Source organism: Ictalurus punctatus, chromosome 7 (assembly GCF_001660625.3).
Source record: "Ictalurus punctatus breed USDA103 chromosome 7, Coco_2.0, whole genome shotgun sequence".
Classification (NCBI taxonomy): domain Eukaryota; kingdom Metazoa; phylum Chordata; class Actinopteri; order Siluriformes; family Ictaluridae; genus Ictalurus; species Ictalurus punctatus.
The window spans coordinates 19,693,595-19,765,683 of NC_030422.2; positions in this window are offsets into that span (position 1 = coordinate 19,693,595).

Here is a 72,089-nt window from a genome sequence, read left to right on the forward strand (position 1 = left end):
CACACCCCATGTCCTTTCCCCTTCAGCGAATTGCCTTTTCTGCCAGATGAACTTTGTGTTCTGTCTATCTGCTAATTTTTCTGAAAATGCAGAAACACATAGTTGTCAGATCCCTGACATGTGAGATTCTATTGATTATTGGTATTATGTTTATTGTCTGTTTATGCACCATCATATGTCTTTCAGTGGAGGAGTAGCCACCTGCTTCGCAGGTGTTAAACTAAAGATCGGTAAACTCCTCTGAGATTAAAATTCAGTTATTTTAAAGCATATTATTTAGTAATGTTGAAATTTTATGTCACTCAAAAATGATATGTTAGGTTGTTTTGTGTGATTTATAGAAGAATTACATTATTCTTACTCCTCATGTCATTTTATTTATTTGTTTATTTATTTTAGAGCATGAGATTCTGTATTTGTGATGGTGATGATGAATTGGAAGTACCACTGACATAGTTCCTGTTTTCAAATCTGTTGGTAATTGCCTGGAAAGTCCAGACTGCTTGGGCTTTTCAACTAAATGTTCCACATCATTTCCCTCTTTAAAATTTCTACACTATTCATTACAGTCTGTATCAGTTGCTGTATTTTTTCTTTCCTTGTTCTCCACTTCCGCATATATTTTTTGAAGAATACCTTTGTTTGAACACGTTTAAACCCTCCCCAGGAAGCAACAACAAGTGTAAGTTGACATCTGTTGGTTTAGAAATGTGGGTGATTGTGACTACATTCCGATTTTTCAGCATAATTTACTTGGTGATAAGTCATGTTGTGCAAAAGAAAAAAATATGGTCCATTCTAGAGCAATCTGTTAACACTGATTATTACAATATTTGTCAGTGGAATTACTAATGTACCAAATTACCAGTAAGCTACTTGTATCTTCTGATTTTTTTGTATAAAATATTAATCCTGTTACAGCACTGAAAAATCTCTCTTTAATAAAAGGAATTTTCTGTGGTGACTCCTCATATGAACTTACATTTATTCCTTTGGCAGATGCATTTATCCAAATCAACTTACATTTATTTAATTTATACATCTGAGCAGTTGAGGGTTAAGGGTCTTGCTCAAGAGTCCAACAGCGACAGCTTTGCAGTGCTGGGTTTGAACTCACAACCTCCAGCCAGTAGTCCACTATGTTTCAACAGATCAACCAATGAAAATAGTGGCAAATAATGCTACAGCCTGTTTAAAACATGAATGGAAGAATGTGTTTGGATTTTTTTCTAAAATTACAATACCATTAAATTCTTACATTTTATTAAATCTGGATAGAAATTAGGGCTGCACAATTAATCAAATATCGATTTCGATAAGGATTTTGACTGCCCACGATTACCTGAACATGATCTACTGCGATATTGACGTTTAATGAGTGTCCTCCACTCATAGAATACTCCACTGCATATCAAATCAAGTGGTTCCTAAACTTACAGCCAGTCACCATAGAGTGGCGCAGGGATGACATCATTTTGTAATGCCAAATCCCGGAAACAAGTTTTAGTGCTCAAACTGCCAGCTTCGGTTCGTGCTTCCACACTTGTGCGAGGGGAAATCGTGACACTAAGATGTTGCTAAATGGGAATACACACGTTGTTCGGGACATTAAACGTCACCACGCCAAACAGGAAGAGTCTTTGCAGATAAACTAGTTCCGGTATGCTGTGCGCAATTCCCATCCCCCCCCCTCCCCCCCCTCCCCCCCCCAAAAAAAAAAAATGGATGGAGATTCATCCAAAGAGTAAATCTGTATTAGGGAAAATGTTTTAAATATAGTTTGGAAAAGTTCTCAGAAGCTTGGTGATGGTGACATTGAAGTTGAGTGACTGTGGTGTAGTTCTTTTGTAGCATACGATTTTATTTTTTACTTATCCTGTATTTTGGGTACAATTGTATTTATATTTTGCTTCTACGAGACAATGCACTTTAAGGACCAGTCTAATTTGATGCAAAGATTTGTACATTAGCAGGACTGTAGCTCAACATGGAGGTAAAAGCAGCAGTCTGTTTATATAAAAGTGCAATGAAAATGTGTTGTCCCTAAAATCAATGAATAATCGCGATAACTAATTGTGATCTCAATATTGATCAAAATAATCGTAATTATCATTTTGGCCATAATCGTGCCGCCCTAATAGAAATACACTGGTTGAACCTGAGCCTGTAATGATCAGTCTATGAATACATTGTTTTGTGAATTGCCATTGTGAATTTTAACCCTTTACTGCGTGGTGTTACATATGGTTATCCCCATTTGTTAAAATGTCAAAGTTACCCCCATATGGCATATGGTGCTGCCATACATGGATAACTTTGACATTTAAAAAAATGCCATGTCCAAAATGCCATGTTTACAACTGTAATTCTTTTCTAGAAGATATAACTTTTATATGCTTTCTAGGTAGCAAAAAAATAGACAAAAAAACAACCTCAATTCAATTTAGTATGGAAAATGCAGTAATTGGAATTGTACTCTCATAAATGTTGTCTTATTTTTGACTACATGATACAATTTACACCCACGTAAGTAATGTAATCCAAGTAAGTAATAAGGCAATTATTTATTTTATTACTATGTAATAACAATCCATAAAAACACTTTATGTAAATGTAATAAGGAGGTTAAAAACAACCATATTCAATTTTGGTTGCTTTGTGAAGAAGTGTATTGTACAATTACTACCAATTTCCATCTGCTCTTCTTCTACACCAGCCAGGTGAGAACAGTACTATGACAATCCAGTGTCATGAATGATGTCATGAATGTTGATATACCATACCAAAAAAGAAAACCATTTTCTTTCACGTTGTGGACACAGCTATCATGAGTTTTATTATCAGTCTGTTATTCAGAATTGGCAAAACATGTAGATCCACTCATGAAGGAAAAAGGTAAAACATGTACTTAAAAAATGTTTGACGTGTACCTCAGATCAGACTTTTTCCTTTATCAGTAAATGCCCTTGCCTGCTTGCAGTAAAATAACTGTGCTATTGAAGAGCATTACATGCTTACTACCATGTAAAAAAAAAAAAAAAAAAAATTGTATTATGTATAAACATATTAATGCAATAGATGAGCTAACTTATCACCACAAAGAATTTGACTCAACTTGTAAGACCAGAGCTCTAATTTGAAGGTAGTTTTCAGAAGGAGACATGCTGACAGTCTTTTTTTTTTTTTTTTTAAATGCCTTGGTATGTCACATCTGAGCTGAGAGCAAAAGAGGATACTTTTGGGAAAGGGGAAAGTCACAGATCAAAAAGAAGAAAGCAATGAGAGAAAGACAGAGAGATGAAGTGCAGATAGGGATGTTTTTCAAGAAAGTTTCCTGCATGTCTCATCTTTTGATACTGCTGACATCAGCATGTACTAGTGTTTGTTCTCTGTGCACAATTTTCTCTCTCTCTCCCTTTCCCCTCAGCTATGGCACTCACTTCCTAACTTCAAGAGAAGAGCATCTGCTCAGGATATCAAGGTCGTATGATATGTGAGTAATGGTATTGCACTGAAACTGTACCTCATTGCTAAAGCCCACAGTCAGCAGGAGCAAATGAGGGCACAGGAAGACATTTGGCCTATATTGTGAGTGTGAGTGTGTGTGTGTGTGTGTGTGTGTGTGTGTGTGTGTGTGTGTGTGTGTATCCTTGCATTCACTTTTGAATGCCACATGCGTGGCTTGTAGCTTGTCTCTTGTTGGTGTGGAGTGAGCACTAATGTCACTTCCCAGCATGTCACTATTTTATTTCAAATGAGAAATGGGTAATGATGATGGGGTAGTAACCATGTATAGCTTACATCACACACTTTACTATAATATAATACACTATTAAAAATATATATTTTAACTGTATTCTAATAGTCTAGTGAAAACAAAAGTGTAACAATTGTTGTCATGTACATTACGTGCCAGGCTTTGTATTAGCTTTGTTAGCAGATTAGCAGTGCAAACTAACTACACTAGTTACATTCACTCACCAGAGGCACCATCATATGCCAATATACTGTATATCTTCTAATCAGTTCAAAACAAATTAAACAAAACACTAATAAATGTCAAAATTGGCTGTATAGTTTACATTTTATGGGCCAGGCTTTGTGTTAGCCATTAGCAGCACAAGGTAACTGTACTAGCTTAAAACACAGTTCAGGGACACTAATTTCTACTACTCATTGAAAGACATTTCAATTTGGTTAAATGTAGAAACGAAAGCTGCCTTAAAAACGTGAGTTAACTTGAAGATTTTTTCAATTCAAAAGTAGCCACAAGTAATCAAGTTAATGTATGCTTTAAGTTTAATTTTTGAAAATGTATAAAACTTGAGTTCAATATCCAAAACTTGTCATGACAATTGGAGTTAAAGAGAAGAAATAAGTTTACATAACTTAATGGGGCTGTCATGTTTTACAGTGCTTCCAAGGGTTCCTTCCTTTATTTTTCTTTGTAAAGTCTCTATAAACATTTAGTGAGAGGTCGCATATAACAGGATAAGATGTGTATGTAGGTGGGTAAATTATTACTATTAAATTAAATATTAGAATTATTATTATTATTATGTAAAATAATGATTATTATATTAAACAGGGCATCAGGCCAATGGACAAGATAATCTCAAAATTTGATACAGTTTGATGATGGTTACATCACCAAGATAAGAAACAGTAATAATTTGCCTGTTATATGAAGGATTTGATTTACACCGTTATTTAAATCTGTTGATCGTTTTAGAATTCATTTGTAACACGAGAGAAACACACACAAATAAACCAAAGTTTAATAATTAGAAAAAATGTATGAATCAGTATAAAACAAAACACACAACAACTGTATACATATATACAAATGTAGTGGAAGTAATTGTTAGACAGTTGGATAATGAGTGGAATTAAGCTTAATAACAGATATGCACTATGAGTGTAGGCTGCTGTTTAGATGTTATTATGTAAAATGAGCAAAAGAGTGGATCTACTTAACATACTAATTTTAGCTAAACTACCATGCCGACATTTAAGAAAGTAAATAGAGAAGCTTTGTAGTTATGCTCTGGTGGTGCCTTTTTGGTGGTTCGGATCTGTGAAGTGACTTCAGCATTGTCAGCCTTTGCATCATTGGAGGATTGCGGAGAAAGTGTCCTCAGCGTGAAACAGTTCAGCAGAGAGCATTCTAAACATCTAGCCATAGAGTCAAATCTGCTTCTCCAGAGATCTTGGAGGAAGACTTATGATGCTGTGTCAACAGTTTTCAGCAGGACCAATTGTAATTTTGTGAAAATTCTCAAACCATTTTTTCAAGTTTATTAAGCATATAAACAGGTAATTCAGAATTTCCAGTCAGAATGTCAGAACTCATTCAGATTGATTATATATATATATATATATATATATATATATATATATATATATATATATATATATATATATATATACATATATATATATATACATAAGCATGTAAACATGACATCTAACTTGATCTCTCAAAGCTCCAAAATCCAACCATCCTGTAGAGTAATTGAATTCTCATAAAATGACCTGGCCAATGGTCAAGTTAGAAGGTGAATAAATCTGGAAATAACTCAGCTCTGAAACCTTATAACGAATAACGAAACCTTATCTCATTAAAAAAAAAAAAAAAAAAAAAAAAAAAAAAGAGTTTGAATGAGAAAATTGGATTTTGTTTGATTTAATACATAATTTATTAAGCAATTTAATTCATAAGGTATGAATGCTAAAAGATTCTGGCCAATTTTTTACAAATTTGCTAGGGTGAGATTATGTGGTTTACACTGTGTCAGCCCCTAGGAAGGTGGTTTGAAAACATATTACAGAAGCTTCAGAAATTAGTTGTTTTTCGATCTGGCTACATTTTAATATGACCTTACTGCATTACACCTTCCAGACACAAGTGAGAAAGTATAAATCAATGATGATTTTATGTATAACTTAAAATATGGGAGCCAGCAAAGAGTTGTAAAAACTCTTTTCTTGTCGAAACCTGGAACTGATTCACTTTCTGTAGGAGAAAATCTTTGAGCCTTGCAACCACCTGCAGAGCTGCATGATGCTGTTACACTTAAATAGAACAAGTAACTGGGTAATGTTTTTCTTGTTAGATCCTCTGCATGCTAACACAGTAGCACTACTGTTAGTGTGCTGGCTTGAGAAACTAAATCCTTGAAACTTTAGATTTTCTTTTCTAAAAGAAAGGGAGGTTTGAATATATATTTTTTTGTCTCTATGTGTAATATTCTGCATGTGATCTTACCTTAAGCATAGACAAGTGGTTACAAAATATTTATTTTCCTTAGTACTCTTTTTCAATTTCAATATTGTGAATGCATGAATTCATGTATACTTATGCAAGACAGCGCCCCTGTTGAATAAAGAGAGGTCTTTATACTTACTGAGTGATTGTTGTTGCAATGTAATATTATGAGTGCTCATCTGGTTGTATTCCCCTTCATTGTGAGTGACTGCTCTCTGCCTTTGAATACAAATTCCTTCATGTTGTACTCACCAAGCTACAGCTAATGTATCCTGTCCTAGATATGTTTGACAGCCTGGGAAAACCCTTTACATGATCAAATGTTGACATATTTTACTATAGTCCTAAAAGCTATATGTTTTCCTATACTTGAATCTGTTTCTTTTTTGCATGGATCTCAACCACAAATACTCTTCTAGAATTTTAACATCTGGTTACCCACAAAGATTTCATTGCAGCTCCACTAAAAGCTGCACCACATCTACATTTTTCAGGAATTATAAGTTTTCCATTTCCACATTAATCACAAGCCTCATCTTTTCACTCAACTGACTCTTCTCTGATAACTCTAATCCATCTCTCCAACCATTTTCCATACCACTTTGTCCTACAAAGGGTTGCAGGGGAGCCTGGAGCCTATCCCAGGCAACTCAGGGCACAAGAACGGGGTGCCAATCCATCACAGGGCACAGTCGCACACACATTCACACACTACAGACAATTTTGGAAATGGCAATCAACCCACAGTGCATGTCTTTGGACTGGCAGAGTAAACTGAGTCCCTGGAGGAAACACCCAAAGCATGGGGAAAACGTGCACACAGGGCAGAGGTGGGATTTGAACCCCCATCTCCTGCAGGTGTGAGGAAAATGTGCTAGCCATTAAGCCACCATGCCTCCTGATCACTCTAATATTGTGGAACATATAACGGCTGACTAATTCTGTCAGTTTTGTTGACTAAATTTGTTTTATGATTGTTTTATTTGTTTTAATCATTTAAACACTTTAAAACATTGCACACAGTTGGTATTGGTATTGATTTGATACAATATGTTTTCTTAAAGTGGAGATCTCAAAGTATATTACTGGAAGATAAACTGTTTTGATCAAAACTGTTTTGATTTTTGATTTACAGAATTCAGCCACAACAACATTTCAGAGGCTTTCCCAGACCACTACACATTTACTATACACTCATACTGCTCACTGCTAATGACATTTCACATCAGTTCCCAACAATGGATTTCTAACCTACTGATAATTTCTCCTGGCAGATCAGAGTCTGCTAGGTTCCTGAAACAAGTTCTGTAAAAATACTTACTGTAATCTCCAGTATAATATTAAGAGAAGAAAGTCTAAAAGATAAAAGTTAATAAAACAAGAAAATAAAGGAGAAAGAGAAAAGAGGAAATCCTTTTTTGTGTGGGAGATCCAGACAGCAGTGGTGATACTGTGATAACTTTAGTACAGTTCCCAATGTGCTGCTCACTTCCCCAGTAATAGTTCTCTGGGGGTTTGCCGAGGCAGAAAGCTTGAGGTTGAGCAGTGTGTAGTAGCCCTCTACCACCGCCCTCAGTAGCCCTATCATCCCATAATAATGCTCTCATACTCCATAAATATATCACTGTTGCAATGCTTGATTGCTTCACAGTTAAATGTTGTCTCATGGTTTTCATCCAGATTCCACTCTGTCTTCGACTCAGCATATCAAGATAATAAATATAAAATTAAACAATAAGAGCTGTTTTCACACTCCATGTTGGCTAAAAAAAATGCCTTCCCTGCACCATGCACTTCTTTAAAGAGCACCTTTATGGTTTTTAAACATGCCTAATTCTGTTTTAAAGGTCTCATACAATAGGTTTACAGGCATCCAAGGTCAAAACACAGTTTAATTTTCTCATAATATACATTGCAGCGTTACCATTTTTTCCAAGTGTCACAAATGATTAATTCAAAGATCCATTCACTCTAAACTCTTCCTTTCAGTGAGCCTACTTTGCTCTGATTGGTCACAGTCTGTTCTGATTGGTCTACCACTTACAGTGCGTGTCAGAAAGGAAACACTTACTACCATAATCTGAGTTTACCATATCCATAATAATGTCGGTTTTACCTTACCAATTTGAGCCTAAGTATGATAATAAACCACCACCACAAGCACAGGACATTTCGCAGTGGTACCTTTATATGTAGTTTGGCAATAACATGACTTACCCGGATAGCAAGGATAACAGCAAACAGGCTAACAGCTGTGCACTGGCTGTATGTGTATACAACACAAAACTATGCATTTGGAACATTCAATAGAAAATATTTGTTTCGCAAATAACGCGTTGACTTCAACTAGATTTGAGAAGCAGTCGGCAGTGAAATGATGGGAACACAAACGAAAGTCAGAGGTGAACTGCTATGGTATAATTTTAAAATTAATTCTAACTACTGACACTTTACATCCTCATCGTTTGGTAGTCCGTGCAAAGTAGTTTTACTTTTGCACCATAGAAAACAATGTCTTCTAGACATGAAACTAACTCTTTCAGGGCAACTGGAACTGTAGTGTTTGAGAGCAGGGCAAAGTACAAGTTGTTCATGAGCAGCCAATGAAGACCAGAGACGGGTTTTTTGTTACCAACCTGAGGGGCGATCGTGGGGGGTGACAGGCAACTACATGTATTTGTATGTGCATTTGTTCATGTCTTGTGTCCCTGTTCTCAGTATTCAGCAGAAGTCTACTTCTTTGAGGAAAAAGGTTAAGACGGTGAAGGCTTGCTGCTTGGCTTCATGCCACCACTACCCTGAGGGCTTGTTCTTCTCGAGCTGCTGACAAGGCCAGTTTGCCAGTAGGTCACTGTAAATTTGACTTACTTAATTTGTTATTTAAGAATAAAAAACTGTACAGAATAGCCAGACAGAACTTAGTAATAATTCATTTAACTTTAGATTATTCTAAGATAAACCTCCCATGTCAGATATTTGTTGTGTAATACAGTAGCCTACATGGACCAACTGTAACTAAAGCGGTACAACACTCATCATTTGAATCAACAGACGTCTTACAACCTACGCTATCTTTGGGATGGGAGGTTTTTTTTCTGTCGTGCCATATTTTTGTGTGCAGATCCGAACTCCCTCCCAGAGTTTCCAGCCTGTCCTAGCCTGCCTTGTTCCCACCTCCCCGGATGACATCACTAATTGACCACTCTATTTATAGAGGTAGAGGAGTGAGAATAGCGTGGGATGCGTGAGTTAGTGATGCGTGAGTTAGTGATGCGTGAGTTAGTGATGCGTGAGTTAGTGATGCGTGAGTTAGTGATGCGTGAGTTAGTGATGCGTGAGTTAGTGATGCGTGAGTTAGTGATGCGTGAGTTAGTGATGCGTGAGTTAGTGATAGGAGATTGTGTTTGGTTTGTGTTGCTTGCCCTTGTGGCTATAAAAATTCTGTGTTCTGACTGCTGTGCTGGTTTTGACTCTTGCCTGGTTATGACTGTGAGTTTGGTTGTCCCTGTACCTGTTTATGTGTATTCTCTTCACCACTGTATATATGTTTCACTTGGTTCACTGACAGTAGGGGTGTGGCTGACATTTCTTATGGGAGAGGGGTTGTTTTGTCTCTGTTTTTGTCTTAGGGAGTTAGGGAAAGATACTTGTTTGTGTTGTTATTCCTATCTTCCCTTATTTAAAGGTTAAATTCTATTGAATCACGAGCTGTATACTCTGTGTGGCCCAACCTAGACTGGGCCGTAACAGAGGAAAGACTTGGATATAGGAGGTCAGATGCCTATGCTTGATGGATTTTACTAGCAATAAAGGCACTACCAATAAAAAACAGTTTTTTTACAAGATGACTGGGAACAAAGATTATGGCATATTACAGGAACAAGGCTCAACAGGTTGGCATGAAGAAAAAAGCAGAGCAAGGTCGAATAGCCCAGGTATGATCATGACAGAAGTATGTATAGTAAATTTGACCATGATGCAGCAAAAATGTTATTCACACCCGATTCTATCTAACTTACATCCGCTATTGCATTTAAGGGAAATGGAACTACATCTTTGTTTTAGTTCTGCTGTGATTGTCTGTTACTACAGATTATTGATCATAAATTATGGAACATATATAAACTCAAATAAGTCAGCACAGTGTGTTTGGATGTCTTTCAGTTTCATACAAATGAAGTTCTAACAAAAGGTATGATTGCTAGCCCTGCCCCCAACTGCAACCTTCAGCACAAAGCCATGCAAATTGTTAAAGATTTTGTGCCTGTGTTTGGACGATGATGAATAAATTCATCAGTAGATTTTTATATCACAAAGAATTTTATTTCAGTGATTCTTGATTAAAGTGACTACAATGGGCAAGTGAACATGGAGCAGTGAAAGAAGGTAGCCTGATCTGATAAATCACATTTTCTTTTACATTATGTGGACAGTCATGTTAGTATGTGTCGCTTACCTGAAGTAGAGATGGCACCAGGATGCACTATGGGAAGAAGGTAAGCTGGCAGAGACAGCGTGATGCTCTGGGCAATGTTCTGCTGGGAATCCTTGGGTCCTGGCATTCATGTGGATGTTACTTTGACACAGACCAGCTACCTAAACATTGTTGCAGAACAAGTACAACCATTCATGGCAATTATTCCCTAATGGCAGTGGCCTCTTTTAGCAGGATAATGCGTTCAGCCACACTGCAAAAACTGTTCACAAATGGTTTGATGAACATGACAAAGAGTTCAAGATATGACTTGTCCTCCAAATTCCACAGGTCTCAATATAGTCGAGCATCTGTGGGATGTGCTGGGCAAACAAGTCCGATCCATGGAGGACACACCTCATACTTACAGGATCTGCTGCTAATGTCTTGGTGCCAGATACTATAGCACACCTTGTGGAGTCCATGCATCGATGGGTCAAAGCTGTTTTGGCAGCACAAATGGGACCTACAAAATATAAGGCAAGTGGTTTTAATGTTATGGCTTATAGTGTATATGAAAGCCTTTTATAACCCAAATTATTTCAAACACCTCATATCTGAATCTTGATCATAACAATAAACTATGTAATGTATGATGATGTAGAAACAAAAGTTTATTTGATCCAGTTTACACTAATTCATACATTAGCAGCAATTTAAGTTTAAATTAAATCAATCCATGTATATAAGCCCTACACTGCCTTCAGATTAATCAATCATTTTACTGTGAACATCAGCAGAAATTCCACGATCTGATATTTAATACTGCAGTCCACATTACGTTTGAAGACTGAAACTTCTTCCTACTTGAGAAACTGTCTGGTTTCTGTCTGCACAGTGATTCAACAGGACATTTCACACTAATTACTTTGTCTCCCAGACAAATTAATCACTTGATAAAAGAGCTGGCTTTCTGAATCTTTGGTCTAGTTAAAGAAACTACCCATGTCTGCTTTGAGAAACTTTGTTCAATATTTATGCGAAGCAGTTAGAGGTCTATAAAAACATGTCACTAAATATCTGCACCTGAACATTCAGCCACTTTCATAGTTCCATTTCCTCTCACATTTACAGTGCAAGGTTACAGCAGGGCTACGTACCCTGACCTTTCTGAGGTTTTTCCACATATAATTGGCATCACCTAATTGTGCTCTGAATGCTGGCTGCTGAATCCTGGTTTGGCACCCACTGATAGTGAATGGACAGGTGTCCAGAAGAGAAAATCTCCAGTATATGACTCATTTTATCTCGCAGCCCCCCGAGAGCAATTTGCAGAGCTATGCGGACCATAGTGATGCAACAGGAGGCCTGGAAGTCAAAATCCCCCCCTAGTGATGCCCCCAGGAGAGGGGCTGCAAGAGTACTGAGCACAGCAGGTTAGGGCCAGGCTGTCTCAGCACCATGTATAAACTCCTGTCTATAACCTTTCCCACAGCTTGAAGGCTATTACAGTATCTTTGCAGATTTGTAATTTCAATTGAGGATTTTTTGTTTGTTTGTTTTTGCATTAACGAGATGGGAGTGCAGGCAGGTGCCATGGGATTGTTATGAAGTGCATTTAATAAAGCAAAGAGAACTGTCATTTGCTTTCCAGTACTGAAGAAATCAAATCAGAAGAAACAAATAAAATATGGAAATGTCAATACTTCAAATAGTTTATTAATGCATTCAAGTAAATTATAAATAGTGTAAATAATAAATGTGGTCCCGTATAATGCAATATATTTGTACAATCCATCCTTATAAATGAAAGGCATGGTTTCTGCTCTCATCTATATTCCAAGGATCGGTCTGTAGAGCTGATGTTGACAGATGTGAATTTTGTATATGTGATTTATGTACATATCACATGCATTAAATAAAATAATAATAATAATAATAATAATAATAATAATAATAATAATAATAATAATAATAATAATAATAATACCAATACCAGGTTCTGGACTAAGAAAAACAAACATGTTAAGTTTTTATAGATAATAATAATAATAATAATAATAATAATAATAATAATAATAATAATAATAATAATAATAATAATAATGAGAAATGAGGTGAGATTACTGATCTAGCACTGCACAATGTTACTTTTGCATGGAGGAAGGAAAATACAAAAAATCTAGTTTTGGTTAGAAAGGTTTCTTTGGTCGATGCAATTCTTGTGCCTGAGGTCTTTTCATTCCATGGTCAGCCTTTACTGCTTATGATTAAATTTTTTTTTTTTTTTTATAATTCTAATGTCTCAGCAACTCAGATTTGTCTACAGTAGATACATTGAGGGTGTACGATGTACACTGGTTAAAATCAGAAAGGTGCTTTATTAAAAAGCTGTCAAGGCAAACAATCCAAAAATGCAAAGCAAAAAAACTTCAAAGACAAGAGACTTGCACAAAAACACAGCATTGGTACAAATGGGAAATCTGAAGGGCAAAAATGGACAAATCAAAAAAAGTCATGAAATGGAGATTTATAAAAAATGCTAAATGTCTTACAAATGTAGGCTGAAGAGAGTAAACAAGACTTAACAAGAAACACAGTAAACTGAGAGGTACTGTATTTAAGGTATTTGAGTGTGATTAGTAAGCTGGTGAACTTGAGCAGGTAGATCGAGAGGAGTGTGTGGTAGTCTGCTAGAGATACTGGGAGATAGGTTTACTGGAAGATGTGACAGACTTTATATGTGTAGCTGTCTGGGGCAAACCGCTTGATGTTGCTGTGTCTGAATTATGGAAAATAAACAAAAATGTTAAAAAGATTAATATTTCTACACACTTTGTGGATTTATTTATTTTTATTTTTTTTTAATTTAGGCTATTTTCTATCCTTGTCTTAGCTGTATTTGGCAAGGATCCAGTTTAATAGATGTTGTAAATGCAGTGTCTGCCTAGTTATTGGATAGCTACATGGTGTAGCAAAACAGATATACATCTAATCACTTCAGTTTGTAATCAGATACTGGGTCTCAAGATATTCACCATGTTCCAGCACAATCACATTAATATTCAAAGTGAGAAGTCATTTCCCATTGTAAATGTATAATTCTATAAAAAATCAGCAGGAATAATGTTGTTTTTGATTAGTTGATTAGGTTACAGATGTAGAGGTGGACAGGTGTTTGCTTTTTATAGCCTGTTAGTTAGTAAATTAAATCATGATATTTCCAACTGAGATAATAAAGAGTTGACTGACTTTTTTTAAATGAATTATGGTTTAATTATAATGATTTCTAATCGTCTATGAATGTTTGTGCTGTTGTTTAATATTATATTAAATGAAATGCAAATGAAATAAGTAAGTAACAGTTCCTTTTAGAGAATCATTGTGATCTGAGTTTCTGTGAAATTGGATTGGAATCTTTAAATGCAATTTTCTGATTTTTCACTGCTCGAGGTAATCAGACTTCAGGAAAACCTGTAATTTTTATAAATATGTATATAGTAAAAAAAGTCACAGTTTTGATCATATGCATGATTTTTCCAGACTGCCACACATAAATGACAAGTGAAGCTGAATGACTTTTGAATGACAAGTGAAGCTGAGCCCCGGTGTTATGATAGAAATGTAAATCATAGTATAACATACTGGTGATAATAATAATGATTATGTGATGCAAATGTTCAAACTGACAAACAAACTGAAAACTTTACAGAATTGTAGTCAGTTAAATGAAACCCTTAGGACAGAAATATTAACTTTTTTTTATTATATTTCTATGAGATCAATATTGAAAAGTGCATATAATAACAGATTAAATGAACGTTGCTGTTTCTCCATTGTTGGCACGTATTAATAATGTAGGGATCCCCCAACTTCTAAATACCAAACTTAACTACTGGATATACTGCACTGTTAAATCATTTATTTGTCTTTAATTTAGCCCAAAATTAGCAGACCTCTTTATTCTTTTGATTAGTGTCCACTAATTTCCAAGATTTACAATGCTTCGTGGACAATTACTGTCCACTATGTCTGTTAGGCTCGATTAACAGCACAATTTGCAAAACAGCTTAAAGTCTAAAGCTCTGGCAGCAAGAAAGCCTGTCATAAGCCTTTTCCAAATGACAGAAGATCCTATGGAAAAGTGATTAGCACCACAACACACACACACACACACACACACACACACACACACACACACACTAAGCCCAGCTGTGTAAACAGGCCCTGTTTTCCACTCAATTATAGCCCTTATGAGACAGAAATGAGACTCTTAATGGCCTACATGACAGAAGCAAAGGACACTCAGAAGACAAGTAAGCCAAAACAAGCACCTAATCTTCCTGTTGGAGGTGTGCTTATGTTAAGATCGTGAGTTGATTGTTTATTTAGACCATGTCAATGTTCGTGTTTATGAGTTCCTTGGGTCCTGAGGACCGATCAAGCCCCATCTGGCTTAAGGAGTCATCCTTGTTACTTGGTCAAACTCATATCAGTAGCTCAGAAGCAGTGAAGAATTAATAATAATAATAATAATAATAATAATAATAATAATAATAATAATGACAACAGCATAGAGAAATAAAAGGCTAATTGTGTCATTGTCTCAATACCTGCTGAACTCCTACTGATGAAGACAAGAAGGTAAAAATTATAAAGGGAACTGAAGAATGAGAGATAAAGAGAAAAGGGGAGTGTCAGCACCTTGCAGATGCATGTCACCAGTGGAGCCCTGAACACATTTCGGGCCAGACAGTGCATTTCCACTCAGCATTTTAGCAGCCGGATGTTACAGGAGCCGGGTGCAATATGGCAATATGGCATCCATTCAGCTCTCACCCAGACCTCCCACGTCCGCTCTGCTCTGTGTCCTTCAGACACATAATACATGCATATTTCTATTGTTGGCGCCTGAGGAATGGATTTACCTGACTCTACTGCCATGTAGAGCAGTAAGGCTGGGAGCAGAAATGAGATAAGGAGGGCAATGCAATAGGTGAAAAGCAGTGTAAGGTAAATAATACATACACTCTAAATGTAGTGGGGGAATGTGTTTATAGAGCAAAATTAATGCTAAAGATGTATTTCTCAGGTGTTTATATTTTTTGATGTTAAAAGTAAATATGTATCTTCAGCGTGCACTTTATTAGGAACACCTGTAACCTACACATTCAGGCAATTATCAAATCAAAACTTGTCCTGGTTGGATAATTGCATGAATGAGCAGGGGAACAGGTGTTCCTATTAAAGGAATAGATGACCTAAAAAGTTCCCCATTCAGATACATTTTTTGTATTAAGTCAAAATCCTTTTTTTTTTTTTTTTTCTGCATCAATAATGCTTCCTTTGCTTTTCACCTCCAGTGAACACAGTGCATGCCTACTGAGTTGTCCTGTAGAGCTAATAGTGTTGATTGGCACATCTCTGGATGAGCCATATTGAATTGTGCCTGCCAAGAACACAGCAGGTTCTAGCATTCAAACAGTGGTAACTCTTGTTTAGTGTTCGAATGGACTACAGGAGAGAGCAGGGGTGGGTTTCTAAAATATAGATGATATAAATGTACTTCCTTCTGAATGTGAGAACAACATGTGCATGATAGATTGATCTTCCCATGCAATAATCAACCTTGTTCAAAGGAAGTGCCAATAATTAATGTAATTCTCTGTTCCTCTGACTCACAAGCACCACCTTCTTATATATATATATATATATATATATATATATATATATATATATATATATAATGTATATGTATGTGTGTGTGTGTGTGTGTGTATATATATATACACACACACACACACACACACACACACATATTATATATATATATATATATATATATATATATATATATATATATATATATATATATATATATATATATATATATATATATATATATGTATGTATGTATATATATATATATATATATATGTATATATATATATATATATATATATATATATATATATATGTATATATATATATATATATATATATATATATATATATATATATATATATATATATATATGTATATGTGTGTGTGTGTGTGTGTGTGTGTGTATGTATGTGTATGTATATGTATGTATATGTGTGTGTGTCACCTTATTTGGTAACTCTGTTTCAATAGACCATAGACATTCGGCAAATGATCTATGGTCTGTTATTCTATATATCCTTTCAACAGTAGGTTATAACTTGAGTTAAGATTGTAATAGCATTATGAACAAGTGAGTAGTCTACTAAACATCAACAGACATAAACTGGATCATCCAAATAAAGTAAAAGCAAAATGGACAAGTATATACATGGAGTATCTACATAGTATATACATGGAGTATCTGTAGCAGGGGACCACATTCCAGTTGTGAAAAAAGTATTTAAGCATACCAAGATTATTAAAGATCTTTCATTTTATTGACCTTTTCTGATGCAATTAGTGATCTAGCAACATGGATTGTTTTAAAAAAAAATCAACAAGGAAAACAGTAACATTTACTCTTTCTGCATCAAATTCAAAATAGATGCATCTCATCTCATCTGAGTCTATGTTGAGTCAAAAATAGCAACATGATGAAACCTCAACAAAAGAAAACACACAGTTTAAATAATTTTTTTCTTACTTTGGTCATTTGCCAATTTCCAGCCACTCTCCGATACATGATAGCTTGTAGCCAGTGAGAGCTTGCACATGCTTCCTCCGAGACACCTGAAGCCAGCCACCACATCTTTTTGAACTACTGCTCATGCGGCATCACATGGCAGCATCTGCCCTTTTCCACATACGTAAGTTCTCAAATGACCATGAATATCTAATGTTGCTAAGATTTTTGTCGCAACCAGTTTTGCTATCTAGACTCCTGGCCAAAGATGGATGTGGCATTGGATTAATTCAAATACACAATCTCCTGGTGATAGGGTGAATGCTTTTCTGTGCATGACTTGGGAGCAAAGATAAGTCTTATTGAAAGCTAGGCACTAATCACAGTGGATAAACTTTTAATATTTTGAATCTTGATTCTTAACTGTTGTCTCCATTCAGTCATGTTAGTTGCTTATCCAGACCTTTGTATAAAGGGATTTTATGTAACTGGACCAAATTTTAGTTGAACTCCTATATTATCTACTAAACATCAACAAACTGTTGATGTTTTTGAGGATTATTTCACAGGTTTGTTCATGACAGTCACATGACAGGTTGTTGAAAGTCTCTAGATGGTTAGTTGACTGTTTGTAGATGAAATGTACTAATCAAATAATGCGTTACCCTGTATTCTAACCATTAGGAGCTCATGCAAATTCATGCAAACTGACAATCGTCTGATTAGCATTTATAAAGGAGATGCATCTTGTTGGTGGGGTTTCGTATTCTTTTCAGATTTTAATTAGATTCAACACTACCAGATGTAATGGCTCAGATCAAAGACATGATTATACAGTGCAGCCAAAATGCTTTCCAGAAATATCCACACAGCAGGAAGAAAAAAAACCTTTTATATTTAAAATTGAAGTGAAAATAAGGGTCTGGGTGACCTGACATTATTGATGATGCATATTCAGCCAATTACCCTGGTAACCAACCTCCACTAAAAGCAGAATGTGTTGCATGGTAAATGCCTACTGACTCTGACACTTTCGTTTTTCACTCTCCCTCTCTCACTCCTTCCTCCATCACCTAGCATATGCACCGCATGTTGAGATCTGAAAGGGCACCCGATATTTCTTGTAAGTGCAAAAGGAGACAGCTGCTAAACCAGGGATGTAATTTAACTTGTAGTCCAACCTTCAAAGCCACCCCTGTTCTGAGCTGGTAAAAAGGTCCAGACAGACTTCTTTAGCAAAGATTGTAATTTCATTAGCTGACTGCACACTAGACTACAGTATACATAAATATTAAGATTCAAAGGCCAATCACTTTTCTCCTGTTTGCCAGGAAGAGAGGACGTGTCCTGCTGGATATGGCAGCCATGACCAGGCCAATTGTAATTTTGTATTTACACACAGAGGTGCATGCCTTAATGGGCTGCTGTCTGAAGGCAAAGAGTGTGAGATAATGTGAATGTTTTTTTGTTTTTCTTCAGTTTAGCTTTGCTTTTGTTGGAGAGATGTAAACATGCATATGTGGGATGATGTTTTATCCTTGGATTTATTTATTTATTTATTTTGTTGAGAAAGTGAACTACTTGCAGTCTGATATTGCAGGTTGATATCATTTACCCAGTACACTTAACAGACTAAGTACATGTTGTGTGTGAACATTTACATTTTGCCTCTTGTGCTGTGTTCTTGAGGTGTGTATGTAGGATGAAAAATATGCACAGCATGCTCAATAAAGCCCCACAAATGCAACAAGTGCATCATTGGTATTTATTTCACAGCATTTTCTGCTGTCCAGACATAAGGATCTACAACCATAAATATTAATGAGTCTATAATGCTATGTTACCACAGACTGAGCAAATGTTATCAGTATTGCTGAGATTCATCTCCAGAAAAGGTTTGTCCTAAAAATGCCTGCTGAAAACTAACTGATCAGTACAGCATAATATACATTTTGAGACAGATTATTTATTATAACTTAATTGATAAAGGGATAAATAATGTACATATATGTGGAGGGGAAAAAATAAAGTTTACCATAGGTTACTTGCACTTATTCAGATGCATTTTTCTACACCATATACTGTATATACATTGCAATAAGGGTCAGCCATAAACTTTATGAAACATGTTACTATACAGTAGACTAGTGTTTTGAAAATAGCTACATTTTCACATTTTCATTTATTTACTTATTTTAATTGTGGGGAAAATAGTTAGGACTGTTCCAGTGTAGCAAAAGGAACCAGCATGGCTGCTGAAGTGACATTAAATAAACAAATTATCCTGTACTGCAAAAAATAATATTTTGGCAAGTAAAGACATTGAATAAAGGATATGTTATCAAATATTTCTCATTATAAGATTATTATACAACAAATATACAACCATTAAGCCTATTTCTAGACATAAACAGTATTTACTAATTTCAAGGATAAAATTTCAAGTTAATGTCAAATCGTCTTTTATTTGCAGATTATTCTGCTTCTTTCTAGAATAAACAGTTGAAATCAGCTAAATTATCTGTCAAAGGAATAAGAGAATTTCAAGTTTGAGTACAAAATGTCTAGAAATAGGCTTAATAATCTTACAGTATATTTGTTTAAAGCAATCTAATAAAGAGAAATAGTTGAATGTCTATATTCCAGCTATTTGCTGTATACTTGCTAAGATACAATTGCTAAGATATCACTTTTGCAGTGTAAATAAATGTTAATATGAACAATTAAAGGAAGTGCCTAACACAGCAAAATTGAAGTATAAAACTGTTCAATAATCAAAACCCTAAGGAGTATAGAAAACATAAAGAAATAAAATGCAAATACATGTCTTAAGAATAGACTTTAAAATGGCTCTTAGTACACTGACATTATTTATTCCATGTAAATTATTATTCCATCCATTGGTCTGCATAACAAAGTATTAACTTTATCATTAAATCATTTATTCCTTATTATCACAACTAATGATGAAAGTTGCAATTATATACCAATGCTGAAATTTATGAATAAATTCTATTATATGGTGAATAAACCTTTTGCAATTGTCTAAGTTGCAATTCATTAAGCAAATTACCATATAGCCCAGAGAGTTGAAATAACTCATAGTATTAAAATTTTATAATTTCATAGTATTGAAAGTTTATTCTGTTAACAATTAAAATTCAGAGTGTGTTGGTTATACTGAGTCACTGTGCCATTAGGTATTCATAATACAAACTTGAAGTAGGAATATCGGTATTCAGTCCATGATTTGTTTTGGAAAAAACAGTATTCAGAAAACAGCTACTTAAATTTTTTAGGATACTCCTGAATACTTCTCTAGTCAAATCAAATCAAGTGTGTTTTTATTCTCATTCCTCTATATAGCTAATATAAAGTGGAATGAAATGTCATTTCTCCAGGACCATGGTGCAACACAGAACAGTATGCAAGACTACATAAAATAGTTAGTATGTTTACCTGGACAGCAATATTCTATTTCTTTACCTTATTCTGAATAAGACAATATTGTGATTAAGGTGTTTACATGAGTCGCTTTTAGAATACTCCTTTCATGTTCCCGTTTTACATGTTATAGAACATAGATCGATTAACAGCACACGTCATTATGTCCCCAAACCACGCCGTTTGACGTTCCTCCAGAATTTCACATATCAACATACAGTTCATCTTTGTTACGGTACTGTATACAGTTTTGTGTGCTTTATTTTTAATTTTACAAAATCTTCGAGTGCAGTAAATTTTTTGTCAAGCTATACGTGCAAAAAGACGATTACTTGAAGCTGTGGACCACGTCTGAAACCGCATACATACCTACTATATATACATGCCGAAATATGGGTATTTTGCCTACTATATAGTAGGTAAGTATGCAGTTTCAGATGCAGCCATGCCCTCTTGTTTGCCATCAAACGTGTGTGTATGTGTCCTGTAGCAAAATGCGGTGAAAACTCCCACACAACGTTAGTGTAATTAAGGTGTGTACGTGTCTGTAATGCACGTCGATAATGCGACTAAAATAGAAATACTCCACATATCTTAAAAATAATTTGTGCTTACTTCGAGTATAACTTTAGTCGGATTAAGGTAATCAATAATCACTGTTTACATGGTAGTTTCTTAATCAGAGTATTATCTTAATTAGGTTAATATTGGATTATTGTTGTCCATGTAAACGTACTGAGTGTGAGATGAGTGCAGGACAATAAATACACAGGACAATACAACATATGAACTCACTAATATCTGTTACCACCAGTATGTCCACATAGAGCTATTTAATTACATATTATATTGATTATTAACATTAACTATATAGCTAGATGTTTCCAGAAACCTGAAGCAAGGTAAATGGAGTGAGGCCGTAAATGGAGTGAGGCCGAAGTATATTTTTTGTATATACACAGTAGTATATATGCGGTGGTATATATGCGGACATGATCAGCGTCTAAACTGCTAGTAGCTGAGAGCAATACAGACAGATAAACATGACAGAAATATAAACAAAACACAAAAGAAAACAAAAGCGCTTAGAGCACGCTGCTTCAAGGGGGAATCATGACAGAACCCCCCCCCCCAAAGGGTGAGTCATCCCATTTAATTGGCGGCCCTGGCCCCCTGGGCTGAATGTCCCAAGCAGAGCCAGGAAACTGCACAGTGTTCTTGGCGGCGTAGGGAAGCGGAGCGACGACCCCGGCTGAACAGGGAGGCTGAGCGGCGTCCTCAGCTGAACAGGGAGGCTGAGCGGCGTGCTCAGCTGAACAGGGAGGCTGAGCGGCGTCCTCAGCTGAACAGGGAGGCTGAGCGGCGTCCTCAGCTGAACAGGGAGGCTGAGCGGCGTCCTCAGCTGAACAGGGAGGCTGAGGCTCTGAGGTCACCAGGTGAAGCTTGGGCGTGAGCAGAACTTGGCTGGGCGTGTCGGCAGACTGGGGCGTGAGCGGAACTTGGCTGGGTGTGTCGGCAGACTGGGGCTTAAGCGGAACTTGGCTGGGCGTGTCGGCCGACTGGGGCGTGAGCAGAATTTGGTCATTAGGCTTAGATATTAGCAGAGCTTGGTCAACTGGATCAGCAAGCTCAGGGACGTGAGACTTGGCTTGGACCTCAGGGACGTGAGGCTTGGCTTGGACCTCAGGGACGTGAGGCTTGGCTTGGACCTCAGGGATGTGAGGCTTGGCTTGGACCTCAGGGACGTGAGGCTTGGCTTGGACCTCAGGGATGTGAGGCTTGGCTTGGACGTCAGGAACGTGACACTTGGCTTGGACATCAGGGACTGGAGGCTTGGCTTGGACTTGGATTTCAGGGACTTGAGACTTGAATTGGACCTCAGAGACTGGAGGCTTGACTTGGACCTCAGAGACTGGAGGCTTGGCTTGGACCTCAGAGACTGGAGGCTTGGCTTGGCCCTCAGAGACTGGAGGCTTGGCTTGGAACTCAGAGACTGGAGGCTTGACTTGGAACTCAGAGACTGGAGGCTTGACTTGGACATGGACGTCAGAGCCTGGAGGCTTGGCTTGGACGTCAGAGCCTGGAGGCTTGACTTGGGCTTCAGAGCCTGGAGGCTTGACTTGGGCTTCAGAGCCTGGAGGCTTGACTTGGGCCTCAGAGACTGGAGGCCTGACTTGGACTTGGGCCTTAGGGACTTGAGACTTGATTTGGATTTCAGGGACTTGAGACTGGACTTGGACCTCAGGGACTTGGGACTTGACTTGGACCTCAGGGTTGAGCTCTGGTGCTATGACCTCCGACGGGCGCTCCGGTGGAGTTTCTTATGCTCCCGCAAGCTGCTCTTGAAGCATTCCTGAGAGCAGAAGAAAGCTTCCTGGAGGCCCAGCTTCTTGCAGGTGGGACATTGAAGCTGAGTCTCTCTCCCGCAGCCCTCGGTCATACATCTCGGAGATTTCGTCCCCGTGTTGGCCGGAAACAGAAGTGGATCGCTGGTTACTGCCCTGTCCATCTCCTCATAATAGAGGTTGAATGGTGGGTCCACCTGGGGCTGTCCATTGACTCTCCACCCCAGTAAATCAAGACCACAAAGTTGTCCAGGCTGTGAAAACGCCTCCATAAACAGCTCTGCAAACTGAGTGACATCATGGAGGGCTGGCGACCCAGCACTCACCAGCTGCTGGTAATCGGAGCGTTCCCCGCTGAGGTATTGTCCTACCACTTCCCTGGTTTCTGTGGCGTGACTTCTCTCTCGTCCTCGTGCTGCATCCATGTTGAGGCGGAAGATTCTGTCACATATCGTGATGGAGCAGAGATAGGACGGATGCAAGTGCAGGATGAACAGTTGTTTATTTGAAAGAGAGACAGGCAGACAAATCCAAAACGTGATCCAAAACGTAATCCACAAACATGCAAGAGGTCAGGCGATTGGCAAACAGGCATGCACGGGGCAAGGCTGGAATCTAGGTCGTAGTCACGGAAAACAGGGTCGATAAACAAAACGAGAAACAAACTATGGCGAGGAACTGGAAGCGGATAATCCAGCGCGAACTAACTTTAAACATAGAACGTGACTATGACTGTGACTATGACTATGACTACTATACGAACTAAACTAATTCTAAACATGGACCGTGACTATGACTATGACTACTATACGAACTAAACTAATTCTAAACATGGACCGTGACTATGACTACGATACGACCTAAACTAACTCTATGGTATTAATCTTCCATGTTGTGTGCTGGGAGGCGCGCGGTATATATGCGGACATGATCAGCATCTAAACTGCTAGCAGCTGAGAGCAATACAGACCCACGTGAAATCCCAGCCAATGACAGAACAGGGAGGAGACATGACAGAAACATAAACAAAACACACGTGTCCAGATGTCACTACGGTCAACAACGGAAAAGCAGGTGCTCGCGCATTCGTGCTTAGAGCACGCTGCTTCAAGGGGGAATCATGACAATTGGCTACTTTTTCTTAGTAGTATATAGTGTAGTGTAGTGGAATACTTTTTCAAAATGGTATAATTTAGCTGTAGATTTGCTATTTTAAATCATGAGTAGATTGTAGCTTGCAAAGAAGCTTCCCAAAATTTGGGATATGATTCAAATACAGAAACCTTACTAAAGTCTCATGCAAGTAAGCTATAAGGATGTTTTCAATATTATGTTATCATCTTTGGCATTTAAAGCTAAGTCCATGATGCTGTGTGCTCTAGTGGAGTCACTCTGGCTGTCTTGGCAATAGAACTGCTGACTTGCATACTGCTCATAAAAACCAATATGAACTCACCAATATCTGTTATCACCATAGGCCAGGGGTTCCCAAACTTTCCCAAACAAGATGTTTTTAAAACACATTAAAAATACAGACTTCTGAATACCCCCCCCCCCCACACACACACACACATAAACACACACACACACACTTTTTTTTTAAATAATTACATCTTACATCTTCACATTACATTACATTGGGAATTGATTGTGTGTGTGTGTGTGTGTGTGTGTGTGTGTGTGTGTGTGTGTGTGTGTGTGTGTGTGTGTGTGTGTGTGTGTGGTTGTCTGAGAGTGAGAAAGAGAAAATCATGTGTTTATTTATTTTTCACACCAAATTGTTGAGGGCCCCCGGGTGCACCCTGGCGGCCCCCACTTTGAAAACCACTGCCATAGACTGAAAAAAAAAAAAGATGGACGACACACATTCACTCTCTTCCATTGTAGAAAAGTGAAGCCGCCAATGTCCCAATATGTTGCTGACATCTTGTGCTGATTACGCAGACTCGGAGCCCGAGTCTGAGTGAGAGTGAAGTGGAGCCACAGTATCAAGGCTCCGCCCACACTCCCGTAGAATTGGTTAGTTCAGTTTACTGCAGAACAACTCATAATGTTGGTGTGAAATAAACAGTTATGGATATGTATAAATTAAAGTTAAAGCTCCAATCTCCTCCCGTAAATCCCCCAATAAAGTTGGTGCCTCAGTGACTATGTAGACAGCTCAGAGAAGCTGTCAATCTCAGCTGTCAATCATGACATCACACACCGTTTTTATACCATCAAATAACTAACTAAAACCAAACTTATTAAAAAAAAAAAAAAAAAAAAACACTTGAACTTACATCAGTATCATAAATACTACCTAAAATGACAGAAACCATCTTTGGTAAAAAAAAAAAAAAAAAAATATATATATATATATATATATATATATATATATATATATATATATTACTGGATCCAGCCACCTTGGGGTGATCAAAACATTTTGGCTTCACTTTTCAGGACTTGTGCAGCACACTTGGTTAACACCACTGTCTATTATTTGTAAGATATAACAAATTTCCCATTGGGGACCAATTTAGTAGTCTCTATACAGTATTTTCACCACTGCTACTTTAATAGGTCTTGAGTACTTACAGCTTCATACATAGAATATGTATTTTTTTGTCTGATTTTGAGAATCATAATTTTTTTAGTTCAAAGCTCAATGCAATGTTATAAGCACATACACCACCATCCATCCATCCATCCATTTTCTGTACCACTTATCCTACATGGGGTTGTGGGGTGCCTGGAGCCTATCCCAGGGAACTCAGGTCACAAGGTGGGGGATACCATGGCTGGGGGGCAAACCCATCGCAGGGCACAATTGCACACACACACCAATTCACACTACAAACAATTTCAAGATGACAAGCAGCCTACAATGCATGTCTTTGGACTGGGGGAGGAAACCAGAGTACCCAGAGGAAGCCCCCAACCCCGGAGGTGTGAGGCAAATATGCTAACCACTAAGCCACTGTGTCCCCAAATACTCCACCGGTACTTTTAATTTCCCATACTTTTGACACCAATTTAATACAAATTTAAATTTGAATTAGGCTTTACATTTTAATCAGTGCAGTTTTTTTGCCATGGGTCTTATATTTAAAACAGATATTTAAAACAGATTCTGAATAAGATATTTTTTAATGTATAGTAACAGAATATATTACTGAATATATTTAAGATAGAGTATTCACCCATGAATACTTATTCAAAATATTCTGCAGAACCTGACTGTAGGCTGTAGGAAGATTTGCTAAAGTGGTTTAGCACAGTGCTGCCAGTGCTATTGAACAAACACACATTATAATATTTATGCCCAGTTTGTAAGTGTAGAACCCTGGCGTGTATGAGTAGCAGGAGGACTCTGGAGACAGGTGACCATTAACAAAGTTTCGTGCTTCTTTTATGTTAATTTATTCTTTCAACATTTGCTTGTGGACACATACACATGCACACGTAGAAACGCATTCCACTCAAATCACTCTCTGGTTCACGACCCTCTGCTGGTTCCCCATCCTCCTCTCCATCCACAGTGAACGCTCAACCACGCCTCCGCTTCCACAGTAAGCCTAATATTAGAAATTGAAACCTTCACTAGTGAATTTTTAGATGCCCATTCATGCAGAGGTATTTTCTAACGACCGTGAGTTAAAGCAAATCTCATAGGCTTTTGTTTTCTACTTGTAAATAAGTGATATTGATTGTAAAACTGTATTGTACTTCATCTGATTTTAGCAGATCATGTAGCACTTTTTTGTGTATTAGACTAAGAGGTCTAGTGGAAAAACTTTTCAAGATATTTAAATGGGTGACTTATAACACCACTCTCAGGATCTAAATGAACCAGGTAAACAACAAAAAGTATCAATTGTAAGCCCTTAAAAAGTATTTTACCATAATTATCACTTAGGTCTAAGCATAAATTCTCAAGAAACTTTCAAGTGGATGCACACATGCTACCTGACTTAAAACATTTTTCTACATTGCACCTTTGCAATTACATTTCCTCACTACATGCAGATGAAGGGCATATTTCATTTCTTCCTCCCCTTTTCTCCATGTACCGTTTCGTCTTTCTTACTCCTTCTTACTGAGTGCCTATTTATAATGTAATCCTGTCACTTGGCTTTCTCTGTTTGAGGCTGATATTTTAATTTGTGCTTGGAGTGCTTCATGGGCCTTGTTGGCTCCTGTTTCAAGTACCAAAATGTACTTGGGCCATAGTAAAAAGCATGAGGTGCAATCAGTGTGGCGATACACAGGTTATGTGAAGATGTGGACCTCTGGCTATTGCTGTTCCACTGGACTCACAGAGATAGTAAGCATTTATTTTCTCCTGCAAAAACTAAACAGAAACTAATTTTCTTACCTAAGCTGCTAGTAATATGTGCAATTACTTCCTCAATAAACACATTCTATACTCTGTAATAGCTGCATAAAAGCTGTATTACTCACTCCCATCAATATCTACCATCTTACAGGCAACCTTTCAATGATGTTGAAGCATTTGGTTATTTGAGAAATTCCGGTTGGCACAGGATACCCAGCCTGTTTTGGTTTTAGGAGAAATTTGGCATGCCTTTGGTGAGCAGTTTGGTGCTATCATTCGATGATCCATTCATAGTGTAATCAGACTCTGCTCTAATGGCCTGAATGTGCTACAGCAGTAATGAAACCTCTGATTAAGAGAGTATGTGCTCCATGTTGGTAAAGGATGGGAGTCACTGCAGTGCCTCCATTCCTCACCAGTATTGGCAACAAGAGAGTGTTCATAACTCACACTAATAAACACATAGAAGTGATCGAGAGCTATAGGCAAACACAAACAGACAATAAAAAACATTCTGAAATAAACACCACATTGAAAATTGGGGAAATGCACAACATGGCTGGATGTGGATTTTGAATCAAATGGTTCGTCTCAACCAGTTCCCAAGCTGTCTAGGTAGTGAATCAGTATATCATGTACTGGAGTTCAGGCAGAGGTAAGGACCCTGGCTCACTACACATTAGGACACTGGTGAATCAATTTTCGGCAACATGACTATGTACTCACATTGTAAAATCACCACTGGCATTTATCAACAACAGGCAGGACTGAAATCTTTCTGACAATATTTTTTATGTTGTTTAAAGTACATTATGAAAAATACTTTGATTGACCTGCTACATATCCTTGCAACATTTCAGCTGAATATTAATTATAATGATATCTAGATTGTGTTCAGTACCTGTCTAACGATGTGTTTATGCTCATGTTGAAATATAAAGATGTCTTTTCAAAATTTCTATCATGTGTGATGATGTTTATTGAGTTGGCTCGTGCGATTTATATGTTATACGCCATTAATCCATATATCACCTCAACCTTTTACCGCCTTAGTTTGTGAAGCAACTATATGGTTCTGGTTCTTGAAGTTGGCTGAAAGGTGGTCCACCGATTTTTTTTAAGCTGAGATGCTTCAGAAAATATGATGTCCAGTAAGGGAACATAGTGATTTCCAGTAATGGAACATAGTGAACATCGATGCTCCCTGGTTTTTGCACTGCATTGTGGGATTTTTTATGGAGCAAACGTTCCAGTGCATTGCATGGATTTGGCCATTTAGGCAGCCCTTAAAATGGCTGACTCCCTTATCAGTTAGCTACAAGTAATGTTCACTATGAGCTTAACTATATTTTACACTAGTGCAGAAGTAGCTAATGTAGCTTTTCCAGTAGCAAGCTGCTTTTGTGATGTAGTGCAAGAAAAAGCCACACTGCCTCTTCCCTTTTCACATAACCAGTTCAACATTAACAAATTGCAATGCTCTAACAATTGTATCTGTCTGGAATCAAGTTAAATACAATGCAATTCATCTACAGAGGATAGATTCTTCTAGTGATTAAAACAAAACTAGCTAACATCCATGGCCATATTTATGAAAGTTTATTAGAATTAAGTATTCATATGGCTATGGATACACTTTCTTTGTAATCAGTGCACACAGAAAGTGAAAATATTAAAAACCAATTCAAGAACTCACATAAAGGTGGAAAGCTTTTTACATATTTTTGTTATTGTTGTTACCTTGCTGGACAAGTTGAGGACTGATAGGTGTTAGCATAAGTATTTTCTTTCATTGTGACAAAGCAGTGAATTATCAAAACAACTATCTGTTTCGGAAGCATGACAGCAGACCTCAGGTATGATTTAGTCAAATAGCTAGCATCAGCCAATATTAAATAGCAAGCCAATATTTCAGCAAAAGCCTACTGTAAAAATAGCTATTTAATTAACATTAACAAATAGCTAGGTGTTTCCAGATACAATCTGAAGCAAGACAAATGGAGTGATGCCTCTTTGTATCTTTTGCTTTTTTTTTTTTTTTTTTAATGATTGTTGTTTTACAGTTCAGTAGTGTTAACTGCTTCTAACTAAAAGTGGTTTACAAATTGAAATCTAAATCTCTCTGTAATGACATGCCCTGTACAAAGCATTTGCATTTTTATTTTGTGCAATAAATTAGCTGCACAATAAAATGAAAATATCACAATTGACTTTACTCAGTTTGACAAAGTAGCTTCAGAGTCAGATACTTTTTCTAAGTAACATGTATTGTAGTGAGCTACTTTTTCAAAGGGTTGGCTTAGCTATTTAAAGCATTAGTAGTTTTTAGCTAGCAAAGTAGCTTCCTTACCAATGCTCGTGATATGACTTGAATGCAGTAATCTTACTAAAGTCCTATGCAGGTAAGCTATAAGGGCATGTTGAATATTATGTTATCATCTTTGACATTTAAATCTAACCCCATGATGCTGTGTGCTCTGGGGGAATCACTCTGGCTGTCTTGGCAATAGAACTGCTGACTTGCGTACTGCTCATAATTTGCTGAATGTTTACACACACACACACACACACACACACACACACACACACACACACACACACACAGAGATAAATGCAGCAGATGGCATCGGACATTGTGTCGAGTTGCACGGGGACCTGCAAAGTCATTTGCCTTAGCAAAGGTCAACTCTCTCCCTTATGACCAATTATCAAGGATTTTGCCACTAGAGGGAAAACAGGCAGAAAAAACAACAGCAAAGCCATCTCTCAGAACACAGAGTCTTATTTACTCTAATGTAAATATGCTGGCTAAAATAACCCACAAGTTGTGGGCCTCAAACCTCATCAGTTAAGCATTATTGCCTTGTCAGTAACCATATCATTACAGATCTATTTGAAAATCATGTCAGTTGTTCTGTTAGTATGTTGTCACTCATCTCCTCTTTCTATTAGCCAACTTAGAGACCGAGACCAAGCATTCAATTCATTGCTCTGTAACTGCACACCTCTAAACATAGCAATCATGATCTATTATGTTGTATCCTGACCAGTTATACTAAGCTCTTTGTTGCTGTTTTCAGGCATAATTATGCTGCTTTCTGTGATATAAACCTTGTCTGTTATGTACAAAATTGGCAAATGAGACTAACATTTAAGCACCATACACATAGCAACACACACAGTTCTCTTATATTCAAATGTATATATGCATTTGAGGGAGGATCACACAAAAGTGAGATCAAAAAAGACAAAAAAAGGTGGTGGAATGGAGTCTGATTACACATTCCTTTGAATGTTCTAAACTTTAAGGAAACACCAGTGGCCATTTTTTCTATGTGAATTTGTGCACCTTCCAAACCAAGGTTTAAATTAGTATTTTACGTATTGCTGAGTGTTATGTTGTCATGGTTGCCAGGTGCGTGGTTTACCCTCAGATTTAGTCTATTTCTGAAATGCCATCATGTGTTGCTTTTATTTATTTCCATTGTTTGTTTGTTTTTTACACAAAATGTGTAATAATTCAAAACCAATTCAGATGAAACATCTATACAGGTAAAATATGTGTGTTTGTAAATTGGGCTGCTTTTGTCATGCAGATCTGGAAACAATAGTAATTTTCAGATTAGCACACATCTCAGGAACACATTCTGCACATAAATTTCCTCACTTCTAACAAAGAAATTTAACACATTGAACAAGACTTATGTGAGATTGCCAGTTGATCACAACAACAACAACAACAAAAACAATAGCTTGCATACTTTTTCACAAACTTTATTCTGTGCATAATATATTTTTCATTAAATCTAAATAGTAGTCAATTTCCACATTTATGCCATCCACACCATTTTCGCTATTTAGCAAGAAGTTCAGCTATTAACGCATTATCTTCATTACTCTGGAAGATAATTCATTGATCACTCAGTCCTCTTTAATCCTGAGCTTTTTGGCAGTTGACCATACATTTCATGGCAGCTTTAAATACACAATTTGCACTTCATGGAGAGCGTAGGCAGATTCAAATGCAGTTTATGTAATGAGCTAAAACCTTAGTACATATGAGATGCGTTTGAACACACAAGTTGCGTTTTGCACTTCCTGATGTATGTACATCTGCCCCTTATTCCCATTTACTCCAAATGACAGATTGGAAAAACAGTTGGTGAATATAATTAGTGAGTCATGTGAGCCATGAGTCAGATATGGTAGAATATGTTTAGGAGAAGACATACAGCATACATACTTACAAACTGTAACAATATCCTAATACTGTAAGACCATTTTTAATTGAGATGAATTATTTAAAAAAAACTATTGCATCAGACATACATTATGCCAAAAATCTCTGTCACTTGAAGTAAAAGTTAAAACATATTGTTTATATAGGTATATTCAGTTATCATGAAGCGCTTACATGGGTGTCATGTAGCCCTCTGATCTTTAAGTACAGTATTACCGATCTATAGATCATGGTGTTCTAATGATTCTCAATAACATGTAATTAACCAAAAATGATCTTATCATTTATTTCTTTATGTAGTTATGAAAACCTAGCAGGGACTTCTACTCATTCATTAAGAATCTCTACATAAAAATTGATTGTGTAAATACTTAATGGAACTCATTCACACAAGGATATAGTCTAATCATCACACAAACAGGGATCAATGTATTGAAACCTGCCATGACACACCATTCATCTACAAGGATTAACTTTATGGCTGTTTATGAAGTTTTGTCAATAGCATTGATTTTGGCTGAAAAGAACACTGATAATTGTAGTTTTGTTAGGCTTCAGTAAGAGCCAGTGGTAAATATGAACGTGGTCATAGCTAGCGGAATCCTCATCATTATGTGGCATGAGCAAATGCAATGAATTTATATCTTTCTTCTGATTCAGATAGAAATAGATCTTGAAATCTATTATCTTAACATCCAGGCAAAGTGTATTGTCTATAATAAATATTTAAGTAATAAAACATGATAGGTCAAGCTGTTATGCCACCTAAAATTGATTATTTTTCAATAACAGCACTTCCTGGAGCATGTTATTCCTTTTATACCACACCAATTTATCATTTTGTTTATGAATGGCAAGTTGTAAAGTAACCATTTGTAGTTACATTTAATGTTCTGGAACATCTATAAAACACATTACTTTCCCCACCAGCCTCTCATATTTTCTCTTTCTCTGAAGTTAATAAGACAAAAATGACAGCTCATGTTACAGAGGAACCAGAAAGTACAAAATCTTCTTGCCCTTCCTGACTTTCCTGTGGCGGAAAACGTAATGACCATTACAAAGTGTAAATAAACATCTCCATACAGAAAACACCATACAAGTCAGTGCAAACAAGTTGTTACTATAGACACAATGACGTTTAGTAATAGCACATGAATATAAACTGGTACTTTGAATTAGAGTCGCCACTACTGCCAGAGATACTGTTATAGAAAATTAATCAACACCTTCTGACCAACAGTGCTGTGGTATACAGTCACAATTAAAATTATTCAACCCCCATTGCAAATCAAGTTTATTGTCAAAATTTACAGACCTTCAGCTGATTGCAATGAACAAATCAAACAAAAGCAATTGAAATAGTTCAACACAGCAAATGCTTTAAGTGGTTTCCCAAAATTCAACTGAAAATGCAACTTATAATGACTTCTCCAGTCTCAAAATTATTCAAGCCCCTGAATAGAATCCCTCACAACAGCACAATTATGCAAAACAGGTGTTGTCTCAAGCACACCTGATGCAACTAATCAAAGGCTTCATTAGTTGCAGCAGGTGTGTTTGAGCTGGAACACATGAAATACCTGAACTCGCTAGGGGCAGAAAATACAACCAGATTTCTGAGAAGGCAGGTTGTGAAAACCCTTGAGTAACTGCAAAATACCTGCAGCAAGACTTGGTGGCAACAGGCATTGGGGTTTCAGTGGGCACAGTTTAGTACATGCACAGTGAGCACTTATTAAACACAGAAGGTTTCCATGCCAAAACTCCAACACCACTACTGACCCAAAATCACAAGAAAAGTCGGCTCAAAATAATATAAGTAAGCCACAGCAGTTTTGAGATTCTGTTTTTTGAGCAATGAAACAAAACTTTTGGAACTTATCAGCACGATGGATCAGTGGTATGTCTGGAGAAAGAAGAATGAAGAAAGAACACTCTGTCCACAGTCAAGCATGGTGGTGGCTCGATGATGCTCTGGGGCTGCTTTGCATCCTCTGTCACTGGAAACCTGCAGCATGTGGAAGGCAAGATGGATTCATTGAAGTTTCAGTAAATCCTAGCAGAAAACATCATGCCGTCTGTCAGGAAGCTGAAGCTTTGGCATGATTGGACCATCCAACAGGACAATGATCACAAGCATACCTCAAATTCCACCAAGGCTTAGTTGCAGAAGAAGTCCTGGAAGATTCTACAGAGCTATCACAGTTTCCTGACTTGAACCCCATAGAAAATCTCTGGTGGGATTTGAAGAAGGCATTTGCAGCATGCAAACCCAAGAATTTTGCTGAACTGCAGGCCATTGCTCCTTAGGAATGGGCTAAGATTCCTCAGTAACGCTGCCAGAAGTTAGTGCCTGGCTATGCATCTCGTTTGCAGAAGGTCATAACAGCAAAGGGTGCTCTACTAAGTACTAAATATGCTTGCTATGAAGATGTTGAATAATTTTGTAACTGGAAAAGTCATTATAAGTTGAATTTTCAGTTGAATTTGGGGAAAACCACTTGAAGCATTCATTGTGTTGAATTATTTCAATTGCTTTTGTTTGATTTGTTCACTGCAAACAGCTGAAAGTCTGTACATTTTGACAATAAAACTGATTTGCAATGGGGGTTGAATAATTTTGATAGCAACTGTAAATCCTGATATACTATGATAATAATGAGGCCTCTAAAAAATTCTAGCCAACAATTGCCTGTCTATTAGAATGTGAAACTTTGCATTGCTTTATTTATTGCCTTCACTAATGACACACTGAGTTGTTGGGTTTTTTTAGACAATACTCTGTTCTACCACAAAGACTGCTGCACTCCAATTATAGGTTTTACGTCTACAGGGAAAACAAAGCAGCCTGACGTGTTTTCAGCTCAATGCAAGCGACGAGCGGTTAAATGTCACAGCAATGTAGGCTCTATAGTGAGGCGTTATTGGCTAAACCCAGAATACCAACAGTAACCTTTGTTGTCTTCCTCACTGGTTCACACAGTGTGGTCTCTGAATGGATTCCAAAGATCTGAATAATGAACCATCATACAACTGCAACCAGAATTAATGGCTTTCTAGCTTTGTGTCTGTGTGCGAGAGAGAGAGAGAGAGAGAGAGAGAGAGAGAGAGAGAGAGAGAGAGAGAGAGAGAGAGATTACAATGTAGCACGTTACGTTTCTTAAAGAGATGCAATTCGATCTTTTGCACATTTTTCCGCGATATCTGGTATCTGGCCATGGTTTCTCATCCTATTTACTAGGATTTCATCATCATGGTGGATTAACATGAAGTTTGATCTGATGACACAATGCTCCTCCAAGCTGTCTGATGTGGTTCCCCAGAATTGGTCTTAATGGAGAAGATATTTTCTGAAAAGAGTTTCTTTGTCTGGAGCAGGAAAAGGAAGTGAAGGTGGAGAGAAAAGCAGAGTGGGGAAAAAGGCATGAAGAAAGGAGATGATTGCTTGTCTGTCAGAAAGCAGCAGAAAAGTGCATGACCATATTATTTACAACACTTGATAGGACAGGGGTTTTCCATCCTGAAAACGTCAGAATCAGAGGCAGCATATATTAGACAGGCATAGACTACAACAGTGAGGAATGCCAGAAGGTAACCTATATTTTAGTCAGAAATATAGTGAATATGTTTTATGAAGCAATGACTAAGGGTGTAATGTGAAGGGAAAAAATGAAACTCTTGAAATCTTTCAGTTGAATGCTTTGAGACTTGGGGCAGTTTATATCTTTGACCTCTCACGTACGCTCTCTGCCTGAGGGCTCATATGACAGATGCATTCTGCCAACCAGATACGAACATGACTCTTATCTGAAGAGGAGAGGAAGAGGGAAAAAGAAATAGCAAAAGAAGTCTTTGTAATTGCCTGTCTTTTAAGTGTTGCCAGGCCTTCTGTATAAGATGAGGACTGAGAAACTATCAAGTCTTTCTATGGCTTATTCAGTATTTAAAAATCAAAATGGTAGTCAAAATTTCAACTATTCACATCAAGACAAGATTACATTCCCATACCTAGGATAAATCCTCAAAACCACAAATGGCTTCTCAAATAGGGATCTACATCTTGTCTATATCATCCATACCACAATCTAAACTAGTTTTAGGCAGCCATGACAAATCAAATATACACAAACTAAACACTTTACTAGGAACACCCATCTAATTAGCCAATCGTTTGGCAGCAGTGCAGTGCATAAAATCATGCAGATACAGGTCAGCAGCTTCGGGTAATGTTCATATCAACTATCAGAATGGGGAAAAATATTATCTCTGTGGTTTTGACCGTTGCATGACTGATGGTGCCAGACAGGCTGGTTTGAGTATTGCTCAACTGTAACTGCTAATCTCCTGGGATTTTCACATGCAACAGTCTTTAGCTGATCTCTAGCAAAGGGAGGCCCTATCCAGTACACCAGTGGTCACCAACCCTGTTCCTGGAGATCTACCATCCTGCAAGTTTCATCTCTAACCAAAATCTAACACGCCTGTTTTACTTGATCAAGAACTTCTTAAAGCATAGGAGTTGAAGAAGCTTAGGCTGTGATCACATTACCAGGTTGAAGTGATATAAACCTGATTTCCAATCTTAATATGTGATCTGATTTTTTCAGAACTGTGTGGACAGAAAAATGTGCTATTTTCAAATCAGACTTGAGCTACATTTGTATGTGGTCCTAGGTCAAATACATATACAAAATGTGGCAGTACAACATGAATGCAAAAGGTCAGTAAGGAATTTATATGGTGTTTTTCTCAATGCACTTTAATGAGAATGCACATATCACTGCCATTGACATCATGGAGAAACAACACTGGAGTACAGCAACAGCAGTGACTACATTCAATAGAAGGATGGGGAAACTAGTGATTTACTTAGTATTTAGGGAAATCAATTGATTGATACAAATTGTTTGAAACAGTTGCCCAAATAACGAATGTGGCTATAATGCCAAAGAAAAGTTCTACTGTATAAATATTCATTGAGTCCCTTTACACCACGGTTCCACTGTTGCTGGCTCCTCTCCTGTACCTGCACATCACTTGTTGCAGCAGTGCCAGCAATACTGTAGTTGCAAAAAACAGAAAAAGCTAGCGGTCTGGTCTTCTTTTCAACTTCTCAAACTGATCATGTACAGCTGATCAGCTGTTTGCCGACCTCCAGAGCACTGATATCGATGTGCACACGTAGGGCTTTTCAGGGGGCAAGTAGCATTCACATTAAAAACAGATATGAGTCACTTACAGTTATGAATGTACCTCCAAGCACAAAGATTGGATTTGCGCACTGAGGCATGTGAATGTAGCCTAAGTGTTCAAATTCTATTACAATTATATAAGTGCAAAAGAGATAATAAAGTAGAAAACCCCATATGAACCACTCAATTACACTCTGAAAATACCATCTTACAGAGTTATTTGGAGTTATCCCTACTGTCGCGGCGGTCCAAAAAGCCGGCACGCAAGGTATTAAAATCGCTCCTTCCCCGGCTACCGCGTAGGCACTGAAGGGACAGCCCCGCGTCAAAACCTACGGCGACCAGAAAGCACGTGACGGTGGGGCGGAGCCGCCGACACACCTCCGGCCGATGATTGGTACGCCGATCGGAAAAAAACTCCACCATCCAGCAGACGAAGGGAGAGTATAAGAGGCCATTTTTCCGCTCGTCCAGAGAAAAGTATCTCTTATGACGTGTCTCTCTCTCTCTCTCTCTCTCTCTCTCTCTCACACACACACACACACACACGCGCACGCACGGCGTTCCCTGACGGCAGGAGAAAGCCCTCACGTTTCCGGGAAGCCCCGACACGTACCCGGTAGAACTCTGCAACGCCACCCACACACACCTCCTCACCCCTAAAAGGAAAAAACAAAGAAAATACAAGCAAACTTTCCTGACCACCTGAAAAATGGCCTTCTGTGTGTCTGTGCTCCGCCCCTCACGGGCTATTTCCGTTCACACTAACTAGCAACAGGCTACGTGTGCCTTTTAGTTTATCCCATGTGGATGTGAAGCCTTTGAGTAAAATGAACTCGTAGGTAGGAGCTACAGTCATTACTAGGGAACTGAAGAAACTTTGAACCACACATCATAGGACTGGCCCAAGGAATCATTTAAGTCAGTCAGTCGTTTGGATTTGTCGCTTATGCATCACAGATAGTTTGTTTAGATTTCAAATGTCACCAGTTATGCTGTTGCTACGTTGCATGCTGATGTCACACAAATTATAGCCATGTAACCACTTCCTCCGCACCTCCATGTTGTGCATTAAAATTGTATAATGCACACCTAGCCATGGATTATCCCTTACATATAAGGAAAGTATTATACAGTTTTTCAGCACTACTGTGATTCCTGATCTCAGGCAGTTGACGTTCTCTTATCCGACATCATAATAATTTTAATCTAAAGAAAATTCTATTTGTTTTTCTAATGCGGTACTATATAGATCAAACACAATCATTTTTACCCTATTATGAACACATTTCCAGAAACAAATTAACCCATAGTAACTGTGACAGTTACTTGAAAAAAAAATCTATATTAAGAAATGCAACTGAAACACTGCCGGTCAAATCTAACTCCAATAGTCATGGGCTGTGCAGTATGTGAAGATGGACTTACAGTCCATGGGGTGATATTTATAGCATATGGCTGTAATGAGAGTAGGAGGCTGGGGTAGTGTCAGCCTTTCTGCCTTCTCCCTCCAGCTTTCAGCTTCTCATTATGGAGGAAGTAAATCTCACTTAGCTTTAACAGGGCTATAAAAACTGCAGGCTTCTACAACTCTGATTTACATGTACATGCACTAATATAAAGTCATCATAAACTACATAAACAAAAAAAAAAAATGAAGTCCAAATCAAACCATGCACACTTATATAGAGACATGTAAAGATAACGCTTCAAAAAAGTGACAGAAGCACATCCAGCACACACAGACAACACAGTTACACAGACAAAAACAAGAGACAGAGAAATGAGACTTTATTAAAATCTCATTGTGTACCTTTTTTTTTCTTTTCTTACAAACTAACTTGCTTAAACACAGAGCTGAATCACTGTAGTTGTGCAGAAGAGACACAAATAAGATAACCCAAACAAATGCTGCCTGGCGGAGGCCTTTGTGGCTAATTCACTTATGGACAATGTCATGAAAAAGGGATTCCACTTAATTAAGCCTGTTTCCTGCAGCAGAGAGTAGATCACATTACAAACAGATCTGGTTAAAGGAAAAACTGGCAGTTAATTGTGGCTATATTTCCCAATGCAGACATATTCATATGTTTATAGTGCAGAAAGCAGTTCATGCTAAACTTTGCTATAACCAACAGAAGCCAGTTAACTGACTTGGTGTTTTTAATAGTATACTTAAACATAGAAAACAGTGTGTCTATTTTGTACCTTATTTGCATTTGCTCATTTGGTTCACAATTTTATCCAAAGCAACTTTTAATTAAGGCAGGATGCTACTGAGCAGTTGAGGGTCAAGGGTCAAAGGCCCAACAATGGAAATTTGGTAGAGCTGGGATTTGAAATCACAATGTTCTGATCAGTAGTGCAAACCCTTTAACACTTCCCTCTAGCATGTACAGACTCCAACTTAAATATGTAAACCTCAAGCACCCTTCAAAAGATAATTATAAAATGCTATCACTCTAATGATCACAGGCTTCAGGGTTCCTCAGTGTTGGAACGAATGTTAAAAAACCCATGTTTCCGCCTGTCAAGGGTACGTTGTTGAAATGAAGCATATCATGATTGATCCCACTCCTTAAGGAAGGCATGTTTTTTATTTGTTACCTGCACCTCAGTGCACTGTATTAGTATTTGATTCTTTGCAAATATGATTACTAATACTAAACGTCATCATCAAAATCATCATCATAAACATGGCCTCACCCATTTGATTTAATTTTCCAATTAATCAAACAAACAGAAGCACATCCTCACATCAGGACTGTCCTAGTACCTGTAATTGAACACGATTATTAAAGTAGTCAAGATTAATCAGCCACTCCCTTGACCTGGAGCTCCATGTTCCGAAAACCGTCTGACTTCAGAAGGTTGTATAAAAGAAAATAAAGAACAGCATGATATTTCTATAGGGTGTCCCAGAAGTCTCCATATATAGGGAAATTAACAATTGTTTTAGCAAAATTATAACTTTATTTACAAAACATCATCTGCATGATTTCTTTGTAAACACGCATGGAATCGTTGCTCCCACTCATGATGAACATATGAGTTATGCATGTAACTCTGTTGCATGAGAAGGGAACGAGACACTGTGTGAGCTTCACGCTGTGGGAAGTGCCCTCGCTTGTGACCATCATCTGAAGTCTGTGAAAAATCTCACCTATTTATAGGCCTGCCGTGATCAGGTGACATGGCATTTCGCATGTCGCATGAATATAAAACGGCACCTGTAAACCATGTCATAAACCTCTATTATCTGAAGAGAAGATGCGATTCACAGGCATACCCCAGTATGACAAAGCTATGCAACATCCCTTTCCCTTCTCAGGAACAGGGTTACATGCGTAACCCAGACATCCCCTTTCAAAGGGAACTCAAGGTTATGTGAGCTTCACACTGTGGGAATAAGAATACCCATCAATAGGGACGTGGCTGGCTGAAAAGGTGGCCACGTAGGCCCTAATTATAGAAGGAGCCAACCTTTCTGAGAAACATTCCTGTAAGAACTCCAGGACGATAGTCATTGCTCAGTTTACTTGGTCTCACTGACGTTCCTAGCATTTAACATGGTCTCTACAGCCTCAGCTGAGGTACCAGAATCTATGAGCTGGTGCCCTTCAGAGACCAAACTCACAGTTTCCATAGTTCTGGTCAGGGGTGATAAATCAACCCTTTGACTTGAGACAATAGATCCCTGCAAATGGGAATCTCTCATGGAGTGCCATCCAGAAGAGACATAATCTCCGAGAACCAAATTTGAGCTGGCCAATCCCATGCTACTAACAGCATGCATAGCATGATCTTTGCGAACTCTTGCTAGAGCCTGTGGGAGCAGAGTGAGTGGGGAAAGGAATACAGACTTGACCTCGTGTGAACCATGGTGTCCAGCCTGACCTTTTTTTTTTTTTGGTGCAGGAGGAGTGACGGAACCACAGTGGGCAGTGTGCTGTGATGGAGCCTCCAATGCCTGGGCCTCAACCCCTATCTCGACAAGATGTCTGCCCACACATTCCGGTTGCACGGAATGTACATTGCACTCACTGACAAAACTTCCCCTCCATCAGAATATAATTAGTTGAGCCTGCCAGAACAGTAGAATTAAACGTAATCCTCCCTGGTGGTTAATATATGAGACCACCACGGTATTGTTTAACACATGGTGACCTCTCAACTGAGGATAAGAATTTCAGTGCTAGGAATATGGCCCACACTTCTAGGTGATTTATGTGCCACACTAGATGAGGGCCTCTCCAGAGGCTATGAGGGAGGTGTCTGACATTATCGTCTTGCGATAAGAGAAGCTCCTAGAGTGTGACCCGAGGCTAGAAACGGGGACACCTTCAAGTTCTCAGAGCACGTAGGCATCACTGCATGACACTGATTACTCACAGGGGTTTCATCCCACATGAGGCTGAACGGTTTCATGTGCAATGGGTCCAATGGTATGACGTTGGCTGCTGTAACCAGAAGCCCAAACAGTCTCCATAGAGACTAGAGGGGGTGCCCAGACCTAACTTCATTCTGCTCAATGTTGATAGGATTGCCTTATGCGTGTTGGGGATAGCCACGCCCTCACTTTATTCAAATCCCATATAACCCATACAAGAGTCGCTCTCGACTGGAGAAGCAACTTTCCCTGAGGTTCAACCTAATCCCCAAGCTCCTCATGTGGGCAAGAACAACATCTCAATGTTGAATTGCCAACTTCCTGGACTGGGCTAGAATTAATCAGTCATCCAGGTACTTTAAACCTGAAGTCACAAAGAAGCCAGCACAGCATCCATGCACTTCGTGAAGGTGCGAGGTGATTAAGCTAGCAAAAGGAAGAACCAATATTAATATGCATTGCCTCCAAACACGAACTTTAGGAACTCCCTGTGACTGGGCAATGGAACATGCGTCTTCTTTTTTTTTTTAGATTTATCGTCACAAACCAATCCTCAAACTGACTCTGTGGAATGATAAATTTGAGCTTCAACCTCCTGAACCTGTATGTCCGAACAGTACAGTTCCCTCAAAGAATGCTACATGGTACAGGTTCTATTGTCCCTTTGTTCAAGAGAGAACTACTTCCTGTGCTAAAGTCGGGCTCTGCATTGTGCTGACTTCTGTGGTGAGCACACCTCTGAAACGAGGGGGGGTAGACCCAGAACCCTTTTCTATGGTGGACAGGACCCATGGAGACACATTTGCCAGTAGTTTCCATGCTGCCAGATGGTCTTTACTGATGCTAACTTTTTGCTAACTCCACATTTTGTTGGAGGGAAAGCATCAGATTTTCATTGCCCTGTGACAGCTCACTGACCAGAGAAAACTGAAAACTTTGGATGACATTGACTAGGGGAGCCCTACAGTAATACTGGGGGCTAACTGCTGTAACAACCTCTCATCCCATGATTCCTCCCTCCACAGCGTCCCAGGACCACTTCTTTTTGCCTTTTTCGGCACTGATTATCATTTTAAAAACAGGCCTACTAACAGGCTGTGACTGTCGCAGCCCGCCTCCCCTTTCAGAAAGCCAGGGGGACCTGGTGGCCGCAGTTGCGGCCTGCTAGTAGGCCTTTTTATAAAATTACAGTCAGTGCCAATAATCATTTGATAATCACTCGCCTTCTATACCTCCTTCACAATTCAGCAGGTCCTACTGGTAGGACTGCAACACGACACAGAAGCAAGAACCAAAGCCACATAGGCTTCGCCAACCAACACCGAGGTGGGATAAATTCACACATTTAAAATCTGTATCCCGTGTTTATATGTTTCTGTAAAGCTGCTGTGAGACAATGTCCATTGTAAAAAGCGCTATACAAACAGAATTGAATTGAATTTAATTGAACTTACATGGCCTGGATGGCAACCCCCCCCCCATTTTCACTTGCAGGCACCTCCTACACCTTCAGCATAGGAGAATAGCCATACTGTTTATCCCCCACGATGGCCGAATAATCCAACATTGCAGGGTTATAAAACGGCTTTCCCGAGAAGTGTGACAATTTATGGTGCACTTGCGGGAAAAAGGGAAGTTTTCTACAGGGTGAGGAAGTGCTTGCCATCTCACTGGCTCCTGCCTCTAGCTCCTCGGAGTCAGAGAGGGTGAGTTGACTCTCCATACTGGAAGAAGAAGTCACTTCACAAGCTCCAAAATCCAAAAGCGGAGAATTGGATCCGGAGGAAAGAGCGAGAGACAGAGCAGTACTCGTCTCTGATTCCCCCTCCAAATCCATGCGAGACCCCCATGATCTGAGCCAGCTTGCTGCCTTAACAGAGTCCAGAGTCCCAAGGTTCTGAAACCCATCTTGCTTCTGCTGAGTCGTAGCTCAGTGGTTAAGATGTTGGACTACTGATTGGAAGGTTGTGAGTTAAAATCCCAGCCCTACCAAGCTGCCACTGCTAGTGCCTTAACCCTCCACTGCTCAGTCATATAAATAAGATAAATGTAAGTTGTGCTGGATAAGGATATCTGCCAAATGGCGTAAATGTAAATAATAATAATAATAATAATAATAATAATACTGTGGAAAAGTGCACCTTTAGGATTCTTAAAAATATCCCATTGAATTCCTGATAAACCTGAAGGGAAACCACCCAAATGGATCCATTAAAAAATCCTGTAGAAGGGGGCCTACAGAATATTTATCTTTTTCCACTCCTATAGTTATAAAGAGTGGATAGTTGAGTTACTGTAGCCTTCCTGTCAGCTCAGAAAAGTCTGACCATTCTCCTCTGACCTCTCTTTTTAATGATGCATTTCTGCTTGCAGAGCTGCCTCTCAGTGGATGTTTTTTTTTTTTTTTTTTTTTTTCTGCACAAGTCTGTGTAAACTTTAGAGGCTGCGTGTGAAAATCCCAGGTTCTGAAATAATCAAACCAGCCCATCTGCCACCAATGAGTCAAAGTCACTGATATCACATTTTGCCCCATTCAGATGTTTAATCTGAATATTAACTGAAGCTCTGGACCTGTATCTGCATGACTATATGCACTGCTTGTTGGATAATTGCATGAATGTACAGTAGTACAGGTGTTACTAAATTAGCCGGTGGGTGTAAATCATTACACTTCCCCAATTGTATACTATTAAATCAAACAGTCTTTATGATTACAGCAGCAGTTCTTTGGTACAAATATTCTATCCGAGTGAGGTTATCCACTGATGAAAGGGTGAGGTTTGGGTATAAACTGTTTGGGGTCGTGCTAAAATAAGGCATCTGAGTGGGATCATCCACAACAATCGTTAGCTTATCTTATTCTTAGCTTATTCTCTTATTGCCAGATAAGTGTATGGATAAGTTATTAAACTCACTTAAACTCTCTGCTAAACAGCTTTTACAAAACCCCTTGAATTGTGATTAGCAATTCAGCTGCAAGTGAGCTCTCTCACACACTTACATGTAGAAACAAAATGAGACAAAGAACGGATGCAGGAAAAAAAATACAGAATTTGACATACGGAGAATCACCACTGTTACTTCATACAGTGAAAATTAAAAGATCCCATCTGTGCAATAGGAAAGCGATAAAACAGCCCATATTTCCTCCTCTGTTTAGGAGAGCAGTACTGGCATAGGTCTGCTCTCAACTCCTGCGACACTGCACTACAGCATCCACCCATCCATCTGTCCATCTCACAAAACCATTCATCCATTACAGCTTTAATCAGTGCACAAAATCTCTGACTGACTATATATGCATAGTAAATAATAATTCGATAAGCTTTGCTAATGTCTGGATACTGATTACATACTGCACTTGTCAAACCAGCAGAGGAAATTCTAACCTGTATCAAAATCCCACCAGTCCCTGAATCATGTCAGTGTGTCTTTGTGTGAAGGTGGATTAGTTTCACAATGCAACAGTGGTCTAAGGAACGAACAAAAGGCCAATTAAAAGTGGTTACACATTCCCTACATTTCAGTTTTGCCAAAGTTCACATCTATCTTTACTTTTCACTGTGTTCTTCCACTTTTCTTAAGCTTCTTATCTTTTCTTTTATCTTCTTTCTCCTTTAATTATCTTTCTATTTTTTTCTGTATTAGGTCTGAACCATATGTTTCAAAGAGACTAATGTATAGGGCAGCCAGTGGAACTCTACAGCTTGAAAAGGTCATTGTAAAACTTTAAAATGATATGTGCTTATGTCTGTGCTTTTGAGGACTTGCCATCATATTAGACTTTCACTACCTTTGTAGAGACTAATTACTGCTTGTGCAGTAAATTTTTCTTAAAATGTTTAAGATTTACAAGCAAATTAACAGATGGAGAACAATAAATTTTGATTAATGATGACACATATGCAGTCTCTCAAGGAGAAAACCATTTTCTTAACATTTGTGGGATATACAAGGCTTATTTCCAATTTAGATGATGGGATGGTATTTGTTGTAATTATGTGCCATTTGGTTTGCTGGCAATATGTCTCAGGATGCCAGAATGAAAGAAATAGAAATTATTGCTTAGTAGACTCTTAAAGTGTTTGCATAAACTGTATACTCATTAATTACCTATGAGGTATCATGGAATAAAAATGTCACTCTCCTCACTAATCTCTCTCTCCATACTTTTTTTTTTTTTTTTTTTTTTTTTTTTTTTACACTTTGTTTGTTGCTTTGATTCTGTCCGTGCTGAGTAATTGTTTTTTTTTTGTTTGTTTGTTTGTTTGTTTCTATTATTTAGTTGTAGCTCAGTGGTTAAGATGTTGGACTACTGATTGGAAGGTTGTGAGTTAAAATCCCAGCCCTACCAAACTGCCACTGCTGGGCCCTTAACCCTCCACTGCTCAGTTGTATAAATGAGATGAATGTAAGTCACACTGGATAAGGACATCTGTCAAATGCCGTTAATGTAAATAAAATAATAATAATACAATGGAGAAGTGCACCTTTAGGATTCTTAAACATATCACATTGAATTCCTGATAAACCTTAAGAGAAGCCAACCAAATGGATCTCATTAAAAAAATCCTGTAAAAGTGGTCCTACAGGATATTTATGTCTTGTCCTATAAGACAATTCCTATAGGAATTTTATAGGAATGGTTCCAAAATATGATAGAAATTCTAATTAGAAACCTGAACAAGTTTCTTATTGGAATCCTTTAGAATTTTTTGACAAGGGTAATGTGGTCTTCGACTGTTGTAGCCTGTCAGTCTAATGTTTAAACACACCATGTATTCTAAGATGTTTTCTTCTGAGTAATTGGTTGGTTTTTTTTTTCTATTATTTTGTACTTAGTTTACCTTAGTAATCGTGCTGAGCATATGTACTTGTTTCTGTTAGGATTTATAAATCTTATCAGTGTTACCCATACCTATTGATACTACAATCAGACCATAGAGGAATGAATTAAAAATCAAAAATTTATTTCCACATGTGTCAAGTCTTCATTTCTATTATTTGCTTAGCTCACAATTAGTTTATCTATCTGTTCTTTCAATGAATTTACCTTATCTGATTTTAACTACTGGGGGAATAAATAATTTGTTTTCATGTTTATTTATTACTAATAAAGCAATGCATTATTATATTTGCATACTTAACACTTTTCACTTATTAAAGGACTATAACCATCATGTAGCCATCATGCCAAGTTTGACCTTTGCTGTTTTGTGAGTTGCATCTGGAACATGTATCCTGTTCTACTTCATTTCATTCAGGACCAGATGAGTTGTTTTATTTTGGAACTCGTAGAGTTTTCCTGTTTGCTTAATTCATTGCCAAGTATCAGTAGTAAATGATTAAGAAGCATATGTAAAGGCACCAAGAGACATTTGACATGTGCTATGACTACCTCCTGGGCAGAACTAAGAGGAGTGTCACTTGTGAAATTTTGAAGTTGAGCTTATCACCTATCTTTGCCAAATTTTACAGAATGAATGTTTCTTCTCAGCATGTAATTTGAGTGATTCTTATTCTCAAGAAAGGGCAGTAGCAACAATTAAAGGAGATCTACTATGCCCCCTTTAACAAGATGTAATATAAGTCTCAGGTGTCCCCAGACTGTGTCTGTGAAGTTTCAGCTCAAGATACCCCACGGATCATTTATTATACCATGCTGTAAATGTCCCTTTTTGGGTGGAAGCAAAAACACCTTTTCATGTTTTCATGTGTGTCTCTTTAAATGCAAATGAGCCACTGCTCCCCGCCCCTTTCCAGAAGAGGGCTCTGCCTTTACAGCTCGTGCTTAGGATACTACAGCAACAACAAATCAGGAGAACCAACATGACTGACACCGTAAATACCGGCTTTCAACCCTGTATGTATGAATTATATAGACAGTAAGCGTATTTGGGTTAAAAATAAAAAAATGGCAACATAGCTCTGGTCTCTGTGAATACAATCAGAGACAATCGTAACTTTAGCTACATTAGCCGTGGAATTTGATAACAAGCACATTTGGAAAGGCGATTTGCAAACATTCACAAAATATAAAGTGTGATATTTATGTCTTCTGGATATGAAGCCAGTTCACAAACAGTTAGTATTGATCCATTCTTGAGAATAAACTTTTCAGCATATCTTGCTTTGTATTGACCCTCGTTCATAAAGCAGTCTGTTGTAAAATGATTCGGACAAACATGCACAAATGTAGCTATTTTTGGGGGCACATTTCTGCCGAGAGTACATGAAGACTCTTATGTTCATTCTTATAGCCAACAACAGAACACTTACAAAGCTTACGAAGCTGAGACATTCTTCTTATCACTATAGCTGCTCCAGCACGGAGAACATGGCGGATTGTGTGCTGCTCACACAGGGGAGGATCTATGCTAACAGAGTCCGTCACCAGTTGTGGGCAGGGCCTGGTCCAACGTGACATCATGTTGGAGAGAAAATGCACTGTTTTGAGACACTGTTTATGATTCATGGGGAATATTAAAAAAGGAGTGGGTGGATTTTTACCATTATATGGTGGTTTTGTATACACACTGCCAACACACATTTATGTTCAAACACCATGTAAAAGTGAATTTTGTATAATAGGTCTCCTTTAAGTTATTAGTAAAGTATCCTCTCAGCAATATTTTTGTCTGTTACTGTTTGCAAGTTGAATGATTAGGACAAAACTCTGATATATGAACTTCACATCTTATCTTATTGCTAGATAAGTGCATGGATAAGGTATTAAACTGACTCAAACCCGCTGCTAAACAGCTTCAACAAGTATGGTATTAACAGTATTTTAGTGATATCTGTTTTGGTATATGAATATACAACTTTGGTATATGAACTTAACTAGTTCCTTATACTATTTCCTCCAGTGGTTTGAAAAGAAAGGTAAAACTAGTCGGTATAGAGCTGAAAGTTAGGTACTGGAAGTAAGTATAGTTATATGGCTGAATAGAGGACTGCCAGACCAACTGGGTCATTTGGGTTGATTGCCCAGAAGATGAGATTGATGTAGTGTGGATTTATATATATATATATATATATATATATATATATATATATATATATATATATATATATATATATATATATATATATATATATATATATTACCTACGTGGGGTCACAGTAACAAGGTGAGGACTTTGATACTGGTACTTAGCAAGGAAGTGAAAACTGGAATACTGCACAAGTTCTGAAGGAAATCACTCTGGCAGTCCTCCAGCCTGTTGTTGAACCATGCTTATATATGTAACATTCTTATTTGCACTGCTGTTATGCAATGCAGGGCAAACATAAAAGAAGAAGAAGAAGAAGAAGAAGAAATATTACATAGCTATGACATAATCTTATTTGACTCAAATAAATCAATGAGAATCTGTGATATTTTGACAGTGGTCTGTACATCTGGGCTGTGTTACTGAATGTCAACTTTTCCATTATGCTGTTTATTATTTATTCAGTCATTGTCACATTAGTTTTTGTCATGATCTATTACAATTATTTTTTATGCTCTATAATGGGCACATATTTTTAAAAAGCATTCGAATTAGATTTCAGTACTGAATAGTTTTGCATCAAATAAATAAATATATTGCACCGCATAATAATAAAAAAACATGAAAAAGATGAGAACAAGCTGAGAAAGAGAAAGTTAGCATTGGATTTTTGGAACAAGAGTAATGCAATTCCATTATAAAGGTCATGCCTGTATCCCTCTGGCGAACTGCTCTGAGTTTGGCAGTGGCTGACCTCTTGCTATTAGTGCAGCCATATGGGAGACGACGGAGCAAACACTTTAGCATATTTCTGTAAGAACCCATGTAAAGTATTCACAAAGATGCATCGATGGCTTAAAATAAAGGACTTATTTTTAGACCGTAGTGGTTTAACCAATAGCATCATAATGCACCTAATTTGATAATGTGGAATGACTGAAAGACAGTAGAGAACAGTTTGTTTATTTATAGTGCTATTGGTCAAAGCCTTGAAATTCACCCTGAGTTAATTTTCTCTAAGCAGAAAAAAAGGATGCTGGCAAAATTGAGGTGAGGTCATTATTGTGCTACTGAGTAATTCCATGGCTGGCTATATGGTACTATTTAGGCTATATACTGGACTAGCTCTGAAGGTAAAACACTATCTCAATCCTTACTTACTCTCACAATGGGACAACATCTGCTCAAGGACTATCAGAAACACATACTGCAAAGAAAATGCTGGCCTGGAATGTTTTGTTGTTCTTTTTAAATTTTTCTGTTCTTATCCCTACTGCTTTGTGTATAATGAAATGCTTTTGCACTTGGTATTCTATTGCATTAAGATATTGTTTGAATTGTTTGTACATTTTTTTCTGTTGTACTTTTATGTTGCTACTGTTGCAGCAAAATATCCCATTGGGCCCCATGAGATCAATAAACCTCCTCAGATGCAGGGTTTAGAGCAGCCCATCAGAGAACAGACGAGGCAACTGAGGCAGTCTAGTGTTATATAATTGTAATTATTATTTATTTATTATTTAGTTAGCTGTTTCACTGCCACAAGACGGTCCCCTAGATGCTATTGGGACATTGGGAAATTGTCAACTAACATCCCAGGTCCTATTAGGGAACCATACAAAAATAAATTGATGGGCTATTACATTGTTTCTTGGCACCTTGGGACATATATATTCATTGCCAAGTCCAGGCTTGGCAATGAAGTTAACTAACTGTGTTCTTGCAAACCTTTGAAAGAAAAAAAAAATCTGAATATTCATGTTTACTAGACATGTCTGCAAATCCCAATGCTACAAATTATTTTTAAGCCACCTTAATATGAGCACACACATGCACAAACACAAATTTTTATTGTCAGTCAATTGCTGATAATGTGTGTCTGGGTTTAGAGTCACAAATAGTGCATCTAGCATGGGAACCATGTGTCTTATTAAAGCCATTTATTTGGTTCATGCATGGTTGTTGTGGTTGCTCATCGGAGAGGATCCTGCTGTGTTCACACAGAGAAAAACAGTGCAAAAATGTTGTTGACATCCATACAGTAATGGGATCTTATACAAGTAGATTGGGGTTCTTATTCATTTATAATTTAGCATGCAGGGTGAAAAATAAATATTTTTAAAATAGCTCTTTTATAAAAAACAAAACAAAACATTTTTACAGGAAAAAAAAATTATGAAGATATGCACATATAATATCTATTATAATGTTTGTGCACAAGAAGGGCACTGAAACAGACAAGGATAGTGATTAAGCCACAATGGTGCAGTAAACACACTAATGCACATGCAAATAGCACAGTATTGTTTGTATTTGTGGGCATGGAAAACAGTAAAAGCAGGTGTGTATTTGATTACACATTGAGCCTGATATTAAGGCACACAGGACTTCCACATCACTGACAGAGTGCTGATGAAGACTTTTAGCCATAACCTTTAATGTGCCCAATATATTTTACATTTGTGCTGAAGCAAGTGTTCCAGGCAAATTTATGGGAGCAGAAGAAAAAAGTTTATATGCAAATTAGGGGAGAAGAAAATTGCTCCTAGTGCTTCTCAGCTAAGAGGTGTGTAGAGAACAAGAGAGGTATATGCAGATGTGTTTAAAGATCATGTATGTGTGTGGGTCCCTGTGCATTCGATAAACAATCCAATTCACTGCAGCAAATGATAACAGTGAGTGGCGGTGAAGATAAATAATGAAATATAAGGTTTTGACACACATGTACGAATGAGTGGGAATTATAGGAACCATGGGACCATAATTAATCTGTTCATACTTGCAACCGTATCATGCTGAATGTCTGTGACAGAACTATTGTGTAGAGAGGGTGCAGAGTGAGCACTAAGACAAAGCATCAGGCTTTCAGGCCTGTAAAACACATTTTTTTTTAATGTTCCTTTCTCACTAAAGCATCTCTACATGTCAGACTGTTCCTGGATTCTTATCAGTTTTCATATCCTCCTTAGACCACTCACATGCGAGTTTCTTGAAGTCCTGCCTATCTGTGGCTCCTCAGAAAGTACACACTGTTTTAACATCATCCGAACTTATGCCAGATGCCAAGGTTGTGCTGAAGGCATCCTCATCCTTGGAGAAATATCACAGCAGATGGCCAGAGCCTCAGTCTGGAGATATATATCTATAGAGAGAGAAAGAGGAAATGAGGAGAAAACGGTTGTTATCCACGGGTTCATTACGGACAGATTCAACTGGTTCTGATTCCAAACTTAGATTTTAGCAAATAAATTGAAAATATGTTAATGTACGTATTTTTTTTCTGTGAAATAGGAATTTACATATGTCATAGAGCAATCTTTCACAAAAAATAGGTGGCAAATTGAAGGATATACAGCGACTACAGTATGTTTTACAGTACTGGCATTTTGCTGGTATTGTCTGGGTCCCCTTAAAACAAATACTTGTCCCCTTAAAATAAAGACTCATTGCAAATCAATGCAAGATTACTCTAACTTATCAAATTTATCCAATGATAAAATATTTCCATCATTATGGAATTGGACAAGGGCTTACAGAATGGTTTGATGAGTATGAAAATGATGTAAATCATGTGCTATTTCCTTCACAGTCACCAGATCTCAACCCAGCTGAGCACATCTGGATTAAGATTATAAACTGTTGTGTTGTGTGTGCACTCCAGAAATGGTATCAAAACATAAACTGAGGGGTTATTTTTTGATGTTCATCCCTCCAGAGGCTTCTAGAAGGGTGGCCCAATACATTACTGACACTTTTTTCCCTTTGGTTTTTCATATACATACCCATTCTATTAATAGAAGAAATGGCATTATAAAGATGCTGGTGAACATCTAAATCTTAAGTGCTAAAAGCTCTAAAAGCAGAATTTACGTTCTCCAAAAAGAAAAGTGTGCTGGAGGAGATTGATGCTGTTTAAAGTTCACCATCACTGTCTAATTAATTCTGCTTGTAGTCAAATTGAAGTGAGCACATCATGGTTAAGTTATAATGCCATGCTAGACATGCACAAACAGTACATCTAAGAAGTAAAAAAAAAAAAAAAAAAATGTTGGTTACCCTCTTACAGTTTCAGTAAAATTAGCCTAAAACGCTTATCCAATGCATACCCAAAGTAAAATTAAAGCTATTCTTGAACCATTTGCAGTACATGCATGGAAAGGGGGAAGGCTCTACTCTTCAGCACAGACTCTCATTGGATTTTGAAGGCTGTGGACAGGACATGGACGTTCCTATTGGTTCAAATGAGGTGTCATTCAATAGGTCACAGCCCAGAGGCCATTTTGAAATCTACCGATAAGGTATATTCACTCGCGCACTGAACACTGTAGATAAGGATCAAATGTGATCTTCCGAGATAATTTGGAATGTCTGTGGGTATTTACTAATGTAAAATGTGTTTTGGATAGTGATGGGAGAAACAAAGCTTTTCAAAGCTTTGAATCATTAGAACCAATTGCTTCGCAAAATGATTCTCTGTTTCGATGCGTTCAAAACACCTCATGTTGGTGACACCTGCTGGTCAAAACAATGTAAAAGCAATGAGATCTAGGCCTAAACATAATCACACCTTTTACAAAACATATATTTCAAATGCCAAAGTATCCACTTTTTCCACCAACTTAATAGCCCACAACATCTGGCCTTGGCTTGTTTGTTTTAAAGTAAAATCTGGTAGAATTTCATGTCAGGTGGAATTTCATGTCATCTCCATTATCAGTGAGCACTGATAATGGAGCAGTACAAACACAATTGATTCATTTTAGTTCTATTAACATACAGAATATAACTGACCTGAAATCAGTTACAATCATAGTAGATACTCGTTCATGGGTTCACTTTGAGACCAACACCCCATAGTGGCAACCATTGGAGTTTCGAAATGTTTTGAAACAGTAATGATGTAACAAAGCCTCATTTGCTGAAATCACATGATTGCCCAATTTGATACATGATTCGAACCACTGATTCGATACAAATTATTCGTAAAGGATTCAAAGCTTCATGAATCAGTGTTTCAAAAGCAGCCATTGCTAGTTGGGACTAAATATTTTTAAATAATTAAATTGTTTGGACCTTTGCCAGTGTAACAAGACTGTTTTTGTCAGGATGTTATGGATCAGTGGATTACTATGAGGCTTCAAGGGTGGAGTTGCCTCCATTTCATGTTTGTATGTCTGTGGTCTGACAGAGACATTGATTGTAGCTGCTGTTGTGATTGTAGCTTTAAACAGTTTATGTCAGTCAAATCAGCTGTGTAAATGGAAAAGTTCTCCTAATAACACTGCAAAAAAAAGTGTCCAAATTCCAGTGGAAAGCTAGAACAAAATTTGTTATGTAATAAAAACACAATGACTTTCTATTATCTTTTATCTATTATCTTATCTTTTATTTTGAACATGTATTATAATCTAGAAGAAATGAATTTGTCTTGAAAAAAGATGTATGTTGACTGCAAGTGTAAGCCACATGCAGTGACATCACTATGGACTAGAGGTAAGGAGCATGGCTTATTTAATTGCAAAACTCTTAAAATCCATAGTAGTGCTCACCAAGCAAACAACTAAACTTCCAAAACTTCCAAATAAATAATTATCCGTAGCATCCAGTAACTTCGAGTCAGTCATGCTTTCAACCAGCCAACAAGAAGTATATAACATGATGGATTTTAAATAAAGAATGTGTACATTAATAAAAATGAAATGATATACTGTAACGTTTATCAGCCCTACTCTGCAACTGGATCGATAAAATAATTTAAGATGTTTTAAAAAGTGGTGACACTCCCACCTTAGTACTGGAAAATTGAATTAAACTAATAACTGCACTGCGCTATTTGTCGAGATGCTACTACTGACTGGCTCATGTAGACCGAGAGTTTTCTCTGTTATTACATTACTTAAATGCATGTAAATGTCTTCATTGAATTATTAGCAAAATCAGATTTTCTGCAGTTATCAGATTATTTTGTACATGTAAACGCACTCACTGCCTCTAATGGTTATTACTTGGATGTCTTCTACCGGCAAAAAAGTTCTCAGAGCATTTTTCTATGGCTGACACGGCCATGATTACATCACACTGTCCAGCAGCTGTTACCATATAAGGCGGGGATAATGACAGGGATGTGTGACGTATTTTCCAAAAATAGAATGTCCCATACTCTTGTACTCCACTTATATCATAGAAATTCAATTTCCTATTTATTGAAGAATAACACATGCCTTGTATTTATTTATAGTCACATTAAAAAAATACAATAAAATAAAAAGATTCCTGCTAATAATACATACATATTTTAAAGTGAATAATCAAAAGTAAATTTAATAAATTCCCATGAAAAATAGACTATGGCAAGGGGAAAGCATAAAAATATACAGTACATCTATACTGTATGTATATAGGCATAAGCAGGGTATCTATGTTGTCACACTATGTAGTGACAATGTAGCTATGTTGTCACACTGAGAACTGTTGCACGAGTCGCATACCGACAAAGCATGAAGTTTGCTAACTCACTTCATGGTTGTAAGAGCGAGTAACAAAGCAGCCTTCAGCGAAAGGAGCTTTAAATCAATACTCTCGAGAGGCTCAAAAGGGGAATGGGAGAGTGTACTCAGGACCACAGACAGAGCCCATGGCGGAATCAGTGGTTTAGAAAGCCTGTTTAAACACCACACACCTTTCATACACCTGCATACAAGCGGGTGCTGACCCATTCTATTAGTATCAACCCCTACATGACACTCAGATATCGTAGCAAAATAAACCTTAACAGTAGAGAAGGCTCTGCCTTTATCTAACAGTTCCTGCGGAAAACATAACACATCCATGACAGAACAAATGAAAGGAACAATGCATATTTCTACACACCATTGTTCAAATATTCACCATTTCCAATAATATTCAGAGCGTGTTGAAGCCGCTCTCGCACTCTGGATTGTTTCAATCACCCTTGGTGGCAAGCCGGAAGTGCTTAAGTTCAGTCTCTCAGGGGCCAGGCCAAGAGAGCTACTTTGTCTGGGGCGGGGTGAAATATCTCCCCTTGCACTTGCGATAGAAGATCCCTGCATAACTGAAGAGACCAAGGCTGGTTGTACATGAGCTGAATTATCTCCATTATCCATACCTGCCCTGGCCAATTTGGGGCGATCAGAATTATTGAGTGACCACTTTCACTCTTCTTAGAGTTGGTATGATCAGACTCAGTGGTGGAAATACGTAAAGAAGTGCGTTTGGCCACAGGTGCGCCAAAGCATCCACACCCATAGGCACACCACGTCTTGCCAGAGAGAAGAATAAAGGACAATGAGTGTTTTCATGCGATGCAAAGAGATCTGTGGCAGTGCAGCCGAACCTTTCCCACAACTGGCTCACTACCTGAGGGTGGAGAGTCCATTCTCCGTAAAGAGGATTCCCTCTAGACAGAAGGTCCGCTCCCACATTCATCATGCCCGGGACGTGCATCGCCCGCAATGAATGAAAATGCCTTATGCCCCACACAATCAGTTTCCATGCCAGGTTGTGAAGCTGAGGAGGGCATGTGCCCCAAGACAATTTATATAAGCCACCGACAGTGTGAAAAGGCAACTAGGAAGTTTATGTGTGCATCCTGTAGCGAGACGGGCCACTTCCCTTTCCATATTCTGCCCTTGCACACTGCACCCCATCCTGTGAGTGATGTATCCATTGTCACCACCTTTCTCAGAGAAACTGCCCACAGCAGTGTCCCTGATTCGAGAAATGATCGAGCTATCCAGTAATGGAGTGTGCTCATGAAGAGTGATGATACTATCACTTTTCTGTTGAGGTGGCGTTTTGGACACAAGCGTTGTGCCACTGTCCAGTGCTGAAACTCTCTCATTTGCAACAGTCCCAATGGAATGACAGAGACTGTCAAGACCATCAGCCCCAGAAGACATAAGCATAGTCTGAATGGGACCTTTCTCCCTTTCTGAAAAAGGGATAAAAAGCTGTGAATTGACCTGATGCGCTCCTCCGATAGAAACGTTTGGTACAAAGCTGAGTTCAGTCTGAGACCTAAGTAAATTATCTCCTATGTGAATACCAAACAACTTTTTGTCTCATTTATTTTTAATCCTAGGCTCACTAAATGAGACAGCACAACCTTTGTATCTATCTCCACCTGTTGCCGTGATGGAGCACAGAGGAGCAGATCGTCCAAATAAGCCAACACTCTGAGACCCACTATTCTCAGCAGTGTTAGAACTGTTTCAACACATTTGCTGAACACTCTCTGGGCTTAATGAGAGCCCAAAAGGAACCATCAAAATTAGTAGGCTGTGCCTCGAGAGGCAAATCTGAGGAATTTTCTCTGTGGTGGGTAAATGCCAAAGTGGAAATATGCATCCTTTAGATTGGCTGGGATGAATAAAGTGAGATAGCACTTTGAGTGTGAGCATTTACTTGTACTTTCTGAGGTGTTTGTTGAGGTTCTACAAATCCAGAATGGGGCCCCCTCTCTTGGGAATGAAAAAGTACAGGGTAAAAGTAAAAGCCCTGACCAGTGTCCTCCAGCAGCACTGGAGCACTCCAAATTGCTCTTTTGCTCAATAAAGGGGTTATTTCTTCCTCTAAAGCTTGAGCTGACTCCCCTTCTGCTGTTGTTCTTGAATGATTCCCCTGTCCAACGCCTTCTTTTGGCAGGAGGGGAAGAAAAAGCCCACTCTCTTTGAGGGAGGATAACAACAGATACTCAGCGAGTGCTGTTGCTCGTCTCGTCATCTTGGGCAGAAGAGCAAACTAGGTAGCCTGCCATTTCTTCCCTCTCTGAGGGTTTGCCAGCCAGCATCTAGCTGCTGTTGCCGCAAAGGAAGGTTTCCCTCTTGGCTGAGATGGCTTAGACAGAGTCGCTGACTGCTGAGGCAGGAGTGAGGTCTGGGGTCCTAAAGCCTGTCTACCCACTCCTAGCAGGTGGTGCAAAACTGGGCCGAGCTGACTGAGGAGCCCTAGCAGTTGATTTACGTGGGAGGCAAGTCTGGAAAGCCTCACCCTCCTGGCATTAAGAGTCCTCACCACCAAGGAGGTAGATCTGTAAAACTGAGGCTCTTAGATGCGAAGTATGTCCTGGCAGAAAAGCTGAGGTGGAAGAAAATGCGGCCCTGAGGTTAGGGGGGAGATGATGAGACACTGACAGCTCAACCAGAGAGGATTTGACATCCCTAAGTCCTACATATTCTGGACGTCCAGCCTGGAGAACCCAGAAACAGGAACTTATTGCTCAATGCACTGCCTGGCCGGAGATATTCGGCGGGAAGATCGCATCGTTTTCGTCCTCCACTCCCTCCTCTTCTGACAAATGAACGATGGCCTAATCGTCATCATCCTCCTCCTCCTCGCCTACACCAGTTAGGGTGTTCAGTCCAAAGAGGGGATGCAGCTCAGGGTAGACGTATTCCATTAATTTACCCCAATTGCATGACACAGGGAGCTGTTTTCTCTCCTTCTCTGTGGGTGATGGAGAAAGGCAGGCGTGTCCCTTATTAGCAGCCATGACTTGCACTCTTCTCTCCAACACCCTTGACAGGAAGAGAGAACAGTGGGGACAAAACTCGGGGTTCATGAGTGCCACATGAGCATGTTTCACCCCCAGGCATGCAATGCACAGGGGATGGGAATCCTTGCCCGAAATCATACAGCCACATGCACCCGGACACAAGGCTTCTTTCACCTTTGCCTATAGAACTACCTATAGAACTAGCGGTCGCCATAATGTAAGAGACAGTCTAAACTCACCACAACGTGCCGCTGAGTAAGAAACAGATAGCTTTAACAGCTATTGGAGAGAATTCAACGTAATAAGTTAACTCTTAAAGTATACCAAGCAAATAAAAAGGCTATTCAGTAATAAAAGTGAATAAACCCACTCATAAAAACAGTCGCGTTCAGTGATGTACTTTGACGGCTCATCTTTGAACTGTTAAACAACTATTTTAGTGGGTCTTGCTGAGGATAGCATCTAGTATGATCTTCAAGGGGAAGAGAATGAGAATACCCTAATTCTTCAGCAGCATTTTGTATTAGGGAGGTGGGACTCCTTTATCACAGCCGTGATTGGTCTGTCAACTGACAGATGTGGTGCTATTGTTGCTTCCTGGATCTGTCATGCCTGAGGCGGTTCCTATAGTGAGATACCGAACTAACGTTTGAAAGAGAACTTAATGTTACAACTATATCTTAGTTAGAAAGCACTGATACTGGCAACTCTTTCCGTAAATGCTAAATAAATGTGTTTATGTGAGCATCCACCAAACAAGTCCCTGTGTACATTTTAAAGAAAAGATCAAATATTTAAACCAGTGCATTAAATATAAACTTTGCTGCCAGAACTTTTGTCAGAGCTGCTCTTATAGAACATTTCAACACTTTCTGACCAAGCATTCAACAGCATTGTGGTATAATTGGCATTAATGTTTTTTTTTTTGTTAGAAAGTTACTTAAGACGCTCCTGAGAGGCATGACAGAAAAACAAAATGTTCATGCTATCTTCATGCTCAATCAACTGTCAATTCCTCTGAGTATACTAAGCTGCTGTTTGATGTAGAATAAGCAGCAGTCTGGGAAAAAATGCATTGGCTTTAGGTGTTTCAGAGGAAGCACGTGTTAGCCCTCACCCTGCCCAGCGGGTAGCTGTTCACCATAAAAAATAAACAGCTAGTAAGGTGGGAATTGGCAATGAAAAAAAAGTTTAGTTATCTAGAAGATTAGTATAGATAGATAGATATATAGATAGAGAGATAGACAGATAGATAGATAGATAGATAGATAGATAGATAGATAGAGAGATAGATCACTTTATTATTCCCAGAGGGAAATTCACAGATTACAGCAGCAATCCAAAAAGTATAGTGTGTATAGTAGTGCAGTATTAATAGTACAAAGTATAAAGTGAATACATTTCCAGTATCATTATTTAAATGTAAATAGATTAGTGTGCACATGTGTGTTTGCACATACATTTGAGTGATCATGTAGAATAAATTAATTTTACCCTTGTGAAACATTGCTTACATTTTGTATGCATATGTATGTTGAGTGAGCTTGTGCTGGACTAAGAGCATATGTAATGGTATTATGTTTCTACTTATTCACCAAAATCGATAATGTTTTACCTTATTAATCAAAATGTCCATGCTGACAGTGTAGAGTGAATCTGCTGTAGGATGAGGAAGTGTTTACAATATATATATATTTAACAGTTGTTTAGCAGGGTTTGCCTGCATGTGATTGCAGCAACTGTAAAACCACCATTTAAAGGAAACATCTCATTAATGAGTTCCGGATCTCTTAACAGGTAGTTAAAATCGATTTGTAACGTGACCTGTCCAGGGGCGTCCTCACCAACCTCCTCTCTTGCATCAAATCTGGCCATTCAACAAAATGCTGCCATGGCAACTTCTATTGGCATGATGGCTTTGAAGCTGATAATAGCCAGTCAGGCTGCACTGTTGCAGTCAATCATGAGGGGTGATGGTGAGAGGATCCAGAGTGCTGTTAGTGCTGACCTCTAACCTGTTCATTAGCCAGCCAGAAAGAGCCTAAACACCAGGGAGTCATGTAGCAACAGTAATGGAGAAATTTATATATGTGTATATGCGTACAGTGAAAAAATAATGTTACTGTAAATTTGCTGTAAATGTAGTATACCAGTGCAAATCCAATTACAGAATCTTTAAAGTATTTGGCACTTTATATGAAGTGGAGTTATTCATGTATCCTGTTGAAATCCAGAGCACTGCTGTCTGTTCAGTATGAGAGTGGAAAGCAAGCCAAAGCTGATGGAAGATAATCTCTTTTGCGATGCCATGCAGGGGAGATGGATGACACTGACAATAATGTATTAGTGTGTGTGCGGAGGCGTGTGTGCATGTGTGTGAAAGAATGGTTGCGTGTGTTTGATCTCTTCATTCTCAGAAATGCTGCCAACACAGGTGCAGTACCTGTGTGCCAAAACAAGTTCTAATTGCCAATTGAAAAATCAGACACAATAAAGGAGGGGAAAATTGCAAGAAATCCAGCAACCAAAAGTATAAGGAAATCCACAAAGCACTGATAATTTGCCCTTTATCGAGTTCAATATGAATTTAATTTTCCTGGCACGGGCTGAATTTATAAGGGAATGATGGAGGGAAATGTTGCTGCGGATCTGTGGAGAATAATTGGCTTTTAGCTCCAGAGGCAGACGGAGAGAAAGCAAGCTTGAAGGAGGGAGGTTGAGAGAGAGAGAGAGAGACACACCGAGAGAAAGCAGGAGAGAGAGAAAGCAATTGGCGTCAGTACAGCTGTGGCGGGAAGCCTGCAATGTGCTTGTGCTGATGACAAGGAGAAATAATTATTAACAGAAGATGCATGAGAGCCAAGAAGGCAATTTGTATCTGCTGATTTTGGGTTGCGAGTGGGTGAGCATGTGTCTCCACATGTTTAAGGGTGAAGAAGCTTCATGTAGCTTTTTTTTTTCCTTACTAGAAACATTTCAGTGCACACAATAATTCATCATGCACCACTATTATTACTGATTACGAACTGACACAAACAGTTTCTAAGATGAATTAGAAGCAGTTGCCCACTGGTAATCTGGGCGACTCTGAGAATTACTTATTTTCCCATATGATCAAAAAGTGTGTCCAAAGGGAGTAGTGCTTCAAAATAACATGTGATAAAACAGTCACTCTGTTGGATATTCAAAACAATTTGGGATGTGTTGAGCTATCCTACAGTGGTTGATTTTTTCCCTATAACAGCACATCCCAAAGTGTTTAATTCCTTTTCCACAGCAGCATTTTGACAAATATTAACATTTTAATTTGTTAAGGAAAAACACAAAATACTTTTTCACCATTTATATTTGCATTTAATGCTGTGGATTGTCTGCAAAACTTTAGCTCTTGTTATCACTTACATCAAAGCAGCTATAGTCATTTTTTTAATGAGGCACGCTTTATCTCCCACTTGAAGTTATTAATAATAACTTATTGACCGTTACTAAGAGCTGACCCGGAAGATTCCTTCCATATATATATATATATATATATATATATATATATATATATATATATATATATATATACAGTATTCATGATATCAAAAATTATGTTTTTCTTTTGGAAATAACGATACATTCTTTTTAATTGGTTAATAGGGTTGGATTATGTGGAGCTTCCACTATACTATACATGTCCCGGTGAATGAGCTGTCACTATAGAAAAAGCATGTGATTTCAATTACAACCATTCTAAAAAATGATCAACACCTTCTGACCTGCATAACTTCTCTGCGATACATGTATATATATTTCTATTTTACCATCCCCAGACCTCCTGCTACAAACTCATCCCCTAACATCACAATTTCACCTCAACAAACTTCTTTTTAAACCATACAGCTTACTAGTTTTAGTATTCAGTATTCATTATATCTCCTAGAGACCGAATGTCACAAGTAGGAAGATGAACATGATGGATCAACCAGTCAATTGACAGCACAGGACGGTTGGACTCCTGGAAGGAGGTTGCCCTCCAATGCTCGTATCTGACAGGACTTCTCCCAGAATCCCTGTGCCAGGCTGACACCATGGTGGGATACCAATTCCTGTCACACAAATACAACACTCAAGCTGTCAAAGTGTAAAGAGGCAAAAAAAAAAAGAAAAAAAAAAAAAAAAGGAAAAATGAAGGAACTTGAGATCTCTTTAGAAGATTGGGAATTTTGCCCTGTGTTTTGCCTTTTGTGTTAACATTAACCTTTTCTGTTAGCATTTATGAAACTTATCATCATTCAGGTAAATTTGAATATCTATTCAGAGTTTAGTTACACATGCTTAGAGAGGAGTTACCACTAAAACTGTGCACATCAGTATTCAGACCTCAGAGATACTATGGACTTATTTGAAGGTTATGCATGCAGGGTGATTTTCCTGAAACAGAGTTGTAATTTACATGTGATTCTAACCTTGGACGTAGATTTTTCTTGCATGATATGCATATGAGGAGCAGTATTAAGTCCAGCACCACTGAAAGTTTGATGTAACCACAATATGTTGTGCTAAAAATTATGTTTTGAGTAGTAAATAAAGTAATAAAAAATATAAACCTATGGAATGCCATTTGAGGCCAATATTAAATACACAAATATGTTTGTTTGTTTTTTTTGGTTTTTTTCCACAAAGTGGACAGGAAAGGAGATAGCATCTTAACCTGAGACATCTCAAGGAATTAATGTTTTATGGGTAAAAATTATGAACAACACAGGCTCATTTCCCCTTTTTCCTCTTTAAGCCAAGTGTTCGTGTTTAAAGGTGGTTCTCTAGACACTATTGAAACACTCCATCACAGTTCTATTCTGGCAACCTCAGAGGCGTAAACTAAACTCAGGTTATTTTAATAAACTTAAGGATGCACCCATAAAATCAGCTTAAGTATGTGTGTAACCATACTCTGAATACAAATAACTTTTCCTCCAAAAATATTGACGAAGGTTTTGAACTTAAATCAGCAACTCTGAATAGTACATTTAAGTACACATTTATGGAGCACAGTAATAATTTCCCTGATTCATTTTAGTGAAACTTATTAACACAGTTTCTATTTTATTGAACTAACCCCTTAAGAAGGATTAAGACTTCTAATTAAGAACTGTGGTAGGATTTGCCAATGAAGAAAACGAAGAATAATAAGAAATAGGTTTTGTTATTTTGATAGAATTAAAAATAAAAATGTACTAAGCTTCACTGTATGTTGTTATTTGCCTTATTCTCCATGTTGACAGAGAAAGACTTGTAGTCTGGAGAACAGAACATGATCTCAGCACTGAAGCTTAAGGGCAGTGGAAGAGGAGAACAGGAGAATAAGAAAGAATACGAATGTATGCATAATGTATGAAAAGAATAGCTGAGACCCTTCTAGTCAATTTGTTGTAAGACTCTGAGAGTCATGAATGCTTAATGAGCGGAATTCGGCAAGTCCTCCAATATTTAAAACACTTCAGGTCTCACCTTGCTCACTGTTTTCTACATTACATTTTTCCTAACCTAAATGAATGCGCACTGCTACGCCTCCCATTGCCCAAATCCAACCTTTTTTTAACATGGTTTAACTTTTCCCCAGTCACAAGAAGCAATATTCCTCAAAAATATATTGATCTTTAAAGATGCACACCCTCTTGGTTTGCTCACTTCATCATCCTCATGTCTGACCATTATCAAATTTATCTGTTATCATGTTGAGTCACCGCACCCCTACAGCTTCAGCAAACACTCTAGCTAATGCAGCACTGGATCTTTATATTTCAGCAATATTTTACACTCAGCAGTAGCTGTGCTTATCCTCTCTTTGAAGAACACTCTTAATAAGCTCTAGTCTGCACAGTGCAGAGGCATTAACGGCACTGCTAGCCTCAGAGACAGACGGGTCTCTCAAGCACGTGTGTGTCTCTATCGGTGAGAAGGAAGCAGCTGAAACACAGGAGCCAGCTCTGATCATGACACACTCTCTATGATAGACGTCTGATTGTACAGAATGACCTTCATAGGTGTTGCTGTGAAAGTGAAGTGATTCTGGTTAACAAATATTATTATGAAGATAATATACTAAATGCTAGAATAACCATGGGCATCTGATACATCTTAGCTGCAGACAGTTTATTTTTTTCCCTCAAAGGTGGTGGTCATAACAATTACACAAGCCCTCTATGACAACTGACATGACATCTATGGCATTTTGAGACCTTGGAATTTTGTGGTTCTACCTTTTTTGTTGATATAGGATTATCCCACATTGTCAGCTGTCATAAACACCACATTTTCAATGAGTCGAGTTGACATGACACCTGATTCTTGCAACATAGATATTTGTTGACACATGATGTTGTTATAGTTGGGACACTTTCTGGGAGGATTTATTACACATTACAGTGGGTGTACTACTGGTATATGAGAGTATGATGTGACACAGCTTCCTATGTATGGTTAATTAGTTGTGATATGAACACAACAACCTGCTGTATAAGAATGTTACACAATAACAACACTTTTTGTGTGTATTATTTATAATTTATGTATATTTATATTTCATATTTCTGCTTTATACAACTATCTTTATAGGGGCATGGTGGTTAGTGGTTAGCACGTTTGCCTCCCACCACCTTTGATTCCCACCTCCACCGTGTGTGTGCGGAGTTTGCATGTTCTCTCCAATCTTTGTACTTTTCCTTTGGTTACTCCGGTTTTCTCCACCAGTCCAAATACATGCATTGTAGGCTGATTGGCATCTCTAAATTGTCTGTAGTGTGTGAATATGGGTGTGAAGGTGTGTATGATTGTACCCTGCAATGGGTTGGCACCCCATTCAGGGTGTCCCCTACCATGTGCCCCAAGTCCCCTGGAATAGGCTACATGCTTCCTGCAGCACTGTGTAGGATAAGCGATACAGATAATGGATGGATGGATTACTATCTTTATGAAAGGCTTGAGACTGTTCTGTTATGACAGAAATATTCTTCTAGCCTTCATGTAAAGTGAGTGCCATTCATCCATCCATTTTCTATACCGCTTATCCTTCAGGGTCACGGTGAACCTGGAGCCTATCCCAGGGAGCATGGGTCACAAGGCAGGATACATCTTGGATGGTGTGCCAATCCATCACAGAGCACAATCACACACACATTCACACACCCATTCATACAGTACGGACACTTTGGACATGCCAATCAGTCTACCATGCATGTCTTTAGACTGGGGGAGGAAACCCCCGCAGCACAGGGAGAACATGCAATCTCCACACACACAGGACTGGGTGTGGAATCAAACAACCAACCCTGGAGCTGTGAAGCAAATGTGCTAACCACTAAGCCACCGTGCTAAAGTGAGTGCCATTTTTATTAAAAATTTAGAGACAGTTCCTTGTCACTGTTATGTGTATTACACAGACCCCAAATTAGAGAATGTTGGGTAATGACTGATGTTTTGTGTTTTACATCTGTCAGGATTTCTTCTTGCGCTAGCGCTAGCGCTGTAGCACGCAGAAAGTATGTGCTTCTGGGTTTCAGTGACATTGACTTTGTTTTCTTTTGACATGTGCATTTGTTATTATTTCTGTCCTGTCTCTGCCCCGTATTGTCATTGGTTGTTCTCTTATGTGTCATCATTATTCTCAGCTGATTTGTGTTCACCTTTGATTATGTTTGTTATTTAAACCCCTCATGTGTCTATATGTGGTGCGAAGTATTGAGTGTTATCACCGTGCCAAGCCTTTGTTCCTTGTGTTTTGGTTCATGGTTTTTGATCTCGTCCCAAGTTTCTCGTTTTGTGCCTTGCCTGGCCTAGTTTATGCCCGTTTGCCAATTGTCTGACCATTTGCCTGTTTGGCCATGTCTATGTCTCACATTTTGGATTTGTCTGCCTATCTCGTCTATAATAAAGCTCTTATCTGCAATTGCATCTGTCCTTAACCCTCATTACGTGACAAAATCATTACCACTACATGACATATCAGAAGTATGCTGGACTACAAAGTCACCCTGGAAAGTGCTATAATAAAAGATTATCAAACAAAATTCTATGTCACATGACCCAGGTATTATGTACAGTGCTCTTGAACTCACCGCATTTTGAACATAAGGTTTTTTACAATCTAGAAATGAAATGGATTCTTTATTTTTTATTAGTTCCAAGTTGTAAAACTAAAAAATAGAAAATACAAGGAGATGGGTAAATACTTATGCAACACACTGTATACTTGGCATGAAAACTCATAAAAGCAGTCATTATGGCAACTAGTACCTGTTAATATAATCTGTTTAAAATGCTATGTGGGTTTATGTCAGTTTTCAGTTATGTAATTGTCACTTAGTTATGTATTATGGACCATAATCTTGCAGTATACAGTGAAAATAAAGTAAATTCTTAGGGTAATATAATCTGGGGACTGCTAATTCATAAAAACCCATACCAGCTAACTTTAACATGTAAAGTTATGAATGATTAAGGGTAGGGTGTGGACCAGAGTCAGATCTAGTTTAAAAATGCAGAAAGAGAGTAAATCATCCTCCCATATATGCTCAGAAATCCATTAAAAATCCTTCAAGAAAAGAACACTTTAGGGGACATATTGTAGTCAATGGAGCAATGAATTGGCTCAATATGAAACTTAGCCATGGTGTTTGCATTTGAGTCATTTTTGATGACTGCATGACCATTTCCAATAGATTGACTGAGTCCTTAGACATGTCAAGTGGCACATGTGAGTTCTGACTCAGGCATCTGCCACTAGGACACACATCAAATAAAGAGGCAATGAATTATATAGTAACACACCAGTTAGTGATGCCCCCCATGTGAAAGAGAGAGAGCCAGAGAGAGAGAGAGAGAGAGAGAGCCATCAGTACTGTATTGCCATTCGCTCTGTCTCTCTTTCTCTCTTGCTTTCCCCATGAACACTTTGGCGAACAAATGCCAAATGATCACGCTTCTGTGAACACCATCTGCCAGCACATCCACTCAAAGCACTTCTCTCCTCCGCTCCCTTCTCTTTCCATCACTCTTTCTATTTATCTCCTTTCCTCTCGATCTCACCCTTTTTGTTACATGTTCCATTTCTTTATCCATCTGCTGCTCCTTACAATTTCCTTCATTTTAGACTCAGCCTCCCATCAATGGCATTCTCTGTTTTTTGGTTTAACTGAATGTTGTTTAAGACTGTGTTATCAAGCCTCGGAAACACCACTCTCTTCTTCATGCCTCTGTCTATAAACAGGCCTCTTAAACTTAAATAAGAAAAACTTGTTAAACCAAGATGGATGGAGATGCCGAAAGGCTGGCATCAGCACTCAGCTTTAAACAGCAAGTGTAACAAATGTCAGTGATAATTCCTCACATAGAGGAATAACAAGAAAGAAAAAAAAAAGAGATAGTAATGATCCTCGTTCTTTTTCCTTAAATGCAGGTTCATGCCAGGACATATTTGTTGGAGTTTTGTTGATAGGCTTGATTTTGGCTGCTGGGTCTCAGTGTGATCTTTCTAATCTGGTTGCAGCGCAGTGTTTCTCCAGACGAGACTTGGCAATGGGCCTAACTGGCCTGGTTCCCCATTCTTGATTGTTATAGACCAGTCTTCTGTTGCTCTCTGTTGCGGATTCTCCAATAGCAGTCCTTACTCTCTGACTCATAGGCTGTAAACAAGAGAAATAAAGCACTCAAACAGAGCCTGTTATATTTTCGTTATATGACATGCTTGCCAATTATATGCTTTATTTTCCTCTTAAAACAAAGGGTTATACCTTTATTGACAAGGGTAAAAACTCAGCAAAATATATGACATGTAATCAAAAGCGTATTTCCCTTGCATAAATGTCAAGTTCTTTGGTGCAAAGTATGACCTGACAGGAACGTGAAAAGCAGTTTATAGATTTTCTATTGTTGCTTATAGACTGAATGACAAGTCCAGTATTGTTTGCTAAATGAAAAGCCTGATGAATATTTGGAGATGTGAAGAAGTAGTTATCATGTATTGGTCAAGTTTTATGGTGCAATAGCTATGAATAAGGGTTTTCAGTAACAGTTTCCTAAGGATAGAGCTACATGACATCTACATAATTCCTTTATGACAACTGACATAAATCTACATGACCCACATGTAAAGTCTTATTACAATAGGAATCAGCTGTCATAAAGATTGCTTTAGTCAATTTGGGCGGACAGATTTTTGTTTACATAAGATTATGTTATGGATTGTGTTTTCTGGGCTGACTTTCCTACAGATGGATGACAAATTAAAGAAAGAAAAAAAATGTGGCTCTGTTTATGTGTGGGGTGTTTATTTTCCTGGCATGGTTTTGTGTCTACTCATCTCCTTAGAGGGAAGAGTCACTACAAATCAACACAAACTTTTTTCTGACTGATCACCTTTATAGTATGATGAAACATTTCTCTCCTGATGTGTGTGGTGTCTTCCAGAATGACCCCACCACCATCCATAGGGCACAAGAGCTCACTGAACGGGTCACTTCAATGAATATGAAAATGATGTAAACCATATTCTATGTCCGTAACACACACCAGATCCAGAGACATGTAGAATCTATGACAACATGAATTTAAGCTGTTTTGGTGGCTCATGCTGGCCCAAAACCTTACTAAGACACTTTACATTGTTTTGTACCTCAGTGTACTTCTGGTAGATCCTAGTATATTTCAGCTTATAAGGGTTTTTTCATCTGTCAATGAAAATATATCACTTGACTCTTATATCAAGGCCTTATATCAAATTGATAACAAGATCAGGGCAGACATTATTTTATGTCAGCTTTTGGCAAGGGCTTACACATACATTTATTTAGTCCTATGAACACTGCACAGTGTTAGGGAGCATCACCCTTTGACTATCAATCATGATATATTCTCTATCTCTCTCTCTGCTTTACAAAATAATCAATAGTTAAATATCTTGATCAGCTTTAATAACATGTTGATAATACATTGCAGAGAATAACTTTTAAATTCATAATTCTGGGTAATGTAGTTGGTGCAAGGAGGGATGAGTCAATGTAATCTGATACTGCATGCTGAGAAAAGCAGTGTCTCACAGTAACTGGGACGCCATGCTGCGTGGATGAATCACATAATTACATTAAACATAGGAGAGGCGAAACATCCTTCCTTTCCCTCTTCTCTTCCTTCCTCCAACCACCAAGGTAATATAATAACTTTTGAAATTATGAAAATGTCACTCCAGTGAGATACCTGTTAACAGTGAAAAGCAAAACTTCCTATCTCAGACAACTACTTACCAACCGCTTGAGTTTGAAAAATAATTTCCAAAAAGGTATATTTTTATAGAAATGCATATGGCTGCGATGCATTCAGATGAGCCTATACATAAGCAAGCATATATACGGATGACAAATTAAAGCCAAATTTTCATGATTTCCCCTCGTCCTAGCACTGTAGCAGGAAGCGTGCTTTGAAACCTAAAGCTTCTGGGTTTTCAGTGACAGTGACTTTGTTGTCTTTTAAAACTTGTGTTTTGTTATGGTTTATGTCCTGTCTCCACCCCTGTATTGTCATTGGTTGTTTCCCGTATGTGTCGTCATTAGTCTCAGCTGATTCATGTTCACTCTGGATTACGTTTGTCATTTAAACCCCTCATGTCTCTTTGTACTTTGCAAAGTATTGCATGAGTTTTCCGTGTACCAAGCCTTGTTCATAGTTTCGTGTCTCATAGTTTTGAGCCTATTCTCGTCCTCGTTTCTTGAGTCCTGTTTAGCCTTGTTTATGCCCGCTGGCCGATCGCTTGACCTATTGCTTGTTTTTGACCACACTATTGTCTCATGGTTTGGATTTGTCTGCCTGCCTCTCTTTAATAAACCTCTTATCTGCATTTGCATCCTAACCTTAGGCTCCAATACATGACACAAATCCAACATATGAGAATACAGGTGCAGGTTTGTTTTATAAAACATATTTGAAGCAGGCAAGCCAGAAGGATCAGGCAGAAATCAGAATCCATAAAACAGACAGAAAGTCAGTCAAGCGGAAAATGAGCATAAAATATGTGAGATTAAATGAGTAAAGAACCATCACAGTGAGGAAGACTTAATAATGTTGCAGTGCAATCTGGTGTGAGATTTGATGTTTTAACTGATGTGGAGACTGGCAGAGGATGTTGGGAAATGAAATATGTTTGATTTTGATTGTATGTAGTTCCAAGAACAGGTACTGTATGTGACAATTGAGGTTCCACAAGCCACCATAACTGCTTCAATGCACCTTGGCATTCTATAAGTCTCTGGAACTGTTCTGGAGAACTGTATTGAACACCATTCTTCCAAAAGATTTGGTGACCGTGAAAGCCATAGTATATAATTTACATAATTTTCATACCCATCAAACCATTTAGTGAGCCCTTATATCCTGTGGATGGGGCATAGGATAAGAGTAATGCTTTTCTTTAAGGTTTCTTTGCTGACTTGGATCCAAATAATGCCAGCAAAATGCCATCAACAACATAACAGAGCCATTGTTGTTGTCCCTCTTTAATTCTCTGCCTGTCTGTATATATACTGTATGTGTGTATATGAATGTGAATATGGATATATACAGACATACACATGAATATACCACACACGACTACTCTGCATCTCCACACTGAGATTTTAACTAAGTTAGATGCACACACACCAGTTCTCCCTGCTCTCGGTTCATTGTCCCACGCACTTTGTTACCCGTTCATAGACAGGCAGCTCCAGCCGCATTCGTGTGAAACTCCATTACGCCTTTAGCCAGCCACTCTTTCCCTGCCCTCTGATCAAAGCTGGAATTGGGAGGAGGAAATTGTGTGGCTCTGAGATTGATTAGTAGGCTTGACTGCAACCCACTAATCATTGCTGGCTGCAGTCTCAGCACTCTGTTTAATCTCCTGAGACCCAGCTGCTAACGGACAGTCATGTGGTTTGGAGAAACACTCACACACACATACACACCTACACTCTCAGTCTCATCTCATCTTTGCTTTCACATACACACCCTGCACACACTCGTCCTCCTCCGTAAGCTTATTCCTGCCACATTGCTCATAGTTTTCTATAATCTCTGTTTCATTCATGAGCATCTTTCCTCTCCTTTTCAGCCTTCCACTTTTAATCTCTCTTCTCCACTTGGGTTTCTGGCAAAGAAATAAGAATAGTACAGAACATACTGATTTGTTGCACTTTTCTGGAAGCCTCTCTCATTTTCAACTCTCTCTCTCTCTCTCTCTCTCTCTCTCTCTCTCTCTCTCTCTCTCTCTCCCTCTCTCTCTCTCTCTCTCTCTGTACAGAAAGAAATGCTTCTTTAATACAGTTCTGTATCCTCACATCCTTACGTATCCTTCTTCAACTCTATCTTTCCTCACTTTAAGGTGTGAAACTGTGCTAACACACCGCAGCCTGCATTGCTTTCCGTTCAATAACATTATGTGTATAATTTCCCAACTCTCTCTGAAACTGATTTTGATCAGTATTTCCATAATCAAAAAATAATCCATAATAATTTATATTAATCTAAAAATATATATTAAGGCTTACAGAATCTCTCATAGCTCCCAAACTACACAATTATCCTTTATGTTTTATTCTTTAGTGTATACTAATCTAAACCATATACACTGGCCTTGACCCGTCAGTGAGCTACAATCAACTAAAAACTCCACCCTCTTCCTCATTATATTCCTTTTTATCGTTCCTCTTTCTATACCTCTGGTAATTCTGGTACTGACAAGAACCTATGGAGTTAATTTTGTGGAAAGTCCAAATTTTGCTTCTGCCTTTTATTTAAAATTAAACTATATAGCTTAAATGTATTTCGGTCAACTGGAATTAACCAGCACAAATCCTCTGGCCACCACTAGCACTTTACAACCTGTGACATTTCACCAAACAACAACCTGAACCTTCTGCTACGCAACAGATATTGCCTGTCTGAATACATATCTTCTTTAGCTGTTTACAAACAACTAAACAGCACATTCTGTAAATATACCTGTATATCATAGCTAGTAACTAATGCTAACTAAAATGTGATTGTATATTAATTTCATTATCTAGCTACCAAACACTAAACTATTTAAAGTTGTCAATAATATGGGTTATTCTTTGGGGTAAGAAACATGAACAGAAAACTATTTGATGATAACTCCATATGTAGCATTCTAGGATGTGTGATATGCTGCTGAGCTCTCTGCAAATCAAACAGCAGACTGTATTTCATCAATTTTGGCAAAAGAAACCCGTTTGGGTGGTGAATATTTGTCATTATCAGACGATTATGTTTTACATTTGTTAATTTAATTTACTTCAATAATTGTTAAAGAAAATTTTGAGTTCA